The sequence below is a fragment of the Cucumis melo genome, chromosome 7, assembly GCF_025177605.1.
Source record: "Cucumis melo cultivar AY chromosome 7, USDA_Cmelo_AY_1.0, whole genome shotgun sequence".
In the NCBI taxonomy this organism is placed as follows: Eukaryota; Viridiplantae; Streptophyta; class Magnoliopsida; order Cucurbitales; family Cucurbitaceae; genus Cucumis; species Cucumis melo.
The window spans coordinates 5,316,687-5,381,534 of NC_066863.1; the positions used below are offsets into that span (position 1 = coordinate 5,316,687).

The 64,848-nt window shown below is 34.0% G+C and overlaps 3 protein-coding genes across 8 annotated transcripts; 2 read left to right on the forward strand and 1 right to left on the reverse strand.

Annotated features, from left to right (window-relative positions):
• The first annotated feature begins 413 nt into the window (after positions 1–413).
• LOC103502489 (DEAD-box ATP-dependent RNA helicase 53, mitochondrial) lies at positions 414–6,060 on the forward strand. Of its 2 annotated transcripts, none has more exons than XM_008466431.3 (8): positions 414–984; positions 1,382–1,509; positions 1,639–2,050; positions 2,438–2,536; positions 2,705–2,929; positions 3,228–3,389; positions 4,891–5,346; positions 5,641–6,060. In XM_008466431.3, exons 1-7 carry the CDS (start codon positions 583–585, stop codon positions 5,335–5,337), a joined length of 1,875 nt encoding a protein of 624 aa, XP_008464653.1. In that variant the 5' UTR covers positions 414–582; the 3' UTR covers positions 5,338–5,346; positions 5,641–6,060. The 2 variants fall into 2 exon arrangements, with proteins under 2 accessions (XP_008464653.1, XP_008464654.1); XM_008466432.3 differs by having other exon boundaries at positions 418–984; positions 5,625–6,060.
• Positions 6,061–7,989: 1,929 nt separating this feature from the next.
• LOC103502491 (vacuolar protein sorting-associated protein 53 A) lies at positions 7,990–27,860 on the reverse strand. Of its 2 annotated transcripts, XM_008466433.3 has the most exons (25): positions 27,589–27,854; positions 27,389–27,507; positions 23,258–23,352; positions 22,218–22,274; positions 21,706–21,856; positions 21,256–21,326; positions 20,845–20,969; positions 19,809–19,969; positions 18,141–18,282; positions 16,935–16,998; positions 16,511–16,696; positions 16,350–16,391; positions 15,856–15,960; positions 15,684–15,743; positions 15,028–15,105; positions 14,276–14,383; positions 14,110–14,175; positions 13,345–13,422; positions 13,134–13,267; positions 11,196–11,289; positions 10,935–11,012; positions 9,894–9,956; positions 9,072–9,140; positions 8,584–8,679; positions 7,990–8,454 (listed from the first exon to the last, which is right to left on the reverse strand). In XM_008466433.3, the coding sequence occupies exons 2-25, from the start codon at positions 27,435–27,437 to the stop codon at positions 8,155–8,157; spliced, it is 2,472 nt and encodes an 823-aa protein (XP_008464655.2). In that variant the 5' UTR covers positions 27,438–27,507; positions 27,589–27,854; the 3' UTR covers positions 7,990–8,154. The 2 variants fall into 2 exon arrangements, 1 of the variants encoding a protein (XP_008464655.2); XR_007822657.1 differs by lacking the exon at positions 7,990–8,454 and having other exon boundaries at positions 8,600–8,679; positions 10,912–11,012; positions 27,589–27,860.
• A 1,336-nt stretch (positions 27,861–29,196) lies between these two features.
• On the forward strand, positions 29,197–39,755 carry LOC103502492 (uncharacterized). Of its 4 annotated transcripts, XR_007822659.1 has the most exons (11): positions 29,197–29,499; positions 30,609–30,775; positions 30,895–31,103; positions 31,269–31,425; positions 32,437–32,734; positions 33,456–33,528; positions 35,240–35,330; positions 36,669–36,748; positions 36,849–37,184; positions 39,241–39,425; positions 39,572–39,755. XR_007822659.1 is itself a non-coding variant. In XM_008466436.3 (9 exons), exons 1-9 carry the CDS (start codon positions 29,431–29,433, stop codon positions 39,256–39,258), a joined length of 1,569 nt encoding a protein of 522 aa, XP_008464658.2. In that variant the 5' UTR covers positions 29,197–29,430; the 3' UTR covers positions 39,259–39,755. The 4 variants fall into 4 exon arrangements, 1 of the variants encoding a protein (XP_008464658.2); XR_007822658.1 differs by having other exon boundaries at positions 30,609–31,103; XR_540558.3 differs by having other exon boundaries at positions 30,657–31,103.
• The last annotated feature ends 25,093 nt before the right edge of the window (positions 39,756–64,848 follow it).

Consider the following 64,848-nt stretch of genomic DNA (forward strand, 5'->3'; position numbering starts at 1 on the left):
AATTCCTATCTCAATCCACAAGAGTCCATACAAAATGATGTAACCAAATTTAGAATGGGTTCTAAAAGAGCAAAGCTAAAAATAAATAGGGTAGAAAGATGCCGATATCCATTTTATAAAAGAGATCGTTAGAACTCATTGTTGGTAGGTTTCAAAACAACACAAGCCCAATGCAATGAATTATTATTTAAATAATAAACAAACTTATAAATATTTATTAAAGATGTTAACATATTTATTATTTACATTATTCTATTACTTGTCATTTTAGTACAATAATTACATCTCATTTCAATTACTAAGTTGATTTGATAGAAAGATGAGACATTAGACCGAAATTTAATACCATAAATATATGTTATTAGTAAATTGATTTATTTTATAAAAAAGTTGTGACAGCAAAATATATAGAGGTCGGTTGTTGCCCTAATTTGCGAAGCCTCCACCTCCTTGAGAGTCCGAACCTCCCAAAACCCTTCGCTCTTCGGAGTTTCTTAAACCCTAGCCAAAGCCCATCGCCCATAAAAAAAACTTCTCCATTTCCTTCGCAAATTCTCGTCGACCACTTCTGTTACAAGGAAGATGATGAGTGCTATTCTTCTACGGAGATCTTCTGCTTTAGCGGCTTCCGGAGGTAGAATCAATTCCACTTTGTTTGCTCCAATCGCGAACTTCTTATCGTCTCCTGTGGTTGTTAATGGCGGCGTTGTACCTGCTGCTGATTTTGAGCATTTCTCCACTATTGGGGTGACGGAGAAGCCTTTGGGTTTTGGTTTTCAATCGAAGGGATTTCATGCGGCTTCTGGGCCGTTGAATTTCAAGGCCTCGTTGGTTTCTAAAGCGGAGTTTGCGGTCGAGGATTATGATTGCGCTAGCGGTAGTAGAAGTGGTGATGAAGGACTCGAGATTGGAAAGCTTGGGATTGCGCCAGAAATTGTCTCTGCTTTGGCGAAAAAGGGTATAACGAAGCTCTTTCCGATTCAGGTACTGTGTTCCTCATTTCTTACACATGTTTTTATAGTTTCTGCTGCTGGATGGGATCAAACACAATGACTGTGTAGTGGGGAAGAAATTTTAACGAGTTTGATCACTTCTTCGGACAACTACTTTTTTTTTCTTCTTTTAATCTATTTCCTCTAACCTCAGGTTGGATGTTGAATTATCGCGACGATATTACTCTTTTATTTCTTGTGAACAAGTTCACTTGTTGCAATAGCTAGAGGCCACGTCCCTTACTTCGAGACATTTTGGGATATGCATATCGCTCGTATTCCTCAGTCGAATAATGCACTTGACATACTTTGATTTAGATTATGTTTGGTAACTCGTTTTTTATTTCCATTTGAGTCTGAAATTGTGCTGTTTTCTCATTCTTTCTCAGAGGGCCGTGCTTGAACCAGCAATCCAAGGGCGTGATATGATTGGTCGTGCTAGAACTGGAACAGGAAAAACTCTTGCTTTTGGAATTCCTATCTTGGACAAAATCATTCAGTTCAATGCGAAGAATGGGTTCGTGTTTTCATCTTGTTTAATTTTCTTCCAGCTCGTTTTAGTTTCTACTGTATTATTCATCTGGGAAGGGTTTGGAAGGGTTTAATTGTTAATTTTTAAAACCATAATTCGTTAGTAATTATGCAGAAGAGGGAGGAACCCGTTAGCCCTGGTTCTAGCTCCAACAAGGGAACTTGCTCGGCAGGTTGAAAAGGAATTTCAAGAGGCTGCTCCTAGCCTGGACACGATCTGTGTTTATGGTGGTGCACCGATTTCCCAACAAATGAGGCAGCTTGACTATGGTGTTGATATCGCTGTGGGCACACCCGGTCGTCTGATTGATCTTCTCAATAGGGGTTCTCTAAATTTATCAGAAGTCCAGTTTATTGTTCTTGATGAAGCAGACCAGATGCTTCAAGTAGGCTTTCAAGAGGATGTAGAGAAGATCTTGGAGAGGTTGCCTCAGAAACGTCAGAGTATGATGTTCTCTGCAACAATGCCGTCTTGGATCTTAAAACTATCCCGAAATTACCTAACCAATCCATTAACCATTGATCTTGTGAGTATGTTGGCTATTTAACATATTTTCTGCCTTTTGAAATTTAATTACATAATTTTTTGCTTTTCTTATCATTTATTTTGCTTCTCTCTCTTTCTCTCTCGCTAGGAGCAAGACCTCAGGAAGCAAAAAAAAAAAAAAAAAAAACCTTCTCTTTAGAAAAAGGAAAACAACAATGTTCTTTGTTCCTGTTGTGTATGGGTCAATAATTTATTTATTGCATTATGGATGTCATGATTTATCTCCGAAGGCATTTGTTTCATTTATACACATGGTTTTGAGGGGATAACTTTAAACTAAAGGAAATGCAAAAACAGAAAAAATGTGGAAAAGCACATTACTATTTAATTGATGGATGGGAATTTGACAAAACTTACAATATTTCAGGTTGGAGATTCTGATCAGAAATTGGCAGATGGAATTAGCTTATTTTCAATTGTTTCAGAAACATATGGAAAAGCATCAATAATTGGACCTCTGATAACAGTATGGACCCAGAACTTCTCTATTTGATTGATACTTTGTTTTCCATTTTTGTTTTCTTTCTTTGTTTTTTTTTTAAAATTTATTTATGTATATTCCTCAATTATCTGGGCCTGTTATTTCATGTTGTTGACTGTTTTATGTTGTTGCTATTTATTATCTGCTTATTAGGAACATGGGAAAGGAGGGAAGTGTATTGTTTTCACTCAAACTAAACGTGATGCTGATAGATTAGCCTATGCAATGGGAAGGAACCTTAGATGTGAAGCTTTACATGGAGATATTTCACAGAGTCAGAGGGAAAGAACTCTTTCTGGTTTTAGAGATGGACGTTTCAACGTTCTAGTTGCAACGGATGTTGCAGCGAGGGGTCTTGATATACCTAATGTTGATCTCGTAAGTGATTATCTTTATCAATATTTCTTCCTTTGACCTTGTTTTCTATTATGTAGTTAGTTTCCAGGTGCATGGTGATTATTTAATACTTCCCTCTCAATCTCATGGACCTTACTCCAACTTCGCAAATAGACTAGAGCAGTGTAATTGTAGGATCATACCCTGTCATATCTCTTCATTTCTGCTGTTAGGAGTTTGGGAGGAAGTGGTATAAAGGTTGAGGGCATATTTTGTCTGCATGTGGACTTATCATTATGGTTGTAAGGATTCTTTCTGACCTCTAACTTTTTTTCTCTAGGTAATACATTTTGAGCTACCAAACAACACAGAAATATTTGTCCATAGATCAGGCCGTACAGGTCGTGCTGGTAAGAAAGGTAGTGTTATTCTTATTTACTCACAGGATCAGACAAGGGCTATAAGAATGATTGAGCGTGAAGTGGGATGCAGATTCAATGAGGTTAGAATCTTTCTGAAAATGTAGGACATGGCATGTTGGGATTCATTATTTATTAAAAAATTATGTATTTAAATACCAGTTTTTTCATAATTAATTGTTAAAAATAATGTTTGTTTTTTTTAAAAAAATTAATAAAGGAGTGGAGCATTTAAAAGAAATCAAAATAAAAAAACCATCGAGAATGGAACTCACGGGCATATGAAATAAGGCCCAAAAGCCCAATTAGAAATAAAGGCTCTAGCCCTACATACTCTCCTCAGCCACCCTCTACACGCACACCCAACCTCCCCCTCCTCGATTCTGCCCTTCTCCCTTGCCGATTCTGCTTTTCCTTTGCCGTCGATGCATCGACGCTTCTCTCCACTGCCGTCTCCCTTCTTTTGCCAACCACCATCTCCAACATCCTGGGTTCATTTAAAAGGTTTCGATCTTTTCTGGGTGTCCCTTCCCTGGCGTGTCTTATGAGTGTCATCACGTGTCCCATAATAAAATAAATAGTTATAAAAATTAGTCGGGTTTTTGCTACACATGTCTGGAGTGTTTCCAAACATATCATTGTCTGACACATGTCAGACACTGACACTCCACCAAAATTTACGTGCCTGTGCTTCCCAGCCCTGGAGATTAGTTCATGCATTTTTTAGAAGTCAAGGATTGATATCTCAAGATTATTTCATATATAAAAGAACCAAGTCTGTCGTATATTTGCCAAGTCTTATCCCTGAATTTTAGCACTAAAATTGAGATATCATGGGTTCAATCAATGGTAGGCAGACATCTAGGAATTAATCTTCTAGAAATTTTCTTGACACAAGTTTTGTAGGGTCATGCGAGTTGTCTCGTGAGATTAGTCGTAAGGTGGCCTGAACACTCACCAATAAAAAATGTTAAAATTGGGATGGTTTGTTTTATTTTTTTAAAGGAAACACGCCTCTTTATTAATATTAATAATTAATAACAAGACTGAAGCTCAAAGTACAAGAGAAGTATACTAAGAGCAAAAGGGTTTAAAAGGACAAAAGAACGAACAGAATTGAGATGATTTGTTTTAATCTCACATGATAAATGTATATTGAGCTGATATGTCCTTGTTTTGAGGTCGGACGTTCAAATCCTCATCTCATTTATTGTACTAAAGAAATCTTACATGTTAATAAGCAACACTTGAACACAACTATAATGCTTTACTGAATGATAGATTTCCATGCGCATTTGGGTTTGCTGAAAAATCTAAATCATCCGCTCATGCATATGAAGCAGTGTGAATGGACACGTTTCTTTTCTTTTTTTTAAACAACTTCTGAAGGTTTAGAGGCATTTGTCCTGAAAATGAAAGATGCACAACAGGGGAGGTAGTATGAAATATCGGTCCTATTATCTGCATGGTTGAGTACTCTAGTAGCCTCCCATCTCAGGAGCTGGGAATAAATAGTACTCCACGTTTGAATATATTATTACTTGATGTAAAGTTGACTCTGGTTGCTTTGTTCTTGATTATCAGCTTCCAAGGATTACTGTTGAAGCTGGTGCACATGTGGATATGTTCAGTGGAGGTTCCTTTGGAGGGCTTAGAGATCGTCAAATGAATAATTCAGGTCGTTTTGGCAACCGGGGAGGATCTTTCGGTCGTTCAGGAGGTTATGAAAGTTCCAGTTTTGGTCGTTCAATGGGTAGAAATAGTGGACCTAGCTCTGGGAGCTTTGGTTCATTTGGTAGTCGCAACTCAAACAATTCTGGAGGTTTTGGTGGTCCTGATTTTGGACGTTCTCCTGGTCGGTTCGGTGATTTTGGTAGTTCAAATCGATCAGGTGGTTTTGGGAATTTCGGTTCAAGTGGTTCTGGACGTGGCGGATTTGGTGATTTTGGCAGTTCTAATCGATCAGGTGGTTTTGGGGATTTTGGTGACAGTTTGGATGCCAAACAAGGCACTGGAAGAAGGCAATTTTAAGCTAAAATGGTGAGAGCAACATTCTTTATTAGAAATCTGAAATTTGGAACCGCTAGTTTCCAGTTTTTTATAAACTCAAAAATGGTGATGAGCATGTTGTTAAGGAGATAACGGTTCTATTTCAAAAGTTGAGTTTAGATTTTCTTGGTGAAGGTTTGGCAACTTATAGGGGCTAAATATATAAAATACAGATAAATTTCAAATTCTATCGATCCTTGTCCATCAATAATAGAATCTAAAATTTTGTTATATCTTAGGATTGTAACGGAATCTGTTTTGATATGCAGATCTACTTTTGTGCAGGGAACAGAACCACGGGGAAATAATTGCCCTGGATTCAGACAAATTTTTTTACCCCTTAAGCAAGATCAGGGATTTTGAGAGGTAGGGCCATGAACATGCGCAACAAATGCCACATTTCTTATATTTTCTATTAAGCTTTTTAAAAATGTTTTTTCTAGTTTCATACCAATGTCTTATTTCACTTCGATGGAAAATTAACCTCTGATATGTTAGGGATCATCTTAGTCTTTGTTATATGGTCTCATGTATAAATCGTTTTAGATATATCTATCATAGTGTTATATTTTCTATTATTTTTTATGCACCTGAAGATTCTGATATGTATTATTATTTTAATATTGGGGTAGTAAAGTAAGGTTTGTAAAAGACATCAATAAAATGAATGGACTTTTGATGAATGGGTAAAATTTCTTAGCCGAACTGTTTTCATTGTGGAGAAAAAGAGAGAGAAAAAAGTGACAGGAACATTAATGTTTAAAATTAAATGTTTTGGATGTAGAGTTGTATATATAGAGATGGAGCAGCCTTCAGTAGTCTATCTAGAAATATAACTATTCTATTTTAAATAATTGGCATTCAAATGTCAAATGTAATTTCAGATTTTACTCTTCCTGTTACTCCAAACATGAAAACGGTAGATGGTGAGAGATTTTGTTTGTGTTTTGTTGTTTTAACTTTATATGTTTTGAAAAATATTAGGTCAATATTGCATAAAGAACTAAATTTTAGATTCTGATTAATTACTATTAATGATTAATAGATAATTACAGTAAATGTTCTCCAACTGTTTTACAAGAGTTGATGGCGACTCTGTTGTTTGATTTTGGAATTTAAATTTACACAACCCTTTTTTCAACCCTTTAAAATTGTCTTGTGTCTTTGGTTGATGCAATTTGGCAAGATTGATCCACCTATTGATTGTTTCAGATCCACCAAGATTCTAGTAAGTTTTCAAAAGATTTCGGCTCTTAAAAAATTTTCAATTTCAGTTAAAATCCATTTAAAAATTTCATTTTGAGTATTTAAAAAATTAACAAGATATAAAGTTTGTTATAATATTTGTGAATATTTAGAAAGATTACTAGAATCTCAGGGCATAATAGTCCAAAACTGTTCATTGGTTGGAAAGAGTCAAATGTGTATAATTGTTGGAACTTCCATGACTTGGGATCGTTTTAGGGTGGAATTTTGTACTAATTTTCTTCCAATCATACCGTTCGGCTGTAAGCTAAGACTTAAAAATAAGTCAGCTCCATGAGTTTAGGTCATTTTAGTACAAATTGGTTTCTAGGTCAACCTATATAGTGATTTATACCTATTTATTCCTTACCTAACTCTTTTGAATTAATTGCAAAAAACAATAAAACTGATTCTATTTTAATTGTTTTAAAGAGTAGTGTATATATATATATGAATGCATTTAGTTATATTTATCTTTAATGTTGAATTGTTCTTTGAAGAAAGTCGAGCCTAGTCTTTTAATTTTTAAATACGTAATCTCTAAGTTTTAATGTGCAGCTGTTAATTCTTTTTTTCAAACTTTTAACGACATCGAAAATTTAGATATGCTCAATGTTGATAAGCTATTCGATTGAACATAAAATTTAATTTTGTACCAAATTTAATTTATTAAGTGGACTACTTAAAAATAAAAGATAATATGAGATAATATAATCTCAAACCATTTTAAATCGCTTCTTGGCACCGAAATCTTGCATCATTTTAAATCATTCTTTTAAAAGTGTGTTTAAATTATCTCTGAAAAATTGTTTTTCAAATAAAACATTTTCTTAAATATTTTCTTTAAAATAAGTTTAAAATTTAAAAACTAACATACTTATTTAGATTTTTTTATAAGTGTCAATATACATAATTTTGTTTAAAACTTATTTTCTAAGATTTAGTTTTAAGTGTTTTTCTTTAAAATGTATAAATTTTCAATTTTATTTAATAGTACCGAACATCTTGAAGTCTTTGAATTTTTTTTTTTTTTAAATTCACACACTTTAAAGGGTAATCCAAAAGGCAAGTAATGAAGTAATGAAGTGAGGAAATCTAAAAAATTGTCCCTAATAACATAGTACTATATATTCTCTCTGATATTAAGTTTTGGATCTCAAATTTATAAAACTTGAAATCCGTTGCGCAAAAGGAAGGAAAGAAGAGAGATTACATACAGAGTTTTCAATAGTAGAATTGAGATTTTTGTGGATCAAATCGATTGGAATTAAGAAAGAATCTCAGCTTCAATTTCTGCATTCTCAAAATATCAAATATTAATCCCGAAAATTTCTCCATCACTCCATGTCACTTGAAGAATTGCCACTAAAAGAATTAGAAAGAGAAGAATGAAAAAAGAAACCCAAAAGCTTCAAAATTGAGTGGTACTCTAGTAATTTTCTATGTAAGAAACGGGTAGTAGAATTGCCGACTATATACTACAGAGAGAGGACTAGAAATAATACATTGTTCAATACGATGAGGAGTAGCATAGTATTGGGCACTCCTTACCTTTCAAGGGTTGAAAAGTTTTCTGAAAGGTCCATCTTTCCTGTCTTTTGCAGCTTCAGTAAGAGCCAAGAATCTTTTGAATCCAGTGGTGGCAGCTCCTCGTCCTAGTGCAGCTGCTCGAGTAAGGACATCCTCCCTGGATGCCATAAGCCCAACCGTTGAAGGACTGGTAACTGTAGGAGCTGGAGGTGTGCTGGAGACAACTGGTGTAGCTGATGGTGATGAGACCGAAGGCTGCGTGATCCCTGGTCCGTGTTTGTTGAAATCGTCCAGTATACTTTGCTGATCAGCTTTCTTAAATCCCTATACATGCCAAAACATGATTAAGAAACAAGACCTTGGTTGTGTTGTACAAAGTGCATAAGTTGTGAACTATATGAACTTTAGGTAAAACTTTATGAAATAGGAACAAAAGAGAAACAAAAATGTGACCTTAAGTTCTAAAATTCGCTGAAACTCCATCGGGGTTCCTTCCGGCAGTAGTGCACGATATGTATCTGCCACAGAATCGACCGGAGAAAGTATAACCTGTGCAGCAAATAAAGATAACTGTCAGGATGTTTAGGGGAAACTTTAGTTGACTTGAGACCTTTGGTTAACTGTGCCAACGCAGTTAGAGAATTATTTGTATCAACTAGCTTGCAGTCAGATCTCATAGAAGATTCCAGGAATATCATTTTAACAGCTCCAATAATAGCAGTTCCTTGAAAAATTTAGACTGATGAAAGTAGAAGAATTTTAAGGATAAAGTCAAGAGTGTGTCTCTTGATGATCCGCCTATCGGCTTCCATTACTAAAGTTTCCTCCTGTTTTAAGTTGATCCTAATTGGATAGTCTTTTCAAAATCTTCCTGGCCCCTTAACTTGGGAGAAATTTTGAAAAAAGGTACCAACATGTACGTTGAGACCTTGATTACAAACCTTCAAAAGAGCTTCAGCTTTGCTCATCTCACGGCTTACAAATTTTGAATAGCTAGCGGCACCTGAAGTCTGAGAAATAACCAAAAAAATGAAGTGGTGGGTAAGAAAATTAGAACCTTCAAGTGAAAGAAGTCTATTTTTAAAGATGTATTTAATAATATAATAATAAAAATAGTGAAAGAATACTTGTCAGCAACTTATAAGTCCAGTTAACTACACTAATCATGGCTCCAAAGTCATTTCAACAAAATCGAAGCAATGGCATAGAACACATTTAAAAGTCTGCTACCTTAAGCACATAAAATGCAAAACCTTGAAAATTTGAGAAACTGGCAAGTTAGTTATAATATTGCATGCCCAAAATAACATGATACCATAAAAATAAGGAAAGAAATTTGGAACTGGTTCATGATTTTCAACAATCGGAAGGCCTTTATATTTTAGTTCTTCTTGGGAGGGCAGTTTCTTGCCCTTAGACTGTTCTTTTTTGTTCTCTTGAATGTGTTTCTTATTAAAAAAAAATGAAAAAAACTTTTTCAGATAAGTCGAATTCTTTTTATTTCTTCTGTGATCTTGTACAATTCATGTCTCAAATGGGATTGAGGTTTCCCTTTTTGTTGTTTCGTTTGTACTTTGTAGCTCTTAGTTAAAATTTCTGTTTTGTTGGAAACAATTCTTAATTGGAGTTTCTTAAGAAAGTCCACAGCCGTCCAAGTTTCTTTTCTTTCTGATAAAAAGAAAAATCCAGAATGGGAAACAATCTAGACAATAGAAGATGACTTGAGAGTAGTGCCAGGTTAGTTATTGTGAATGTGAACGTACCTGTCGACCAAGGGAAGGAATGTCAAGAAGAATTGTTTTCACAGCTTGAGTGTCCAACAGCATCTGTACAAGCATTTCAAATGTTACCTCTAGGTATGATAAATCAAAATCAAAATCAAACCCAAATCCTATATGAATCACTAAATGGTGAATTTGTGGAGAAGTGACCAAATGAAATAGTCTATGACATTTAATTTTCCGTCTTCAATCATCTATGGCCAGTGCAGGGTTGTTTCCATTTTTCTAATACACATAACATCATAGGCATGAACAAAAATGTACAGTTTTAAAGATCTTTCTGCAGTAGTGATATTTCATTTACTAGAAACTAGGACCCCATTTGATAATGATTTCATTTTTAGTCTCTGGTTTTCTAAATTTACGGTTGCTTCCTCCCAATTTCATTATTGTAGTTTTCACCTATCTTAAAGAAGCTTGAATTCCCAATTAAATTCTAAAAACAAAAGGAAACTTCTAAAAACTAATTCGTTAGCTTTTGATAATATGAGTAGAAAGTGAATAACGAAATATAGGAACTTATGAGAAATGGTTATCAAATGAAACCCAAGCGATTAATGAAAGTGAAATTTTATTTATTTATTTTAATTTTATATCCACAAGTGTCTAGCTCACCTCCATGTATCCCAACTATTTTCATAGGATGAACAACTAACTCTACGGTACATTTAGTCATCAAGACTCAAGAAGTCCTAAGATATCAAAATTTTAAGTATGTCACTATGACACATAAGTCTGTCAGACCACCTTAGGATCACGCTCTAGCCAGAAGGCAGCGGTTCATCCACCAGACCTAGGTTCTTGTCCCCAAAACTCAAGAATACAGTTGTCCGTAGAGTAAGGTTGTTAAGTTTACTAAGTTATTCTTTGAATGCATGAGAAAAAAGACAAATGTGCAGTAAGAAATTATTCATCAGGCGCAGGCATATCTTGGTTGTTATGGGCATTATAAGATTTAGGTTGACAACAAAAACTTATTTCCCAGAGGGAAAAACAGTACACAAAGGATTGAGCTTGTAATACTTGTTGGGCTCCAGTTTCTGATATTTGCTTGCACTTGAAGATGTTGGCATAGAAACGCGGACCAAGAGATGATGCAAGCTGAAAGAAATGAGCAAAGGTATTGGCAACAGGCAATAATATATAGAGGAGTAAAACACATGGAAAACGGACATAATAAAATTAAAGGTAATTGAACAGGATGATGCTGAAAACTAAATATAAGGTTGACTATAACATGAGAGCAAACTGTGAAATAAAAGGAACCATCCTCTCAATGATCACCTTGTCCAAGAAGAACTGGAAGTAAAGAGGTGAGAGAAGTCTGCCAAATACGGGAATACTGGTTGTGAGAATCATATTGATGCCATTGACATACCTGCAATAGGGTGGGGTGCAAATAAGATTAACAATCAATTTTACGACTACCAAAAAACTTGAAAGAACGTAATTCTTCAAGGGTGACAGCTCCAGTAACTACAATTAGCTCGGTTTTTGGCTTCTTCCTGGTGCTCTATTTCTAAATCATTTGAACGCCTTTATTTTTCATGATTAAGTCTTATGTTTGTTGGCTACAGTTTTGACTTTGATTAAATCATGTTGTAATTTGATTTTGTGTTCATTTCCTGTATTTTGAGCAACGGCCTCTTCTCATTTTGTTTCCTTAAAAAAATAAACAAATTTCCAAGGCAAATTACATTTTTTGTTTGGACGAGAACAAGTGTTTTGACCACTAAAAATGATTAGAAAGGAAGGAGTAGATATGACATTCTTCCAGAAATATGAAATGGTAAGAAGTATGGATATACAGGCACATGAGACAAATTCAATATGACATTCTTCCAGAAGAATGGATGCGGATAATGTGGATACGGGCTCACTAAAAATCATATAAATATTTTAGAAATAAAATTAAGTTTTAAACACAACAATGTGGAATACGGGGGGTTCTAAATGAAGGGAGTTTTTATATATTTTATTGCAAATATGATTAAATCTATTTTCCAATATGCTTTCGTTGTTCATGTTCAGGAAAACATAAGACCTAAAAAAGTTGAATTGTCAACAACATTGTTAATAAGACACATGTTTCTTAATGTGGAGCGGGGAATTTTGACGATGTCCTTTGGAGACGTTAGCTTGCTTCTTTGATTTGGCATTGCTTTTCGAAGCTGTGCAGGCGTTTTAAATGCTCAATGAAGGTATTCTATGATTCCCGAGCCTTTTGGATCCACATTTTGGGAATATGGGACAATTCAATTGGAGTAGGATGTTTGTGAGGATAAGGACAGAGAGTGAAGGATTGTTTCCTGTTTGGTGTTATTTATTTATATCAAAATCTCAATTAAACGAATTTTTGTAGAATTTTTTTAATTTAATGGATAAATCCCCATTTAAAGGGAAATTTAGTTTTCATTTGTGTCAAATGGGGCAGATGGGGACCATATTCCCCGTCCCCCTCAGGAGATTCCAGACCCTGTTCAGGCAAGAATATTCCTATTTTAAATTGCAATTTTTTATTCCTTTTCACAATTTTGTGGGGGCATTTGGCTTGATTGAAACATTCTGATTTTAAGATGAGTTAGATAGTTAAGTTTAGGTTTGGTCTTTAGCTAGGCTTAAGGTTTTTCTTTAGGCTTTGGTTACCAATGAGCTCTTATAAATTATTCACTAGATCTTATTTTTCTAGATTAGAGTCATTTTTCTAAAGTTAGCTAGTGTGGCTCTGGCTCCTTGTTTGGGCAGTCTTTTTATATGCCATTTTGTGATCTTTCATATATTTTAATTTCAACACTGTATCTGATTAAACATATTACTTTTATTCTAAAAATATCCAATGCTAAATCTTCAATTTTTATAGACAATAGACTCCCCCATTAGTTTTCTGCATGCATTAAGAAAATTATAACAAAGGCACACACTGACAGGAAAGAGAGGTTTTCAGATCTGCCTATTTAACCGTTAAAATTGTTCCTATCGAAAATAATAATAATAATATAATTGTGAAGCTTCCTAACAGGGAAGAGAGTTATTCAGGAATTACTTCCAGATATTCTCTACAATTTGTCTCTTAGAGAAGCTTCATCTTAAATAAGTGTACTTTTTCAGGGACCCCATCTTGTTTGGCAACAATTGCAAAGTTTTACAATTTTTCTTTCTTTCTTTTTTTTAAAAAGTAAACAAATCTTGAATTGAGTGATAAAGAAGGGGGAAGGGACATACTCTGATTGGTCACCCACACTTTCAAGAGTACCCCATGGAACGCGAGTCATTGCCGCCATTTCTGAATCAAATTTAGTTTCCAGACCATGCACCAAGGTGACCAACGCTTTTGTTATTACTGCCGAGAATTCATCCTGCACAACATGACATGCTGTGGAATTCAATTGAGAAAAAGTTATCATCCGTTGCAGTTGAGTAATGAATATCATACCTGCACCTCTGACATATCTACGCCGTCCACAAGTTGAGAATCAATTATCTTTTGCACACTTTCAGCCAATTCACCTGACTGAAACCCCCGCCACAAAAACATAATAATAATGAATGAATAACTCAAGTTACTAAAAGACACGAAATTTAGAATGAATTCTTAGGCAGATTACAGTTTTTCATTTTAATTGGTCAGCTATTCAAGTAACATGTCCCTCAAGAATATAAAAACGGAAAAATATTATTTTTCAACCACTATAGATATATTGATTCAGATGACAACCACAAAGTACAAGCATGATCATGACCGTTAAAAAATTCTGAGTCCAGCTAATTCAGGAAAGGTATAATTTCATTTTCCAGTAAAAATGCTTCCTACGTAAAAGGTTTGACAATTATCAACTAGGTAGTATATCTGTTTTGTTAGCCAATTGTCAGCTTTTAGAAATGAAGTTTCAAATATCTTTATATATACACATATATGTATGGATATAAAATTTAAATAAAAAAATTCCAAATGAGGTATTTCCTTAACTTGTTTGTGGACTAATTAGGAGAAACTTTTGGTTAACAATTGCTCTTCAAGTTTGAACGATGCAATACCATTTCTTAACTTATACTGTACCATATTTTCATTATTGAAAATTACTTTCTTAAAATCCTTTTCTGAAAAGGGAAAAGATATTACAGTTAAGTGTCCACCAGTCAAGTAAATACTAAAAAGAATAATCTGACAACCAAAGAAATTATCCAAAAGGCAACTTACTGTCTTGTGGCAATATTCAGCTGAATTGACTATGTAACAGATAACTTTTTCATCCTTGTCAGAAGTCTGTTCAAAACTTTCACGCGCATTTAGAATATAACAAAAAAATAAACATAATTCTCAAATAAGGAAAAAGAAACTCTATGTTTGATTGCTCTTTGAGCACCTTTATCTGTCCGTCCATGCCAGTGGCTGCTGCAACAAACCCCGTGCCACCCTTGGGAAGTCTTGCAAAAAGCTTGGTAGCATAAGCTTTTAGCACTCTCTGGAATACCTGGCGATGTGAAAAGTCCAATAAAAATTATTCTAGAAGAACCATCCGTGTTGTCCACTTTTCATATTTTGGACCGGGACCATATTATTTAGCAGTTCCAGTACATAACTGAAAGACTTAACTCTTAACCACATAAGGACTATTTCATTTGCACGCAATTATTTAAAGAGCATATTCCTTCTTGTGACAACGTGATGATAGAAATAGATAACTACCAAACAGTTTGCAGTTTATCCCACATTCAAACAACAGAAATCGATACCCTACTATTGTGAAAAATATCAATATGAACAAAATGTCCTCTTTTGATTTTTCCAAATTATCTTTAGGAAATCGTTTTGATCTTGGCATACAAATTTATGCTGCTTAATAAGCACTCATAATAAGAGAGTGGCATACGACATCCAAACTATGGTGGCCAATCTACAAATAAATGTGAATCTATAAGCATAATACTGAATATGTAGTGGCATTACAGTCATCCCTAAAGTAAACGTAGTGTCCTATCTCTTTGAATAGAAGAGGTAGACAAGATTAAAAAAGCAAATCAAGTATTATATATCAAGGTGAGCACTGTTTTAAAAAATCACGCTTCTGGGAAACATAACATCTATCACAATTGTTAATGTGGATATAGAATGCACCTTGAACAAATTTAATAATGTCTGGTTCTTAGTCAAGGCACTACACCTCTTTAAGCTCCTTTTGATTATTAGAAACAACTGCAAAAAGGAATAGCCAACAACGAAGTAATTAGAATATGGGAGGAGTGAGTAGGACAAGGATTCCCAGCCGGAAATTCAAGGACAGATACTCTTAGGGAAATTCTTTCCCAGTTACAGGATGATGATCTGTTTTTGGTGAAGACCAAAAGAAAAGGAAATAATACTTCAATTCTTATTAGCTTCTAAAATGAATCATGATAGTGGTATTTCTACCACTGTTTTGATACAACCAGCCGAGACATATTTTAACCCCCATAACCAACCCTGCTTCTCGCTCTACTATTAGCCTAAGAAAACTTGTCATTCAACAAAAGGGGATCAAACCAAACTCCCCCTCAATAAAATCATTAAAATTTCTCACCGATCCAGTGACCTGCCCTTGAGGAGCCTTTTCACCTTGGAAGCGAACGATGCTAAAGTTGTCGACCACACACCAATAGACTCACAGAGCCCAAACAGATCTCCTACCATGTTAAAGGTATTACTTCTACATTTGACCCTCGGAGGACCATACAACCAGGAGCTCGTATCAAATATCTGAATGATAGAAAGCATTATCATATTTCGCAAATTACCTGCATGCTACTTGATAAAACATTGCTCTGACTTCCTTCATCAATGTCCCATGTTTCTTCCTGTTATAAAGCAAATTTGATTTGTGGAGGATCAGCATAATCAAGTAAGAATTGTTAGATGTTTATAAGGCTCAGAGGAATCACTAGATACAGAAAGAAACAATGATATTACCTGAACAAGTTTTTCCAGATTCTCCATTAATGTCTTCTCTTCTAGTTCTATGTACACTGTCAAGTGAGGTTCAAAGCAAGAAGAGACAATTCCACGGAAGTTGAACTGCCAACAAATATTGGAAAATATCAAAGAGCTATTTTATCCATATGACACAAAATTTTGGGTAAATTATAGTTTTTCTTTTAAACAGGTACAGGAAATTCTCCTTGATATAATGAAAAGATGGTACAGAGTACAATTTAAGCAAGATAACATGGATTAGTAGGTGCACCGGACATCTCAACTAGGGTAAATTATAGTATTTAAATAAACAAACTGCCACCTATGAACTATCTTATATAGGCTAACAGAACGGCTTCTTACAAACTACAACAATGCTTAAATCTTAATGACGGAAGTTTGGTTTGCAGAAAATTTTTTCTTACTTTTGCAACTACATTGTGTAACAACTAACGTTCCATTATTGAATTTCATACAATTCAGTAAATTACCCCAGCTCCAGGCACCGACATATCTTTGATTCCGTTCTTTTCCTGTCAATCACCAAAATTTAAATAGCAATTAGACAGTAAATTTTTTATAAATAGAGAAGAAATGAAAGGATATAGTCAATGAATCTGGTATTCTCACATTTAAAAATTAAAATACATACATCATTCTCTGGTCCTTGATGTACAGCCAGCTTCTTCTCATACTTTTTTCTTATGTCGGAAACATTTTGACTATTACTGTCCTCTCTGCCAAATTCCTCAATTCCATTTCCGCTCTCCTTCCCTCGAGCACCTCCTCCAAACTTTTCTGCCAGTTCATCTTCAAATTCTAGAGTTCGTTGTAGTGCCTAAACAAAAATTTGATAAATATGAGTTGAAACCAAAAGAGAAGACAACTTATTAAAACTAGAAGAGGTCAGACGACAGGATTTAGAATGCAGGCTTCTAAAAAGAGTATATGTGATTATTCTACAACTATCATAGATTTCATCTAAAAGTAGAATTATTGCCTTCAATATAACTACGTGGAACCATTAGTCTTTTTTTTTTTTTTTTTTTTTTTTTGAGGGAGAATGAAAGAGATACCAGCAATAATGTTGCAACATCTGGCTTTTCTTTCAAATTATCCAGGATGTCCTCAAGTTGTTTTCTGCAATCATTAAGACCATTCAACAAAAACAGCACTCCCAGACATAAAGAAAAAAGGTCAAAGATTTTTTTTTTATAGGAAACAGATATGTATATTTCAAGCAAGACAAAAGAGAGAATAACCCAACTGCAAAGCGCATTCCAGTTGTTAAAAATCATGGAAAGACCATAGTTACAAAAAAATTTGGTGTAATTCAACTTATAACCGGAGGAAGAACTGAGAATTTTTTTTCTGAAAATGAGACAAGCTTTTTTATTATTAATAAACTCAAGGTACAAGAGAGTTATACATTGAGAATAATAGAGAAGCCTAGAAATGGGGGAGAGAGAGGATCAGTAGGTGCGCCTACAGATCTTAACTAGGTTGACACCCCATAGCACCCTCATCATATCCAAAATACAAGAACAATACTAAGGTCATGAAAAGACCAAAGTAAACACCCAAAATAACAATATAAGCTACCTACAGTAGATAGAAGCAAGGCTGAAAAGTAAAAACTTAACGGTAGAAATACATATTAAAGCCAGTCAAAACTACAAAAGCACAAATTCTGATTTGTCTCCTATGGTACTAGTTTCCTATGAAAACACAAATTAATGATTATTTATACATGTTGGTCTTTTGTGGAAGAATTTTTTACCTCAATCCTTTATTTGACTGTAACCCATTGGTGTGTGGGGTATCTCATCTTCTCCTCATTAAAAAATTCAATGAAAGTCTTGTTTTTTATTTAAAATTTTTAATTGATAAAAGAAAAAAAAATTGAGGATAAAGAAGAAGAAGAATAACTCTTAATTGGAATGTATGGAGTTGAATCTATGGTTTCAATAACAAAAAGATCCATCCAATTTATGTCTTTATATTTCCCTTTTTCCATGAACTTTCCCTAATCTATCCATTTCAAAAGCTTGATGTAATATCCTTGTCAATTTTATCAATGAATTTATACAATTTTTCAGTTCCTGTGATCCTTTTTTTATGAGAGCCTGTTTAATTAATTTTTTCCCGTTAATAGTTCCTTAGATAAGTTGAATTCTCCACATCCGTGCATCCATCCAAAAGATGAGAGCAAACCAGTCATCTGATAATAGATCAATCACAGGAACATGAGCAGAATTCAAACTTAAAAACAAGTTCCTTACCTTGTTTTCTTACAGAACTGGATACAAAGACGATAGGGAACATGCCATGAAGGAGGAAAAATTTTCCATATCTCTTCATTTGTTCTTATGCGGCGCTTTATCCATGCATATCTTCTTTCAGTTTTATCTAACTTTGCCAATTCTAGAAATATAACAAACATACATTGTCAGGTTATCTTTAAAGAAATATGCAATTAGTTATTAGGCATAAATTTATCTAAAAAGGAGAGTTGAAAGAGGACAAAAGGGAAAGATCTATAAAAGAAAAAGAAGTATCACAACTTTTCAACTATCCAAGAAAAGTTTGTTTCTTGTAGTAAAAATAAACAAAAGAAAAGAAAATATAAGCAGAATTTTTTCGGCATTGTAAAAGTCAAGAAGTCCAAGACGGATTAACATTCTTGTTTGGTAACAATAGTCTTTTAAAAAAGTCCATTTGCTCCAAAGGAAACTTCCTTTTCAATTCTTTGTGTTTTCAATATGTTATCTCTGCCAAGCATGTGGGTGTCGCTTAACCATTCATTTTCTCGGTGTTCTTACTTAACCCGTTGAGATCACTTTTTTATGCATCAATGCTGTCAGAGCCTCAATATTTTTTTAAAAAGAGACAAGCTTCTTTATTAATAATAATACTCAAATTACAAGAGAGTTTACATTGAGAATAATAAACTTCAGAACTATAGTTGGAAAGAAAAATCATAGGATTTTTTAAGGCAAGCACTTTTTTTGGCTCGATCATTTTGAATCAACTTGTGCCAAAACTTTTTTATGGTATGCATGAATTGGAGTACTTCTGTAGTTTGTAGTTTTGAGTTCTGTTTTATATTTATCACTCTCTTTTCATTTCTTCAATAAAAAGTTTCATTCTTCATGGGAATAAAAAAAATGGCATATCTCACAAGGAATGGCAAATAGTAAAAAGCAATATGAAAGGTTTCATTTTTGCTCGATCAATAAACAAAAATTTCATTCTACCTCTTTTTTTAGACAAGAGAAGTATATGTGAAAGAGAATGTTTGATATGATGCTACCTTCAATGTCTCTTTTTAGGTTTTTTGCGGTAATTAGATTCACATTTTACTTCTTTTTTTATTGCCTAAACTGGGGTCTCTTTCTGTAGTTCTCTTACTTCTTTTGGTTCCCGTGTTGCCATTTGGTTCATTAGCTAATGCAGCGCTCAAAGATCTAAGGGTCGGGATTAAAAGAGGCATTCTTGTTCTTTATTAAAAAGGAAACAGAACTTTTCATAAAGGCACTTTTTGTTTCTTTTTTGCTATCCGTGAGTGTTCGGACCAGCTTACGTGCATTTCGACTAATCTCACAAGATAACTCGCGCAACCCTACAACCTTTGGGTGTCAAGGAAATTCATAAGAAATTAACTTTTTAGATAGTTGACTACCATGGATTAAGATGCTCTTTTTAAAATCAACTTTAGAAGATTTAAGAGTATGGTGTGAACAAGGGCAAAGAAGGTTTAAGAGCACATATTATCCAGTCAAATTAATCTTATTTTTTTGGTTTCTCCCCTCTATGTTCAGATTAAGGCTAAAACAGACAAAGATTCTCTCCTCTACGAAGGTTCTACAAAAAAATGATAATTACAAACCCCTTGCCCCAATCCACCCCCAGGATGGAGAAATATGGTAATGATAACTTGACAAGCATACCTGCTCCTTCAAATATTTGTTCATAAGAAGTGAGCTCCCGGCTGCAAAAATTATTCACCAACTCTTCCCTCACAGATGGCTCCAGAGCATCAACAACAAAGCAAGCATCAGACAGTTGCTGCAGTAAATTAGTTTCTTCTTTCTCTTTCCCGGTACCTAAGCTGATGCATGGGGAAAGAATTGGCAACATAGTTCTCATTATTACTTCATAATAACAAATAGATAAACCCATGAAATCCATCCAAAGTTAAACAGCTTGAATTTTAATTTTGGCTCCTGGGTGCCGTACAACCATGCTACAAAAAATGAGCTCAATGTATACATCCCTGACTTCTAGTATATCAAATACATATAACTACTTTTCTAGGGTTCAGATTATTGGTAAAAGAAAAAGAGGAACATCCTTTAAACCTTTGACAAATAAATCGACTTCCAAGGACTCATGAGCAGCAACTTAAAAGAAGAAAAATGAAGTAAATTTCAAAGATAAGGCAGTACAATAAGAAATCTCTAATCCTCTTTTTAGTATATTAATGAAGGGAGCTACGCTGCTCAGGTATATGCATATATGGTGAGAAAAGCCTTTCTCCCTGCAATCAATTTCTCACCAAAGGAAGTCTGAATAATCTAAACGCCCCAAACACAACCCATCCCCTCCCACAACCAACTTTTATTAAGGACTTAGGCCCCCCACTTGGGGTACAAGCCAGTGTTACTCGACTCTTCTAAAGCCCTAATCCAGTGGATTATTGGTAGTCTTTCCGAAGAGATTGTTTGATGTCCTGTTTTCCAATATCTTGAAGGACTGCCTGGAAAATAATCTTTTTGGTCCTTAGCTTAAAAAATACAAAGCTGTATTTTATGGAAATAACGTTTGATGTTTTTTTAACTATTCAAAGAAAGTAATTTTTTTGAATGGATCATCAATTAACATTGAAGAAGTGAAACATAGTGGGTCATCAACCTTCCAGTCTAATTCTTTTCCCCTGCCAGATAAACTGTATATAATGGTCTTGTAATCTGAAGTACATCATACCTTGAGAAGTCAGAGAATACATGCGATTTCAGAATTTGTTTAATATTCTTGAACTTCTCCCTAAGCTCTGTGATCTTCGGGTTATCCCTATAGGCTTCAAAATGACTGCATAATTGGTTTACTGCCTGGAATGAATCAGAATACATGTTTCTTAACAAAAATGTGAAAAAATAAAACCCTCTCTTTTCTTCAGAAAGATATTTAAGTTGAGGGAAAAGGCAAAAACTTAGGAAAAAGGGATAGACCGAGGAAATAGCATCTAAACATACAATTAGATGTGTTGTGCCAAAATGGCCTCATATAACCTATAAATTTCTTTCAGGTATCAAGCTAAGCCTTTTGGCTACAGCACAACCACACAAGAAACAATTTAGATGAAAAGGGAAAATGTTTATATTCACAAATGATTACCTCCAATTGTGCAGCTGCTTCTTTGTATTGTCGTTTTGAAGCCATTACTTGGAGCTGCTCAACAGCTGAGACTATAATCACATAGAAAAAAAAATTATTGAAAGCGAGAGTTAGGCAAGAGAACTTTTACAAAAACAACAACAAATGATAAGGAGAACACGTGGGGCACCATAAAGAGCTTTCGATGATATGACTGAGGAGTTTCTCCATCATCTGTCACTTGGAGGGAGAGAGTGTGTGCTTTGTTGTGGGGTATTTGGGGGGAGAAAAATAGTAAAATCTTTAGTGGGGTTAAGAGAGAACTTTTCAACTTCGGGACCATAGTCAATTTCGACCTTTGGACCCTCCTTTGTATTTTATTACCATCAAAGACATTGTCCCTTGTCCCAAAAGAAAAAACAAGTGTAGTTGTACAACCCCGAGGCAAATATAAGAAGTTTGTAACTTTACCCAACATGGTCAGACGATGAAGAGCAGTTATTGTTGTAGTAATATGTTTCTTTGCAAAGTCCAGCTTCTTGATATCTCGACAAATCTCTTGAACCATTGTCTCACTCTGTTCAGCTTTAGTTTTTATTTCTCGGATTTTGGACATGAGTTCCTGCTTCAGAAAAAGAACAAAGGATTTATATGTGCACAATTAAATAAAATATTCCATATCTTTTGATACCATCGTGGACTCAACCTTATACAGGCAGAGCACTGGCCAAATCGCACAACCACCAGGAAACAGAAAGTTCTTGGTATGTCATTCAGTTAATAAATCCCAAACAGTAATAACAACAAACTGTTTTGGATTAGAACCATTCTTAGAACAGACCGATACCCGAATAATACAAAATTCTTTTCTTTATACGACATAAAATTTGTATTGTAGATAAAAGTCAATGAATATAGAACTTTAGATCTTTCTAAATGCTAAAGTAGAAAAAACCTGAAAAATTCCAAGCTGATAGACAAACCTCTACAGCTGACGTAGCAGCAGCAAGATCTTCTTTTGCTTTGGTCCCTGAACTACTCTGTGAAAGTCATAATAGCATTAAAGATAATAATTAGATTTGCAGAAAAAGCACCATTGTTCTCAAGGACATTAAAATATGACATGACATATTATATGCTTCACTTACTACTCTCTTAAGATACATATAATAGTGGCAAAGATAACGTCATCATCCCCAATCAAGCAAATAAGATCAAAAAGGGAAGTTGTAAATCATGTTTAAAAAAAACTTGGTTCATCAGAAACTTACGCCCAAAAGAGAGATCATAATAAAAACAAAAGAAAAAATAGAACTGCCAATCCTACCGACCTAAGGGCCTGTTTGTTTAAAATTTGCATGAAATGACAGTGATTATTAAAGAGCAGATGAAAAATAGAACTGTGCACTCAATTATAATGAACCTCATATCACCTACAAGTTCTGCTTCATCCAAGTTAGGATCAAATTTAGCTTCTTTTTTTTTTTTTTTTTTTTTTTTTTTTTTTTTTTTTTTTTTTTTTTTTTTTTGAAAAAGGAAACAAGCCCCATCATTAGGATAATGAAATAAGACAAAATAGAGCAAAATACAAAGAAAAGGATAGAATTTAGTATTCCAACAAATAAACAAGTTTCAATAGCTTGACTATCACTACAAAAAATTCTCAAGATTGGCCATGGATCTAATATCCCTGCTGAGGTATACATTTTTCCGACGCCAACCAAAATATCCAAACTCTTTTTTTTTTCTTTTTCTTTTTTGTTAACAACAAACAATTCTCATTAATAGAATGAAAATGAATCAAAATATAAAAAATATTCCATCAAATAATGCCAACAGATATGACTTCGGCAATCGGCATCACCTAGTGTACATATAAATCAAAACTCATCAAGCTAAATTGTGAACCTAATTGTTGAATGAGCATAATGTAGGGTACCCAAATTAAATACAACAAAAAATGACAACAAATGAGCAATGAAAGCGTTTGCTTTCTATCAGGGAAAAACAAGAAAAAAATCACCTGCTGGCGAACAGCTGCTAAAATTCCAGCATCTACACGACGTATCTCATTATGGATCTTTTGCATAAGTGGCTCCACACCAGATAAAGATGCCTCTAAATATCAACCAAACTTCACAAAGTTAATATATCACTAAGAATCTGGGAATAAAGAAAAACAGTGAGCTTCTAGGACCTAGAAGAAGCAACTTCGAGAATGCTAAACAAGTTAGAACAGAGAGGGAAACCTTGAAAAATGGTTGTTTGGGGAAATTTTGACCTATTTTAATTTCCAAAACTGCTCTTAGTTATAATTCAAAATATGATCCCACCTTATGGTGTTACGAGGAACTTTTTAAGACAATATATCATAAACTCAAAACAATTACAAGTAAGCCTTCCAAAAAAATTAGCACTGGTGTTTGAATAGTTTCTAAATTCCCTTTCTTCATCATCATCATCTTCTTCTTCTCCTTCTTCTTCTTCTTCTTCTTCTTCTTCATCTTTTTCCCTCTTCAAGAAATCAAGTCATCATTGATAAGAATGAAAGAAAGTACAAGAACATAGCAAAAAGAAATCCCACAAAAAGAGTCACAAAATTAACTGCACGAAAAGGCTCCAATCCAAAAGTATGAGACAGGAGTTGTTGACAATTGAATCCAATTTTGCCCATTATCTTCATTTTTGTATTCGTAATAGTATAGAAAAGAAGAAAGGTTCAATTCCAAGTTGTTCAAGAACAATGGTGTAGGGTTCTCAATCATTTGCCTCAAAGAGTAGTTAGTCCTATTTCTCAATGGGGCAAGGGAAGGGATATAACTCGGCAGTAAAGTGTTGCCTTGACATGGTGGAAGTCATAAGTTTGAGCTTGATTATCTCTAAACCAATGTAAGTTTTTCTATCTTTACTTGCTCCCCCGTCGTGATCAAATGAGAATGGATGGAGGCTTGTGGGACTGATGTGAGGGGGTAGGGATGGCTATATTACTTGGAGCAAATTACACGTGGATATGAAGCATATGCATACAAGTTATTCCTTGGATTTTTTTTTTGAAAAGGAGACGGTCTCTTTATTTAGATTCAATAAAGACTCAAGGTACAAGAGATATATAATAAGAGTCCTACGGATCAGGGGGCGCGCTCATACATCTCAACTAGATTGACATCCCTCTAGCGTCCTCATCATGTCCATACAGAAAACTAGTAGATAATAAAAATTTATAAAAAGCATGAAACAAAGAAAAACATCAGGAGAACACATGGGATTGATACACAAAAAGCCAAAAAAAACTTAATAGGTAAAAGCAGGCTAAGGCATACACAAATCTTGAATTGTATATGCACTAAACTCCTTGTTTAAAAAAGTGCACAAGGGGTGATCATCGGTCGAGCAGGGGCGGCTTTGTACAAAAACCACCGCCGAAAACTGACTTGGTCAGTTTACAATGGGTGAAACCGACCACCAATTGCCAGAAGCTTGAACCGATTGACCAAACTGCTTGTTGGCTAAGAAACATGGACACGGGACACGGACACACTTGTCAACTTAATCCTCCTTTCTACTTACCTTTCACTTAGTTATACTAATCCTCAATTAGATTAGTTACCCTTAAGCTCTTATTACTCGCCAGCTCCTACTTAAAGTGCTACACGTGTAAGCTTAATAACCTTTCAAACCATGCTTAACTTAAACTCTTACACATGGCCCATTAAGTATAATTAGGAAATTTCCCAGAAAATTCCTATCCCTCAACGCCTGGCTTCAGCTTGCGTTGAACCTCAAACTGCCTTCCTAGTCTTGTTCCAAACTCCTTCACCTCGCATTGTCTTGCTTCAACGCCAGTTAACACTCAAAACGCCTACTTCAAAATATTCTTCCTAAAACACCTAATTCACAAGTTCTAACTAAACTCTTATTTCAATTTGACCCTTCTATTCCAAACATAGGTCTCACACTCACCCCAGGAAAAGGGTTCACCAGACACTGGAAGTAGGACTTACACAAAAAGCCATCCAAAGGGATTGGGGCTTCAGATTCTCACATTTCTCCTCCCAAAACGAAAAGGGTGGCTTTCAAGAAGAGAAAGGAGGGCAACCACATCAACCGCTACCCTACCAGAGAGGACCCAATTGAACCTAAAGCCTAAAGGAAAAAGAACAAGAGCACCCTGTCCACATAAGAACATCAAACACAAAGTGATTTTTAAGCGACGATGAATGATACAACCGGGGGAAAGAACCACAAAGAGATCTTTCCCCCACCTAGTAGTCTTCCCAAAAATATGTTTCTCTCCCATCCCCCACCACATAATGAACCCAAGGAATAAAAACAAGAAGCTCTTTCGAAATATCTTTCCAAAGATTCTGGTTAGTGTCGGTAATCCCTTTACACAGCTACTTGAAAGGATAGGGATCATGTTTACTAGCTATAATCCTACGCTACAAAGAATTGGGCTTCGAGGAGAAACGCTTGAGCCATTTGGCTAAGAAGGCTTTGTTTCGGGCCCTAAGATTGTCAAGACCCCCTAAAGACACTAGCTTCTCAATAACCTCCTATCAGACCAAATGTGCCTCTTTTCCTTTCCCCTCATCAACACCTTCCCAGAGGAAATCACACATCAACCTCTCACTTGCACACCTCCCCTGGGGATCTAAAAAGAGAAGAAATAGATCGGAATGCCACTTAGGATCGATTTAATAAGAATCAGATGACCCGCTTTAGAAAAGAAATTCTTTTTCCAAGAAGCCAACCTACTTCTAACTTTGTCGATCATCCAGTACAACAAAGAAATACACTTTGGACTAGTCCCAAGAGGGAGGCCAAGATAAGAAAAGGGAAGACTTCCCAACCCACTCAACCCATCTTTTAATCTTATCTTCCTCACTTTTGATCTTAAGCCCTAGCATCTCCTCAAAGAAAACAAGAATGTGGTTCAACATCAAGAAGGAGTTCCCACTTCTTGAACATAAGAAAAGAGTGTCATCCGCAAATCGAAGACGGGAGAAGGGAATTTTGTCCTCACCAACCTCGAAGGGCCCAATCAAGTTACAAACGACCCACTTGCTGACCAGTTTGCTAAGAACATCAACAACTAGAAGAAAAAGGAAAGGAGGAAGTAGGTCACCCTGCCTCAGACCTCTCGACGCCTGCACCTTACCTCTAGGGCTCTCATTGATAAAAACAAAAATAATCCAATGCAACCCCACATCCGCATACGCCACTTATAACTGAAACCTTCCCTTTCTAATACCTTATCCAAAAAGTTTCGGTCCACATGGTCGTAGGCTTTTTCAAATTCAATCTTAAATAACACTCTTTTCTTTTTAACTCTATAGTCCTTAACCGCCTCATTGACAACAAGGGCTTGATCTAGGATTTGCCTCCCAGCCACAAAGGCCCCTTGCTCAGCCGAGATCGTAGATGACAGAACTCACATCAAACGATTGGCTAACACCTTCGCCATAATTTTATACACACTTGTAACAAGACTAATAGGGCGAAGCTCCATAACTTTAGCAACAGTCTCCTTTGGGATCAAACAGACAAAAGTTTCCATCAAAGAACTATTCAAAATCCTCCTTTTGTAAAACTATTGGAACATTTTGACCAACTCCTCCTTTACAAGGGACCAATTCTCTTGATAGAAACCCTAAATCCTAAACAAATAGTTGCAAACATGAGAGGAGCCTCAACCTACAAAAGGTGATTCCAATTCATAAAATAACACCTGACTGACAATTAAAAGAGGCCTAGAAGATCACTACCTGCAAGGATCATTTTCCCAAAAACAATTTCCTTCATTCACGGGAAGAACCAACTTTATTAGTAGTTTTCTGTATTGGGGTGTGATGACTAATGAGGGTGCTATGGGTGTATTAAACTAGTTGAGATATCTGGTGCACTCGTTGATCCATAGTCTTTGATTATTATTTACGTATAGTTATATATTATTTTAATTCAAGCATTAGTCTCTTTCAATTCATCAATAAAAAGTGACGTTTCCATTTCGGTATGTATACACATACACATACTTGGAAGCTCTTCTACATGAGCACCACAGAGACAATAACCTTACACGCTGATATAAGATCACACAAACAGTGCTGTTTCCTATAATTAAGGAGCCGAAAGATGGAGTGACAGAGGACGTAACCTGTGGGGAACATCTGATTAATGTATTCCAAAGCGCTTGACTTATCCATCGTTTGGCAATAAATTGAAATACTTCAGCCCAAACACGAAAATTCCACAAACTTCAGAGCCGACGGTGATCTACGAGAAATGAGAACCACGACATGGTAAGCTTTCATATCAATCAATTCAAAAAAATTACACGAGTGTTAACATAACTACCTGGTGGAGCTTAATTAATCAAAGACTGCATCGGATCACATTTATATGTGCAGCGCGCATCACAGAACGTTAGCAGAAGGTGCAGCAGTTCTTTCCCGCAGCTGATTTGTCCATAGCTGGGAGTGATGGAGTGGAGAGAGAACTGAATAGATGGATTGGAGTGAGAAAACAGGAGTAGGAGATTGGGATCAACGGGATCTGGGAGTTGGAATTGGAACTGTGAAGGAAGACGATTCTTGACGGGCGCTATAGAGAAGACGAGAGTCGTATTGGATGATTTTAAAGTTCTAGCGTGCAACTGCCCTTACCATATCAAAATCTTCCCTTTTTATCTCAAATATTTACACAAATAACAAAATGAAAAATTATCCATAAACTAACATGTTTGGTTATATTCATAAATAGTTTGTTGACGTAATTTTATTTTAATTAAATTCTTAAATTTACTTCTCCATAAAAACAATTTTGCAAGAAAATATATGTTCTCAAATTTGTGAAAATGTTAATAGAAAACAAATACTATTTTTACTCAACAATAGACCATGTTACTAACCATGGAATTGCATTTGGAATTGATTAAAATTATAAAAATTATATTTGAATAATTAAAAGTACGAACGTTAAAATTGAACAAACTCGTTAAAAGTATTGTATACTAATTGCAAACAATGTTGATTGTTGTCTAATCACTGTGTGTTACTAATTATTGTATTATTCTTATTTGATCACTAATTGACACTAACCATTACAATTACTATTCGATGAGAATTGTCAACGATGATCATTGTTATGTGATTATTATTTTTTAAATTTTTTCAAAAATATAAAGTACAAACTATTTATGCTTTATATAACAAAACTATTAAAAGAAAAAAAATTTTACAATAGATTTTTATATGAAGCATAGATATTTTGTCAAATATATTTTTCTTTATAATTTTTTTTATTATTTGTTGTTGTCTTATGTTAATTGTTAACGTGTGTTTGTTTATGGCCTAATTAGTCTAACTATAATTTAATATCAACTGCAACCAAATACAAATACTAAATATTTTCAAAACATTTTTATCATTTAATACATTAAAAGTTTATTTTAAATTACAAAACTTCTAACAATATTTATAAATCTAACAATATATCAACAATTTATATGTTATAAAATACGATAGACCAAAACAAACATATATACATTAGACACTTGGGAGAAGTTTAAAAAAGATAATTAAAAAAACAAATTATTCACGTCTCAGGTAAAAATCACTAAAAGAATCTATTATTGTTAATTTTTTTAATACGATTTTCCAATTTAAAAATAGATATAAGAATTATAAATATTTTGTCAAGTTTATTGTTTTTTATAAATTTTGTACTTGAAAATAGCCATTTGAAGACATTATTTTATAGATAAAGAAAAACTGGAAATACCTGCAAAATATAACAAACAGAACAAAACAAAAAAACCTAAACGAAACATAAAGAATTCGATTTAATTTTTCTTATAACACATATTATTGGAAATGATTAAGAATTAAAAGTAATTAACGTGCCAACCTGAGTTGAAAAAAGAAATAATAATCTAACGTATAAAAAAAGGAAGTAATAATGCACTTCCGACAGAAACAATACGGTTGGCGGGCAAATTTGTTTCTTACGGCCACTTGAGAAAAAACCCATTGCAAACTCACGCTCTTCCGTTGGGCCCAGAATCACCATTCAGCTTCGCATTTCGGAGACTATCTATTTCTCGTTTAATTTCAGCGTTGCCCTGCCCTGTTTCCCGTAGAGATTCAATCATTTTCGAAGGGTTTCTCTATCCGTTTCATCGATTTCGTGGAGTTTTTGATGGAGGATGCTGTAGCTCGATTTCAAAGAACCGAAGAATCGACCTCAGTTTCTTCGGATCATCCCGAGGTGCTTTTGTTCATTCCTTAAACGATTTACTTCAGCTATATTCTTACATTTCTCCCATCTGTTTGTGGGAATTATCATCGGCATTCTTTACTCACTAGTATGATTTTGTGACGTGAGCATTTTTTAAAATGCTTTTCTATGCGTTCTTGCACTTTTCGATCTGGTTGGACGGTGGAGAGAGTAGTTGGGTACAGTGCGAGTGGAAGGTGTGGAAATACTGCAATTTGATTGGACAGTAAGGAATGGAAGTTTTAGCATCGTAGTGTAAATTTGGTTGGATGTTGGTTTCTTTCCATGGTTAACACCAATCATATATGGTGTGGCTCGTTTACGACTTTACCTCATATTGACTTGGTACTCGAAGAGAGGTTGTGTAGGTTCGGAGTTACTGTTAGAGTTACTTGATATAAATCCAAAAACTTAAGCCAACAACCAGAAGAAAATTTAGTATTATTTCAACACATTAACACCCTCACCCACTCACGAGCTTGGAAATTTGTAGAAGACCCTGACTAGAGAAAACCAATATTAATTGGGGAGGAAATAATGATGCAAGAGTTCAAATGCAAAACTTTTAGAACCTCTTGTGTTTTGATACAATGTTAAGTTTACGCGGGGAAATGTGAGAAGTATTAATGTATATTATTTGTTAACTCAATAATTACAAGCATGCCTCTCAAATTCTTAAATATATACAGACAAAGAAAATAGCAGATTTACAATGATAAGCAATCTGTTACAACTAACTAATTAATACGTATACTATCGATATTATTACTTGATCTAAACGATGGCTCATGCTCTGGTTACAAGTTTATCGAGGAACAAGGAAGTTATTGACGAGCTCACTACAAGCATAAGTTGATATTTGATAACGTGCTTCACACTAGCTGCTCCCTTTTGTTGGAACTTTTCTTTTTGAGTAACTGTCGGCTATAATTTTTTTTTAAAAAGACAAACAAGAAACAAACTAACTGTAGGAAATAGTTAACTTGCTCAAAACTCATCTTTATTATTAGTCTATGGTTGATTGATTTTTGAATGGTTAAATGCCTTAGTTGGTTCAGTTAGTTTATGTTTTTAACATGTCCGTATTTTTTTATTCTTAGGTTGCTAAATTATTATATTTACTGAGAAGGGTCTTGGTTTTTCCTTAGAAACACGATGAAGAGGAAAAAGGTATAGAAGCATCCTTATTGCCAAAGTTTAAACGGGCAAATTTATCCTCTCTGCAAATTCCAGCAAGGGCTATGGAGAGTTCTTCATACTTTTTGAGGTTAGATAGTCCATTAACCCCAAGTTCTAGCTCTGGTAGGGGAGGATTGCCTCCTAGACCAAATTCAGTAAAAACCAAATCCTCACCGAGAAGCTTTGGCGCAAAACGATCTTTCCCAGGTGGAGACATGATCACTCCCATTTTACCAGAGATCCAACCTACTAATAGATGTCCAGACAACCAAACTCCTCCAAGATCTTTTTCTCTTAGCAAACTTCTTCTGGCCTCATCTACAAAAGCTGCACATTCTTTACCAACCACACCAATTTCAAATTCAGATATTGATATATTGAAAGCAAAAAATATAGAGTGCCATCCGGATGTCCCTGTAAGTATCTAAGTGTTCAAATTTCTAAAATTTTATGAAAACAGCTGTAAATATTCATATATGTTTTTGCTAATAGGATGCATACAGATGGGTACTCCTGATACCTACGACTTGTAATATTGCATTATTCTTTTCCTTCTAAAAGTGGATTTCGTTATCTTTCAGAAAACTAAAGCCAAGCCGCATATTGCTCGTTCATTATCAGCTCCTCTGAATGTTAAGCCTAGAGCTTTAAGGCGATTAGATTCAGTAGGTTTAATTCGAGTAGTGTCTGCAGATCCACGATATGCAGGTGCTTCTCTTTCTCAAGGAAAGGAAATTGGTAAGTAGTAAAATTAAACTTATAGTGAATCTTGGTGTTTTTTGTGAATTACCCCTTCTCAGATGATAACCTCTCTGTCTTCTACTTACATGGCTACTTTGAGGAGATGGCCTCACTAAATGTATGGGATTGAACAATTTCACTGCAAAATCACTGGGAAGATAGAGCTTAGCAATAAGACCAAGAAAATTTAATAAAAATAAAAGCTCTTCACGTTCTGATTGAAAAAAACAGACAAACATCTGATTGGTTCTTCGAAATATCATAGAGGTTTTATATCCTGGATGCACAATTTCTTTTTATGATTTTTGTTGATTCTTTAAGCAGCATACTTCTCAATTATTTTCAATATACAATATAAATGGGCTATTCAGTTATTACTGTATTGGTTTGACTTATATAGTTATATTACTACGTTTGCCTACATAAAACACTAATGTTACGAGATGGTAAAACCCTCGACCAGCCCACTCCATTTTGTATGGGAGATTTTCTATCTCCAAATTCTCAACTAGAGGTGGGTGATTACTTTTATGCTACAAGCCTCTTAAAATCTAGATAATATTAAATCACAAAATGTAATACATAAGCAAAGCTGAGCTATTTTTATTTCTTCCTCTTAGAAGCATCATATTTAAAAACTAATTTTTTGTTTCCTGGGCTGTTAACTAGTCACACACACACACACACACACATGTGTATGGGTGTTTGTTCATCATCCGTTAATGATGCCAATGTCAACACTGCCTTAAAATTGCTTGAAACCAATCTAAAATTGGAACAGTTCCTGACTGTATTTATGCCCCTTTTTCTGCTAAATGCCTTATGTTCAACTATCATTCTCTCCATATAAGTTATTATTATTAATTTGCTTCACTGCAAATGTTTACAATAAGCAAAACATTTGACATAATGCTCTGTGGGATTCCTTTTCACCTATTGACAACTATGTTTGCAGTTGGATGATTATAGTTTTAAAACTGACATGCTGAAGTTGGATATTTGCCTTAGAAAGTGAACCTGCCGGTGATGATATTCCTGAGGATGAAGCGGTTTGCAGGATCTGTTTTTTAGAGTTGGTAGAAGGCGGGGATACTCTTAAAATGGAGTGCAGTTGCAAAGGAGACCTAGCTCTCGCTCACAAAGAGTGTGCAATTAAGTGGTTCAGCATTAAAGGTAACAAGATCTGTGATATTTGCAAGCAGGATGTCGAAAACTTGCCAGTGACTTTATTAAAATTACATAACATACGCCCTGGTATTAGACGACCCACAATAACATTGCAGCGGACGGAAGTCAATCGTTATAGGTTAGTTGGCTTCTAATACTGCCACAGACCTTCTCCTCTTTTATTTGGACATGAAGATAATGTATTGATCATCATTTTTCTTTTGGATGAGAAATCATCATTTAAACTTCATTTATGTTTATGCTTTAACCATCATGGATTGACCAGTGGTAAAATGGAAGGCATAATCTCAATAACTAACTAAGAGGTCATGAGTTTAATCCATGGTGGCCACCTACCTAGGAATTAATTTCCTACGGGTCAAGCTCGAGCACTCAGACATATAAAAAACTTCATTTATGTTGACATTATGATACTTGTCTAATATGTTGCGGAGGATGTTTCTCAAAGTTTGATTACTCCTCAAACAAATATCATGCACTGTATGAAGGGGAAGACAAGCTCCTAAGAGATGATTGTGATACCATAACCATCAAGTTGGTTTGTTTTTTTTTTTTTTTGAAAAATATCGATAATATATTTTATTCACTTATTCATTAACTCTGAGACATTGGAAATTTGAACGCATGCTGTGTAGTGTGGAGAGTAATTATTAATTTGGTTTTTTATTTTTATTTTATTTTGGTCGGAGTCCCAAATTACTCCACTTTTATTTTTCTTTTCAACAAGTGGTGTTTAATTTTCTTTCATCTAATAATATTCATTCTTCTTGAAGGCATTTTTAGCGCCAATACAAAGAAATGAAATGGAATCGTTGTCTCACTTTCTTTCATTCTCATAGGATATGGCAGGAAATATCGGTGCTTGTGTTGGTTAGCATGCTTGCATATTTCTGCTTTTTGGAGCAACTTTTGGTACGGATGTATTCTGCTTATTTGTGATACTTATAGATGATCAGACTGGCTGTAATTCAAATTAGTTGTGCAAATGTCAATTAGATACTTTATATTTTACATTTGTTATATTAAGCCATGTGGAACGCCGTCCACTCCACTCTTCTTGCTGGCTATCTGGGCTAGCTCATCTCCAGTATAGTGGAGTCAGGATGTGCCACTTTACGCTACTGTGGCTCTATTTCGTGTTTTCTAGACACTCTTAATCTTGGACTCTTGGCTAACATGCATTCAAATTAGACCTAAATTGCAACCAACCTTTGTTCTCGGTTAGTAATTGTGTGAGGTGGGCTTTTCATTCGGCTGACACTTCCTTACCAACTAGTAGCGCTTTTATGTCTCTCCTCTTCACCTACAGCTACAGCTTAACCCAACCATCATCTCCATCAATGGTGTGGATTTACCAGCGCCAGATGTTGCTTTGTCATCATTGAAAGGGAACCCTTCATAACTGAAGTAGATAGATAGCAACTATAGAGGGAGCCAAATTCACATTAAGAACATTTTGGAGACCGTAAACTATGTCCAGCAATACCATATTTCTTTTATAGCACCATTTCGAAAGGAATTGCCTCAGTTCTCATTTCCAAAGCCACTAAGTTAGAATGTGGAATATTCCTTTCTCTAGTCTAGCCAAATCCAAAACCAGCTTGAATTTTAGAGACATAAGATTCCAGTTCACTTTGGAAGTGGCGGCCACTATTCTCATTAGCTTCCTCACAAAAGATACTTCTCTCAAGGCTGATGGATATTCTTGTTAAGGCCACCCTGAATTATAATTTGGAAGATAAGAGTACCATGAATTTTATGCCTATTTTTTAATACACCAAAATATAGGCTTGGTTCCCAAAACTTGTAAGTAACATTGTAGTCCTTGAACTTAGCTGGTAACGATTAGTCCTTATACTATCAAATTGAACTCTAATAAATAATTACTTAGTCTCTGTACTTTAATGGCTGATAGTAGAGTTAATTTATAGTTAATTTATGCATAGATCTTTGAAGTGATGTAGTGTATTAACATTTTCTGATTTTTTTCTTTCCAACTTCCCTTCTACTTTTCTCCATAAATATTCTCCTATTTTTTAATTTTTTTTATAGAAAATAATTTTATTGATAAATGAAATCTACCAAAGGTAGAGCCCATCAAAACTCCATTAAAGTTGCGTAGATCTTTGAAGTGATGTAGTGTATTAACATTTTCTGATTTTTTTCTTTCCAACTTCCCATCTACTTTTCTCCAAAATATTCTCCTATTTAATTTTTTTTAATAGAAAATAATTTTATTGATAAATGAAATCTACCAAAGGGAGAGCCCATCAAAACTCCATTAGAGTTGGCAGACCTCTCACATAAAAAAACTAGGGAATCTTGATCATAATTTCTAGTGTTTGGAAGTCTCCTTTATGAAGTCACTGCAACAGCGGAATCAGTTTTTGCATGCATTGCCTTCCTTTGAAAATGATAACTATTGTATAACTATTGAAAGAATCCTTGTTTCTTAGCAATTAGCTTTTGGATTTGCTACAATTTTTCTCACAACTTTGGTTCACTTTTTTTCCTCTAATGTTTAAATCCTCATGGTGCTGGTGCTTCCTTTCTTTTTATCCTTATTCTCAGTCCCTTATTTCTCGGATCAAATTAATTTTCACAATTGAATTCTGTTTAACAGGTACGTGACATGGGTCCTCGTGCCCTTGCCATTTCCTTGCCATTTTCTTGTGCTCTGGGTCTCCTTTCATCCATGACTGCTTCCACAATGGGTCAGTTACTGCTATGGATAAATATATTACATCGTATCAACATTCATTGTCGGATATAATTTAGTCCCACTGCTTAACTCTGTATTCTTCTATTAATTAAATGGTGAAAGAAACTATGGAGCTGTATGAGATCTATTTTATGAGAATATGTAAACACCTTCATTGTGAGCTCCAGAAAAATTAATTGTTTGAAAAGAAAACAGTTGTACAGAAACAATTTGGAATTCTTGTAATTTTCTTTTGTTTATGATTTTATTAATAGAGATTTGGGTTATTGTATTAGGCTCCAATTGATGTGAGAAGAGCGTAGAAAGAAAATGAGACCTCAAAGTCCATTAGGGTAGGCACCAGCCCCACCATAAGTAGGAGGAATATTGTAGCCTTGCATATGTTTCTCCCCCAAAAACGGCATGCTTTCCTCTTATGTTGGTCTCCAATGAGGAAGTTTAAGGCTGAGTGGACATTGCAGCCTTCCCATTGCTTCTCAACTTACGGATTACTGACAGATGCCAACTCAATTAATGAGTTGAGCTCTCTCGTGTCTTACAGATATACATGGGTTTTTTTCCCTTTTTTTTCTTTTAATTCTTGAATGCTAAAACAATGCTCCGTCAAAGACTCTGCCAGCAAAATTCTCCATAATATCCTATTGCAGAAAAATAAGCTTAAGAGTGGCGGTACTAAATACACTCACATAGGACTATGAGTACTCAATTGCCGCAACTATCAAAACATGAGTTTTATGGGGGAAACACATCAGTAAATCACTAACAACTAGCACATTTTCAAAAACCAGCTAACAACTTTTGAGACTTACTGGTATGGTGCATAGTTGACACCCCGCCCCCCCAAATAGGAAATGAAAGTTGTATTAGAAAGGCTGAAACAAGGTCAGAAAAGAACAGCCTGGTCCATGGTTGCATGGTTGATCTCTTACTAGTTATATTGTTAGGCTGGTGTTGATACATATCAAACGACTACTTGATAGGAACATGCACTAGTTATAAAATAATAGTTTCAACAAGCTTACTAGTTTCAACAATGTTAGGCTGGTGTTGATACATATGACTACTTGATAGGAACAAGCACATGTTATAAAATAATAGTAAAATATTTTACGTCGATTGTGTCTTGACACAAGAAAAGGAAAATCAATGCTGAACAGTTTGGCGATAGGGTAACTGCCAAGGTTATTGTGTCAATTTTTCTCTAATTAGCATCGCATGCCATGTGTGATACCTTTTTAATATGGTCTCTCATTGTTGCTTAGATTATAAAAGGTATGCCTTTGATGTACTTTCATTGCCCAATAACCATTTTATATTTAAATGGTGGCAGCGAGCAGAGCATACATTTGGGCTCATGCTTGTTTCCAGTTCGCTATAATCATCCTGTTTGCTCACGTATATTATGCAATAGTAAGTACAAGCAGTTTCCTATAACTTTCTGCCTATTTTGTCTCAATATTTTGAATGCTCTTGATCATCAGCCACTATTCTCTCTTCTTTCGACATGCAGCTTAATGTGAATGCCTGCCTCTCGGTTTTCCTTTCTGCACTCACCGGATTGGGGCTTGTTATTAGCATAAACTCACTTCTGATGGAGTATCTTAAATGGAGAAGAAGAAGGCAATTGAGACCTGCCAATCAACAGACGGGAACAAGGAGTTGGCCGCAATTACAACAGCAGCTATATGACAGTAATTACCATCAACAGCATGAGCAGCGGTTGGAGCAAGAACGGCATCAACCACATTCTCAGCAGCAAGCTATTGAAAATCAAAATATGGGGTCATCAGAGAGTGCTGATCAGGAAGGAACTATTCAGAGACCACAGCTCACTGAGGTGCCAAAGGTTAGTACCTATTAGGGACTAAGAAATTAGTTGGTTTCCCCTCTCTTTTTATGTGATATCAATTGGTCTCCCAAGGATGGGGTTTAGCCCTCTTAGTCCAGAACATGAGTTGGCTTAATGGTCAATGAAAATCACGATTATAATATAGAGTTTAGAGGGAATGAATTTGAGCTATGGTGGTAGTTTTTTTGAATTAATTGATCGTGTGACCTAATGCTCATAATATAAAGAAATAAAACAAGCTCCCCAACCAAAAGGAAAAATGGACATTTTCATATAGGAAAATTTCAGATCTATAACTTATAAACATTAATAGAAGTCATTGATAGAATCTGAAATTTTGTTATGTTTTGTAAATATTTAATACAGTTTCGCCATTACCATAATTCATTCGTAAAAAGAAAGAAATGAAATAAGCAAAATGACAAAATTACAACTAGAAGAAACCCTTAGTAGAAAAAGCAAAAAAAAAAAAAAAAAAAAGTAAAGCAATTACAATCAAATACAACCCGTAGAGGAGCAAATCGGCTCTTGAACGAAAACCATTGAATCTAAAGTTATTAGAACAACCATGTGCAGTAAGGACAATTCGAAGTAGTGAAGAAAGACCAAAACTTCAAAAACCAACAAAGACCGAAACATTCGCAACTCTTGAGACAAAAGATCCTTCCAACCTAAAAGTCTTCCATTGCATCATTGGAAAACCTTGTTCTTTTTAATATATATATTGATAGCATGACATAAAAAAAGGGCTCAAATGAGATTCGACCTAGGTTTTCAAAATATGGTTTTCCACCCTTTTCTATCTATTTCTTATAGAAAAAACACTAAATTTCATTTCAATTCTTTTTCTTTCCTCTTTCCGAATCTTTTTGTAATACTCTCTCCAAAAACTACATTTTCCCTCTTCCTCTTGCTCCACCACTTTTCTTCTTCTCATTCTCCACCATCGACTTCCTCATTGCCTACGACCCTTCTACAATTTGCCCTCCCGCCACCAACGAGGGCTCTCTTAGATCCGACATTTCATATTTGAAGGAAATGGCGTGGTTGATTAAGAGTAAGTAAAAATTTGAGCAAGAACAAGAGCATGAGGGACTGATAAAGAAAATTTGTGATCAAGAAGGTGAGAGGGGGAAAAGAGAAAAAGATTTGAACAAAATTTGGTGATGCTGGCAAAAAAAAAAGGTTAAGAAAACTTTCTCTGTTCAAGTTTCATTTGAGCACGGTTTTTTAGGTCATCCATACAAAAGCCTCTAGCTTTCTTGGCTAACAAATGCAGCAGAGTCAGACAATCGTTCATGAGAATAATAGAATAATCAAGATGCATGCAAGTTGTCTCATATTAAAAAACGTCACATAGAAAAGGATGGTTCTATAACTTTTATTTGTATCCACCTCCATTGTTATTGCCGTCATTTTACCGTTCAAATAAAGATAAAGTTTCTTGAGAAATTTCGTGGAAATGCTCCTTGGATGATCTCCGCTCCAAATTGGTGTGTACTTTGCCAGGCTAATTCCAAAACAATTATTCACATCTTGGTCTTTTGCGAATATGCTCAAACTTTACCAAATGTTAAAATCCTTCGATTACCATATGGCTTTTCCCAATGACCCTCTAACCTTGTTGAGTATGATTTTCACTGGTCATCCTTTCAAGAGAGATAATGCGATATTATGAGAATTCATCATCGAAGGATTCTTATGGCTTATTTGGAATGAGCTGAATCTTTGTACTTTTGAAGAAAAAGAAACTGAATTCCTTCAATTCTTTGACCATCTTATGTACACTTCTCTGTCTTGGTGTAAATTCACGAAGTTTATTTTGTGATTACAACCTTACTTCTCTTATTGCACAAATGAATAGCTTCACGTGATCTCATTGGTTTTGTGTCCTTTTGTAATTTCACATTATCAATGAAAGTTTATTAGCTTCATGTGTTTATATGAATTCCATTTTGTTGGAACAAATAAAAAGACAATGGCCCATTGAAATAAGACTCTAGACTCACAATCTTAACCTTATTTTATTTTTCACTTTTATTACTTTGTCCAGCCGGATCTCAACCTATGATCCATTTAATTCTATCCCACTAGACCAAGTAATTCGACAATTCGTGGGATGGAGCTCAAAATTACTGTCCAAAAGCCTGAGCGATCAGATGGAAGATAGCAGTGAAATCTAAATGCATTCATTAGAAAGCTAGAGTCAAAGTTTTGGAAGTTCAAACAATTATTTTGGTGAGTTGTTCCCTCTCGACATAACAAAGTTGTGCCATTAGCAATAATGATGGACATGGCTCATTTGACATAAATTTATACTGTGAACTTTAATATGAGAAGTTTGATTAAGTAAAAATTTTGGTTGTGTATGGTGTATATTATAGGTTTCTGCCAGTATTGGGTGGTGGAATATAAGTTTTGCTACGGAGGTTTTCTACGAGTTCATCATAAATTTTGGTGTGTTTTTATTGGAACTATATGTAATTTGTGTGTATATTTATGTAAAGAAATATATACATTTTATTTTGATTCTCACATTCGCAGGTATTTCAGATGTGTTTCAGTGTATTTACTTGAGTTAAAATACCTCGGCATGTATTAAAAGATCATAGATTTGAATTTCAGTCTACAAATGTATGGATAAAAGGTTGAACATCTAACATGGACGAAGATAATAGATGTTTTTATCAATTTAGCTAGACTAAGTTGTAAGTGACAATTACACTTTCTATTTTTTTAAAAAAATTGAAGATTTATTATCACATCTTACATGAATTTACATGTCACGTGGTATAATTTTTTAATCAATATTGAATTATATCTCATGATTAATTTAAGGTTAAATTACAACTTTGAAAATTATCTATTAAGTTTCATAAGAAAACGTTAAATAGTTTTCCAAATTGTGTGTCCAATAGATTCTTGTCATATCTAAACATTTTTTTTTGTAAATAACAAGTTTATTTGATGAGTTCCTTTCACCCTTCTTTCTCGACAATCCTTCACTATCAGACCCATAAGTATTTAGCCTTTCAAGGTAATCGTATTGATTCGCATTGGGATTCTATGCGTCCCATTCTACTCAAATTAGAGCATAAGCTAGTGATGCTTTCAACCACCAATTGCTATCTGGGGTAGTATGCCACTTTTATTACCCTTTCTACGACTCCCACGTTTGTAGTTTAGGTTGCCCATTTCACTCTTCACTACTATAATTGTGTGAACTACATAATTGATTCAATTTATACTCTAAACTTTTGTAGATGTATCAACCATCATCCCCATTCAGATTTAGTTTGAAAAATAGTATGAAATATAAAATTATTTCAATTAAACTTTTAAATTTATAATGGTCAATGCATTTAATTATTACACGGATGCATAGTTTTTCAAAATTTGGGTTAATAAAATGGATGACTAGAATTGATGCATGAACAATTTGAAGATAAAACTTAATTGAGCGTCTAGCTTATAATTTAAATGTCAAAGTGATAAAATTACAAGTTTTGCTTGATATTTATAAAAAAAAATAATGAAAAATACATAAACTAATAAATTTGCAAAAGTTCAAATTTTAAAATGATACAATTATTAGTTTAAAATTTTAAAGGTTTAAATAGATAATTTTAGATAAATTGTTTTAAATGACAAAACTGTTGAAAATTTTCACTATTTATTCATGATAGACCGCAATAACTACCCGTGTTTAACACATATAATAATTTATTACGAATAAATTGTGGTATTTTTGTTATATTTGTAAACATTTTGTTATATTTATAAATATTTTGCTTTATTTTTTTTATATATATATATATTTGAAAACAACTTTATTTCTTAAATATTATTTTAGGAAAATTATTTAGGTGCACGCTAACAACATTTATTTCCACAAATCTATCAAATAATCCAAGAGTAATTGGACAGGCCACAATTCCTTCTTCTTCTTCTTCTTCTATAGATATTTTAAAGGTGAATTTTTAACCTAATAATCTGAACAAAAATATTTACAAAATATCGTAAATTTTCATACTCTATGATATTCGATAACATTATCTGTATGTATTATTGTCTGAAATTGTGCTATATTTTATAGATTTTGTTATTTACACTAATTTCCGTGTTTTTTTTTATAGTTAGTTTTGGATATGAAACTGTTAAACTTTTATTTAAGAAATACCACTAGACTATTGGAAAGTTTCGTAAATATCCTTGACTATTTTAAAAAAATACTCTAATAAATCAAAATTTTAAACCAAATTTCTTAGCACAAAATCTAAAACCCAAAATTTTCATCGATACATCGATCTTTATATCGATATTGAACCCCAATAACATCATAGAAAAATTCACAAATCACAAAAAATATACATCAAAATGACACTAACATAAATAATTGACATGATTACTTATTTGAAAATAATAAAATATCTATTTACTAATTTAAATTTATTTTTAAATTTTTTCCTAGAAATATCAATCGAAATCGAAATTTTTGTAAAATTAAGACTTCGATTTATTCATCAATATATTGATATTTTAAACATTTGTTATAACATTGATATTTCACAAAATCTCACAAAGTTTTTTTTAAAAAAAAATTCCTAAAACATACTAGAAAAATAACTAGTTAAATAAAAAAAGCCATACTAATAGATCTATGAGATGAGACTATTGAAGGAATGGAATTTCTAAAGCGAAAGCGTATGAATGAAATTCAATTTGTAAAACCCAAAAACAACAATTCAGAGAAAAATAAAACTAAAACCTAAGCATGCTTCTATGGAGGAAAAAAGAAAAAGAAACTAACCTTTGTAGAACCGCCAAGAAATCTTCTCCAAAAATTTTAAGAACACCACGAAGTCTTCCTCGTTATTCTTAAGGAAAAAATCTAACAGAGAGTTGTGGAGCTTCTGTAATTTTGGTGAGGGAAAAGTTTGGGAGAGAACTTTTATTTTCTTTTCTTTTTGGAACACAGAGAACCAAGAGATCAGAATGAGAATATGAATACAGAGTGATTCTGTATATCTCAACCAACTTAAGAGAGAGGAAAGTTATCAAAATAACTCCCTCACTCTCTTTACACATAAATTAACTCCCTTCATATATATTAATAAAATAAAATTAATATAAATTTCTCATATTATATCTCATATAATATAAACTTTACATATTATATCATATATATATATATATAAGCAATGATTTAAATCTCTCATATAATCTATAGTGCTAATATGAATCAAATCCATATTAATTTAACTTATAGTTTATTTATGAATCTTATTCATATTATTATTATTATTTGAATCATATTCAAATATTAACTTCTCTCATAAAAACTTATATTATAATGTATCAAATATATTATATTAATTGTATCATATACAATTTATTCCCTTTAATCAATTTGAACAATTCAAATTAAACCAAAATAAATTTGATTATCATTTATCCTTATTGAGCTAACAATGGGACTCTATGGACCTACAGATTGAATCTCCAATGAAATGAGATTAATTAATTAAACTCTTTAATTATTCATTAACTATAAGTCATTCCACTAAAGACTAATAGTTGCACTCTTCTTACTATAGATATATTTTTGTGTCAATTAGATATAATCAATCAACAGTGCAATGACCTTTCACAAATTGCTCGTAACCACAGCTAGGTCAAAAACTACCATTTTGCCCCTGTAATTCCATCTAACTCCTTAAGTACCACTGATTCCTCTAATGAACAATAATTATAGTCACTCCTCTCAGGCCAAGAGAGGGTATGGTGTTACATTGTTCAAACCCTAAAATCAACCCTTAAGAGAGCAATTTCTCTACTTACTATATCTATAGAGAATGAGTGAATTCCTTCTTGTGTCGATATTCTGGTGTCCTAGGCGTAGAGGAACCACACCAATCCATCCCAAAGGTGGTGAAACTCTACTGCGGTGACGATACTATAGGGGAGGTCCTGCGGAAAAATAGCTTGACGCCAGTCTTTGAGCCTTTGTTCTTCAATATTCTTTTCACCCTTTATTCACTTCGTTGCGCTCCTAATAAGGGATAAGGACTTCGCTTTCAAATTCTTCTCATTTGATCCTCTCCTTCTTAGTCGAGTTGTTTCGCACCGGTCCGTGGTAGCTTAATTTAATTAGTCGCCCTTGTTCATTCAGGCTCCTTCTAATTTGAAGAATAATGAAGGAATTCGCTTGAAAATTCTTTGAGCGTCCGGAGGCTATGTTCCCAGCTCCCAAATCAGACGAATCTCCAAAATGGTAGGCATATTGAGTCAGCGACGTAGGCCACTCTCACCCATGCAAATCAAAGGATCCCTTCATAGGCAGGAGTTCACAACTCATTCAGGATTCAGGTCAAGTCACCTATGGTCATCCTAGTGAAATGTAGTCTCAACTAGTAACGGTGTTAATAAGAGAGACTATTCATTTCATGGTCCGATCTTATACAAACTCTTTGATAAAATACCTCCGCTCTAATGTTTCGACATGAATGATTAGGATCAAATCATTTGTAGCACTTTAGAACAATTGTAACAACTACAAAGTAGGCCATATTCGTAGTGTCACTAAGATAAGGTATCCAGCCTTATCCATTTACTACAAACCATTTAGGTTATCACTTAAACATGATCCACTTGTATGTCTCCACATACATGTTTAGGTTACAGAAGATAACCTTGGATGTTAGTTTATTGGTTTTGTGAGTTAATGCAACTAAATGTCAAATAAAATAAAACACTTTATTTTATTAGATAAATAAAATGTTTGTATAATATATACAATTACAAACTACAAGACCACAAGATTTAGGGCATCGACCCCAACAATCTCCCACTTGTCTTAAACCTAGTGGGGTGTACAACATAAAAGTTAAAATACTATAATAGTACACAAAACAAGAAACTAGGGCATACAATATGCACCCAGTAAATGTCTCACTTGCCTTAGATTAAATGTGGCATGTCACGTAGACCCAGACTCTCTAGGTAACACCTTAGTCGTGAGGGACTTTGTAAACAAATAAACAACATTGTGCGTCGAAAACTATCTATGTGACGATCACGTCACATCGATGCACTATCTCTCGAATCAAGTGATACTTGCGTTCAATATGCTTTCCACGCTTGTGGCTTCTGTGCTGCTTAGAATTAGCCATAGCCCTACTGTTATCACAGTAAAAAGTAATTGGCTTTGACATGTTTGGAACTACTTCCAAATCAGTCAAGAATTTCCTAAGCTAAACTGCCTCTTTGGCAGCTTCACAAGCTGCGACATACTCTGCCTCCATGGTGAAGTTAGTAATACATCCTTGCTTGACACTTCTCCAAACTATAGCTCCTCCGTTAAGAGTGAACACTGAACCTGAAGTAGATTTCCTAGAATCTCTATCACTTTGAAAATCAGAGTCTATGTATCCTGTAAGAATCAAATCCTTAGAATTATACACAAGAATGTAGTCCCTCGTTCTCCTAAGATACTTGAGGATAGTTTTAACAGCAGTCCAATGAGCTAATCCTGGATTAGATTGATATCTACTGACTATCCCCACCGCATAACAGATGTCAGGTCTAGTACATAACATCGCATACATCAAACTGCCAACAGCTGATGCATAGGGGATATGTCTCATTTCCTCAACCTCTTGAGGTGTCTTAGGACACTGTTCTTTAGACAAAGTAACTCCATGCCAGAAAGGTAGTAAGCCTCTCTTGGAGTTTTGCATTGAATATTTAATAACTATCTCGTCAATATACGAATCTTGAGACAAAGCTAGCGTTTTGTTCTTGTGATCTCTAAAGATCTGAATACTCAGAACAAACTGTGCCTCTCCCAAATCTTTCATTTGAAATTGGGCTGCTAGCCATTGTTTGATGTCATTTAGTAAACATATTGTTGGGTTTTATGTCCTAAAACTCGTAGATAGTAAATATAATCAATTGACTGCCATTAATAAAGTGTTTTATTATTATAATTTCAATAAGTGTTATTGATTATATTATTAATTTTGTCTTAATAACCTAAATCCAATAAACTAACATCCTAAACTATTTGATGAGTCTTAAACAGTATGTAGAGACATACGAGGATCTATGTTCAAGATCAGCTTAAAGGGTCTATAGTATAGGGTTAGGGTTGGGTACCTTATCCTATTAACACTATGGATACGACTCACTTTGTATTTGATACAAACACATTGATCCAATATGTTCATGTCTGCGACATGCGAGTGAGGGTATCCTATGCAATGAGTTTGCATAAGACTGGACCACGAAATAGTAATCACTAGATGTAACTCCGTTAACTAGTTGGATTTCTATTTCATTAGGATGACCTAGGTGACTTAGTCTTAATTCTGAGTGTATTATGAACTCCTGTTTGCGAGGGATTGTCCTTTGATTTATATGGGTGAGAGTGGTCAAATTGCCGACTCAATATGCTTATCATTTTGGGGACAAGACCGAGTGGGGAGCTGGGAACATAATCACACAAGATAGAATTCACTCCTTCCCACCTTTAGGGTAAGTAGATAAGTTTTCCTTTAAATGGTGTCTCCGGGACTTGAACAAAGGGCCCTACCCTCTCTATGGCACGAGAGGGGTTTCTGTTTAGTGGTTGGACCATAAACAGGTTGTTCATTAGAGGAGCACTGGTATTTAAGGACTAGAGGTAATCCAGGGGTAAAACGGTAATTTGACCCAGTTGGTGTTACGAACACTTGTGAAGGACTAACTTACTGGTATTGGTCTATATCCGTGGACACAGAAATATATCTACAGTGAGAAGAGTTCAGCTGTGAGTCTTTAGTGGAGTGTACACACAGTCAACGAATATTGATTAATGTAGTTAATGAGTTTAGCTAATTAATCTCATATCGTTGTAGCTTCTGATCTGTAGGTCCATTAGGTCCCCTTCCTAGCTCATAAAGAGTAATGAGATTTATTTATATTGGTTATAATTTGAAATGTTCAAATTTACTTTGGGAATTAATATAATGTATATTGATACATTATAATATAAAGTTTATTAGACTTTATTATATAAATTTAATTTTGGATATGATTCAAAATTAAATTACGAGAGAATAAAATATTTGAATAAGTTCAAATATTAGTTTAATTTGAATTAGATTCATGTTAAAACTATAAGTTAAAATTTAATATGTATATGATACATATTAAAACTATAGGTTATGAGAGAAATTTATATTTGAATATGATTCAAATTATGGATTAAATTAAATATCTTATATTTAATTTAGAAATTAATTAATTGGAGAATTAATTAATAGTTTAGTTTAATTTGATTTAATTAAATTTGAATTAAATTAATTAAATTAAAACTATAGGTTATGCGAGAGATATTCATTTAAATATGATTTAAATGAAAATATTAATTAAATATGATTTAATTAATTATTAAATTAATTAATTATTTAATTAAATTAATTAATTAATTTAATAATTATTATTAAGTTAATAGGGAACGTGAGCGATTTTCCCACATTCCCATTTATTATCTCCAACTTCCCACTTCTTCGGAATACTTTGCGTAACAATCATAACGGGTGAGTTTTGCGAAGAAGAAGACTCTCCATTCTCTCTGAAAAAGTTCTCTCCTATAGAAAAATTCCTTTCTTCCAATTTTGGTTCCCACAAACCATCTCAATCAGAGAATAGGAATGTTTCCAAGTGGTGGTTTCCAAATTGGTGATTGGTAGATTCAGAGTCGTCAACGAGCGTAATTTTTCTTCTCTGTATTTTTATTCAAACCATGTTTAACCATAAAAATTATTTTTATAATTTTTTGCCAATGTATTGGTATTTTTAAGGTTCCAATTAAAATTGGGTTTCTGTAATTATTCCGCTGTAAAGGGTTTTCATCCCTTCACATACATTATTTCCAATGAGTAGGATATCATCTACGTACAAAACTAATTGTAACGCTCCAAAAATTAAGATAATTTTGGAGTTAATTATCTTGATTTTGTTTAATTAGATTTAATTTATTGGACGTTATTTTGAATTCATTTAATGAGAATTATTTGATTTATGTGAGAATTGAAATTAATTAAATATTTGTTGGATGAATATTTAGTTAATTAGAGGTTTTGGCATGTGGTGTTTGTTGAGTTTTTGATTAAATGGTAGAATAAGAGAATTAAGTAAAGTTGTGGATTTTTAGTGTTGTTGAAGTTGAATTTAATTAAATAATTATGGATGTTATTTAATTAAATTGTGGGGTGGAAAGTTTGTTGGAGATTTAATAATTATATGTATATGTGAAAATATATATATAATTATTATGTTAAAGGAAAAGATAATTATATTTGTTGAAATATAATTATTTAAGAAAAAGATAATTGTATCTTGGAGAAAGGATATTTAGCCGGGGAGAAAAGGTAAAATAATTATATTTTGGGAAAATATAATTATTTGTAAAAGGATAATTACTTTGGAGAAAGATAAATAATAATTAATTATGGAAGATAATTAATTATTTTTGGAGAAAGATAAATAATAATTAATTATTGTGGAAGATAATTAATTATTTTGAAGAAAGATAAATAATAATTAATTATTGTGGAAGATAATTAATTATTATGTAGAAAGATAAATCTTGATTGTGGAGTGAAGTTGTTATGGTTGGGTTAAGATAATTTATGTTGGAAGTTATAAGTGATTTATTGGAAAAGATTTGATTGATTAAATTAATTGAGGATTTAAGTTAATTTGAGATTTTGGAGGGAAAAGTTGGTTTTGGTGGAATTGGATTTAATTGAGTATATCTATATATATATATGGATATATATTTAATTAATAATTTGGAAAAGTGAAGTTAATTATATGATGGAATATAATTATATTTGTTGAAGTTAAGATTGGTCTCTTTGGAAGCTTGAGGATTTAAAGTGATGTATTTTTCCATCAAGGATAAGAGGATTTTTCAACCTCCATCTAAGTAACCTTGGTAAGCCAATGAAATTAAATTAATATTTTATTAATTTAATTTTGGATCTATTTGGGGGTTTCTTTAAAGGTTAAATTGGCTAATTTTTAAGATTTAAATCTTTGATTTTTCCCAATCAAGGTTGAATTGGTTTCAACCCCAATTTTTTGAGAAGTTAATTAATTTGGGAGAATTTTTTATGTTAGCCAATTGCTAATTTCATTAATTAAGATACTGAGTTTTCCTTTTATGATTAGGATCAAGTTAATTGGAGAATTTTTACTGTCAACTAGGGAGTACCTTTGTTTGGCTAAAATCTCAAGGTAAGAGATTCTTCTACTAGACCTTCGAACTGAATTCAAGAGACCGCATGTAATTATGATTATGCATTGATGGTAGCTAAAATGCATAATTTGATGTTATTGACAATGACTGTCATTATACTAATATTATGTTGATGATTGATGTTATGTTAATGACTGGTAGATTGTTAATACTGATGTTGATGCATGATATATTAATCACATGATTAAGGACGTTAAGATTAATATTCATGCCATGTTATGATGTTATGTTATGCTACATGCTATGGATAGGGTGTTCTGTTAACTTTGTCTATTAAAGTCATACCTGCATGGGTGTCCTTCGGGATCACCACCTTTTTAGGACTGCGTAGTCCGACGGGACTGCCAGTCTGGCATTAACATAGACATGATTCCAGTGATTCGACGGGATCACTCGCAGCCCGATTGTCTTAGTGTTTCCTTCGGGTACACTAAAGACCAGATTGTCCTAGGTGTTCCTTTGGGTTCACCGAAAACCAGATATGTTCCTATGGGATCACAGATTGCACGTGTTCGAGAACGTGTCAGTTCTTGGGTACCACTTTTTAGGACTCTAATGGGAAGTTAACAGACACCTAGCGAGACTAGTAGTAGGTCCCTTACTGAGTATATGTTTATACTCACTCTTTCTATGTTTAATATTTCAGGTAATGGTAAAGGTAGAGGCAAGCTGGCGAGCGACAGAGAAGGATCCGTGACATGCCATATGGGGACTCGGTTTTGCTTCCGCGCCTATGTTTCAGTGTTTTAATATTCCGTTTTTAATGAAAATTTAATCTTCCCTCGTTTCAAAAAAGTGTCTCTTGTCATTGTTTCTTTTTAGTAATGACCTCAACTTAGTATAAAGAGTTGAGTCGTTACAAAAAAAGCTACTGAATTGTTGATGATTCCTTTGTAAACACAAGGTTCATCAACGATTTGATCAAATCCATAAGATTTTATTACGGTATCAAATCTTATGTTCCAAGATCGAGAAACTTGTTTCAATCCATAAATAGAACGATTAAGCTTGCAAACCTTTTGTTCTTAACCTGGAGTTATGAATCCTTCTGGTTGTTACATATAGATGGTCTCCTCAAGATTGCCATTAAAAAAGGCAGTCTTAACATCCATTTTCCAAGTCTCATAGTCAAAATATGCAGCAATGGACAAAAATATTCGAATAGACTTTAACATGGCAACAAGTGAGAAAGTCTCCTCATAGTCAACTCCCTCAACTTGGGTATAACCCTTTGCCACTAGTCTAGCTTTAAAAGTTTGTACCTTACCATCTGCACCCCTTTTTCTCTTGTAGATCCATTTACAACCTATAGGTTTTATCCCATCAGGTTGATCTACAAGATCCCAGACTAAATTGAAGTACATAGACTCCAATTCAAGATTCATAGCTTTGATCCATTCATCTTTATCCACACCCTCCATTGCCTTCTTAAAAGTCAATGGATCCTCAATGTTGCCATCAGATATGACAGTTAAGGTTTCAATTAAACTCATATATAACGAATAGGTAAGTTTGTAACTCTCTCACTTCATCGAGGTTCCCTCAACGATTGAGGTTGATGTGTCCTAGTAGATGAACCGACATGAACAACTCTTGTTAATGCACTAGGCTCTTCAACAACTCTTGTTGAAGGTTCAGTAGAGTTTCATTGGAAAGTTCATTTACTACTATCTTACTACGCGGTTTGTGCTCCCTTATGTGGTCCTCTTTTAAAAATGTAGCATTTATCGATACTAACACTTTATTATCTTTAAGATCATAAAAGTAACCACCTCTAGCTCCTTTGGGATAGCCTACAAATAAACATAATTTTGAATGAGATTCCAATTTCTTAGGATTAGTCTCAAGCATGTATGCTGGACAACCTCAGATTCTGAAATGACATAAACTACCTTTATGACAATTCCATAATTTCAAAGGTGTTTCAGAAACACTTTTAGATGGAACAAAATTCAAAATATAGACTACAGTTTGCACTGCATAACCTCAAAATGAATTAGGTAAGTGAGCGTAACTCATCATAGACTGAACCATGTCCAACAAGGTTCGATATCTCCTTTCTGATACACCATTTTGTTGAGGTGTAGCAGGTGTTGAGAGTTGGAATACAATTTCACATTCCATCAAATAGTTTTGGAATTTCAAATCTATATACTCTCCACCTTGATCCAATCAAAATGTTTTAATAGTTTTACTTAATGCGTTTTCAATTTTAGCCTTGTATTCCTTGAACTTTTCAAGGACTTCAGACTTATGTTGCATTAGATAAACATACCCATATCTTGAATAATCATCAGTAAAAGTGATGAAATATTCAAATCCTCATCTTGCTTTAACATTCATAGGACCACATAGATTTAAATATACAAGTTCTAGGGGTTCTTTGGCCCTATGACCTTTTCCAGTAAAAAGGTCTTTTGGTCATCTTACCTTCAAGGCATGACTCACATACAGGTAAAGAATTTTCTTCTAACCCACTTAGAAGTCCATTCTTTACTAATCTCTCAATCCTATTGAGATTTATGTTCCCTAATCTTAGGTGCCAAAGATGAGCATTTTCTTTTGGAGAAATTTTAAGTCTTTTATTTTGTGTCACTGCAGTTTTGAACATTTTAATATAAGGAGGGGTTTAGATGTTAATGATCTTAACACATAAAGATTATTTTCTAACTTTGTAGAACAAATCTCAATACCATTTTTGCAAATAAACACTTTATTTACATTAAAAGTTAACGAGTAAGATTATTCTAGTAAGCACTTTATATAAATCAAGTTCCTTTTTAAATCATGAACAACATATACATTTTCTAATAAAAGAAAAGATTTATGTAAACAAAGTCGAAGCCCTCCCACTGCAATCGCTGAGACGACATGCCCAATTCCAACCCGCATCGTCATCTCTCCAGTCTCCAATTATCGCCAGGAACTAATTCCCTGAAATGAAGAACAAATATGATTAGTGGCACCTGAATCTATTATCTAGGCTAAATCATCATTTTCCACTAAACAAGTACTTGGGACAGTTTCTGTTTCAATGTCCCTCTTGGTTGCAATGGAACATATTCCCTTTGCAGCCTTGGCTTTCTTGCTCGTTTTAGCAGCAACGGGGTTAGCTTTATTTCCTTGGCCACCCTTCTTCTTCTTCCACTTCTTAGTGCCAGATGAAGAAGGCACAAACTTAGTTCCAGAGGTCGAACCTCTATGGAACTTTCTTGTTGAAGTAGCAACATTTGTCTCTTCCTTTTGTCCCTTGATTTTCATCAGAGACTCGAAATTCTGTAGCTTGTTGAGAAAGGTGGTAAGGGTATAAGAAATCTTATCCATAACAACATTGCTTCTAAATTACAGGAAACTCTGGCAGAGATTCCAAAATAAAGCTAACCTGACTGACTTCATCGATGACAGCCCCATTCATTTCTGTCACATTGAATGAACCATTATATTGAGAACATGTTCTCGCACTGAGGCTCCCTCGTTCATGCGGGCATTATAAATGTATTTTAGAGCATCATGCTTGATCTGATAAGAGGCTCGACCAAACATCTCCTGCAAGGAGTCCATAATCTCATGAGCAGTGAGCATTGATTCATGTTTCTTGGCCAATACTTTAGATAAGCTTGTCAAGATGTATACTCGAGCTTTTCCATTTGCCTTGACCCAGCGCTCATATGCTTTTCGAACAATTTGAGTTGCATTAGCAGCTGGGACTTAAGGACACTCCTCAATAGGACAAATCTAAGGTCATCGATGATTAGCATAGCGTTGATAGTATTTTTCCAAGATGCATAATTATTGCTATTAAGTTTATCAGCAGCCAGCATATTCAAAGTAGCACTCGTCATTATCAAATTGCTAAAAACATACAATTTATTTATATTAGTTATACTAGCATTTTCCATATAGAAAACCAATCAATTTAGCAAAATTTTAATATATCCTAAGTGATATTTATTTTGCAATGATGCTTCAGTGAGGTAGGATAAAAACCTTCGTAGGGGGATTAATTATCCCTTCACTTAATTGAGACAATCTCAACTAAATATTAGACCAGAATAACTCTTATTCCTATAATAGTTAGTCATCATTATTTAGTCAAGAAATGATTAACTTAAAAATTTCTTGTAAGTGTAACCCTTCATTTAGATTCTAGAGTTCCACCCGAATAAGTAATCCGTAGGGGAAAAACTGATGGAAACAAAAACTAAAGAAATCCTATCCATTTCTGGAGTTTAAGTAAAATCTAATGCACACACCTTCCGTAGGTGGACATAAGCAAAGGTGTCTCGAGACCGAGCATGAGAATTTACTAGAAACTAATGAAAGAGACCGCGGGATGTGTTGACATACATCCCTCCACTTACTATAAACACTATCTTCATTCACCTTGTTATTGACTTACACAAACACCACCCGTAGGGGGACACAAGCAAAGGTGCCTCGAGGTCGAGCATAAGTCTCACGTTGTAAATGTTTAAGGAGAAACGTGAAAAGAAAAATGAAGTATCATATACTCCATTTCCTTCCACTTAGTGTTTTACTTAAAAATAATTAACTTAGAAAATACGACTAATTATTTATCTAAGTCCATTCTTAAATTGGTCCAATATAACTCTTATATTGGATAGTTTAACAATATATGATTATTGTTCATCAAACACTTTGATAAATATAATCATGTATTCCATGCTTATAAAATGTTTGACTAATTCACTTTCCAGGTCAGTTCCCAAGTAGGGGTGTTCCGTTGCCGTCAGCTTAAGTACCCCAGCCTAGACAGAACCTTCCTTAGACAAAGGTCCCTTATAGACAAATATTTTATAAATTTAATCTTTTATTGATATCATTTTAATCCTATTAAAACGAAAAAAAAAATTAATCCTATTTCTAATCTCATTAGAAATATTACTCATTAAGGTCTAGGTGAATTAATTTTAAGCTATTTACAACTAATTGTGACCTTATGTTAGCATGAAACTCTTTATTATAGATTTTAAGTCTAAATTCATAAACTTATAACACTTATAAGAAAAGGAAATAATTAAAATCTATAAACATGCATTTCTAATGTCATTTAATAAATATAACGATTATATCACTAAGTAATGACATGCTCAATGCATTTCCATTTTCATCACACAATACAACAATTATATTAATGCAATGAAAACAAACACATCCATAAATCAAACTATATATATAATACAACATTTTAGAATATAGGATGATGCATGGAAATATTAATTATACATGCTATCGTATAATATAACAATTATATTAAATATGATGCATGAGCACGCTTAGAAAATCATGCAACTAAAATATAACACTTATATTTAAGAATGATGCATGATAATTATAATCCTAAGGTGGGATTTTAAACTATATGACATACAATATGCATATAAATGGTTTAATCAAATATCACATGCAATAAAAAAAATAAATAGCAAAATAGATCGAATTTGGCACCCTTACAAAAAAATTAATAAAACAAAAAAGAACAAAAAAAAATTGGAAAACTACCCATTTTGGAACTCGAACCCACAGACTCCTACAATGGATGACCAATCATAAAACAATTCTTTGGTACTTTCAAAGTGCGCATAAACAATATATGTGTTTCAGATTTTTTTTTAAACGCGAATCTATACAAAACTAGAAAAGATCTTCCGTAAAGCCTCCGAAAATCGTCCATCTTCCCAGTAACACTTGTCTCGAACAACACAGACTTACAAACTCGATTACAAAATTAAAATGGCCAAAACAACAGCCTTTTACATCAATCAAATTAATGAAAAACTGTAATCTAAGGTGCCAAAATCGAAAACATCTATTTTGCAAACCCACATTCAACAATGCAGAGTGAAGAAAAAAAATACTCACCTTTTCTCTGAATTTTGTTTCAAAAATTGAAAAAACAATTGCACGATTTGGCTTTGATGCCAATTGAAGGAATGGAATTCCCAAAGCGAAAGCGTATGAATGCCGTGCAAATGGAATTCAATTTGTAAAACCCAAAAAACAACAATTTATAGAAAAACAAAACTAAAACCTAAGCATGCTTCTATGAAGAAAAAGGGAAAAAGAAACTAACCTTTGTAGAACCTCCAAGAAATTTTCTCTGAATTTTTTAAGAACACCACGAAGTCTTGCTCGTTATTCTCAAGGAAAGAATCTAACAGAGAGTTGTTGAGCTTCTGTAATTTTGGTGAGGGAAAAGTTTGGGGGAGAATTTTTTTTTTCTTTTCATTTTGGAACACAGAGAACCAAGAGATCAGAATGAGAATACGAATATAGAGTGATTCTATATATCTCAACCAACTTAAGAGAGATGGATGGAAGTTATCAAAATAACTCCCTCACTCTTTCTACACGTAAAATAACTCACTATATATATTTTAATAAAATTAAATTAATATAAATTTAATTCATATTATATAAAGAGGTCTTTTTAATAATATAACAAAGCGGCAAGTTATTTACATTCTATAGAACAATTTTAGAAACAGAAAAAGTCCATAGGCCCGAATGCGAAATACAAAAAATATCCCAACAAACGCGCGATTAATCGTCCGCGCGCGCGACTAATGTTAATAAACGATTATTAGACGCCATCGTGTAGAATAATATACAATTGATACACGATCTCATAAATTACCAAATACATAAACAATCAACAATAAACGCTAAACAATAACAATATACTTTAACCATTGTACATCCGATCACGTTTGTAAATATAAACGATAAGCATACACAATTCTGTACATTATATAAACGATAATCATATATATAAACGATAAGGTAATAAACAGTAAAAGATGACGAAAAAGTTTAAGTATACACGATCGTTTAGAGAAATTTCAACAATTGTTTATAAATGAAAATTTACAGAAACTCCAATAAATCGTAATTACAAAAATGCCATCGAAATAAAAAGGCTATAAAAAGGTGAAGGGACTTGCTCAGACTTTTTCTTTCATCGTCTTCATCATCAATCGTTTACATCCTGGTAACTACTTCAACAGAACAGTTCCGATCTTCGTCATTAATCGTTTGCATCAAAAAGGTTTGGATCTATATTCATTTCGATCTGTCTCCATCATCCACATATATATAGCACCATCTATATCACATACAAAAAAGTTTGAGTCTATATTCATTTCGATCTATCTCCCTCATCCATATATACATACCACGATTTATATCGCATACAAACAGGCCTTAATCTATATTCATTTCATTCAATCTATATCTATCGCGATCTATGCCACATACAAACATGTCTGTTTCTATACTGTTTGTAAAATTTGTATTAGTTTTCTTTTTTACAAATAGATGGTGAGCAAGAATCAGAAAAAGTAAAATAAAGAAAGAAAAAGGAGAAAAGGTAACAAACTAGAATGTGAATATCTGTATGTATAGCATTGTATATTTTTGTATCTTTTTCTTTATAGCACTCTACATTTGTAAATTTGTTTAAACTTGCCCTTGTTTGAAACATACTATTTATTATGTCATTTAACAGGTGAAACACTATCCAAATGACATTATTATGGAAGATGAACAAAAAAAACCTTAGAATTACTGTATACTATAGCTTAGAAACATTGAATCAGATCAAGTCAAAAATAGATAAAAGGATTCTATCTCAAGTTTTGACAAACAACCCTTTTGGCCAGTTCCTTAACATTAAAATGACCAAAATACCAACAAAATTCCTGAATTTTCTATTAAGAAAACAATACCATACAAAAAAAAAAAAAAAAACTAATGTCCTTGCTTTCAACTTCAATGAACATATAGCAGAATTTGCGCTGAAAGACTTTTGTTTTGTGACTGGACTAAAAGGTCACAAATTCCCTGAGTTAAATCTAGGAGAAAGAAAACAAAATGGTCTAAAAAATGCGTTGTTCCGTCATGATGACTTTATAACAAGAAGAGATATAAAAAGAACTTTCAAGAGTTTTATCTCTAACTCATTTTCAATTTATTTGCTGTAAATGTTTGGTTTAGGTATTTGTTGTGAGTTTCATCCGTCTGGTTTAGGCTTTTTTGGAATCGACTTATTTGCTGAAAATTAGTTTAGTCAAAGTTTGGTTTAGGTTCTTAGAAAGTTAAATGGGTAGTGAAATGAATTGAAGTTAAATATAGTTGGCATTTTGCTCCTTTTTCTTTGGATCCCTTCTTTAACTCTGAATTTGTTCCTTTTTGTTCAGGTTTCAATTATGACATCGACATCGACCGACGGACCCGTGTACAAGATTAATCATTCCCATCATTTTTATGTCCTATTAAGTTGTTTGTCTCATTTAGAAAAGACAACACATAATATTAAGGCCAAACTCAAACCCGATCAATTAGTCTTATTTAGGAAAACAAAGTTTGGGCACTTTTTGGACCTAAATATTGTCTTTAATGGGCCACTCATCCACTACTTATTGTTAAGGGAGGTGGAAGATAAAGAAAAGGATTATATAAGTTTCTTACTAGGGGGCGTTGTTTGTACTTTCGGTAGGAAAGAGTTTAACATCATAACATGTCTATGGGGTCCTAAAGAGGAGTCTATTCAGTTGGTTGGGAATAGTAGATTATTGGAGAAGTTTTTCAAAGACAAGGAGTGTATTTATGTAAGCGACTTAGAGGAAATATTTTTGGAATATGAGGGTGATGACGATGATATTGTGAAATTAGCTTTAGTCTACTTTATAGAGCTATCTTTATTAGGAAAAGATAGGTGAACCAAAGTCGACATTGATTTTTTCAAGATTGCTGATGATTGGAATACATTTAATAATTATGATTGGGGCGGGATTGTTTTTGGACGCACGCTAAATGCCTTGAAAAGAGCCTTGGACAAGCAATATGCCAAGGGAAAGAAGAAATCAACTAAGACAAAAAAATATACTATCAATGGATTTTCGCATGCATTACATGTATGCTACTTCTTACTTCTTACTTCAAAACTTATACATACATTTAAAATTAAACGATTGTTTAGTTATTTTAAACGATCGTTTAGTTATTTTAAACGATCATTTAGTTATTTTAAACGATCGTTAGTTATTTTAAACGATTGTTTAGTTATGATAAACGATCATTTAGTTGCTTTTAAACGATCGTTTAGTTATATTTAAACGATCGTGAAACCACTTTTTTATATATCTATATATATCTTGTGGCACTCCCTAAACTTTTTTGTCAAATGTGGAATAGGTTTGGGCATATGAGTTTATACCAACCATCATTGGATGTGGTGTAGATAAAGTAAACGATGATGCTATACCACGAATGTCGAGGTGAGTGTGCCAACAATCACCAAAGTCCCAAACTATAAGCCAGGTGTTTGACTCGCCAATGGTAAGTAACAAGCAATAGTAACCAACTTAAGGATCGCGTGATTTTGTGCTTATTTCTTTGTCCTAATACATTTGCCTTTTCTCTTTGTAGTTGATAATTAAGGTGGTCTTTGAGATGACACCTGAAGAGGAGCAGTTGAAAATTGCTTCAGGTGAACTTTTTGAAAACCTACGCTCATCTACCATTGTTCAGTCGAAGAATGGTGGTTCAAAAAGAGGAAAATAAGTTATTAATGATGAAGGTGACTTCAAAAAGAGTAAGAAACAAAAGTCGAAGTCTAAGATGAAAAAGACTATTCGGAATCTCCAAGATCGAGTAGCGATTGTTGAAGGGCAACTTACTAATATAAAATCAGATATTAACGAATTGAAGGGCATGATGTCAACCATATTGAAGCACATTGGACTTCAAAGAAAGATTAGGAATCAAACTGTTAATTGTATTGATGTTAGTTGTTTCATATTTGGTAATTACTCATATGTTAAGTTGCATGTTCTTGCTAATCTTGATGTTTACTTTTTATTGTTATCCACACTAGTTCATTTTGAGGTTCCATAGGGTGACGAAGGAGACCGCAAGGGGTTTGAAGGCTTAGTAAATCATACACTAGAAAGTGAAGAAGTGGATAATGCTAAGATCGAAGATGTTGACACAGGCGGTACCCCTAATTGGTTGAGGATGCCAAAGGAGGATGACACAAGTAATGGGGTGAAACACATTGAACTTAAAAAGAAGGTTTGGTTCCATGTTCTTCCTAATATTGATGTTTAATTTCTATCATTATCCACACTAATGCATTATGAGCTTCCATAGGGCGACGAAGATGTTCACACCATCGGTACCCCTCTTTGGTTAAGGTTTAATATTGAGTTAGAGAAGCCAATCGACGTGTTGGAGAAGAAGGTTGAGATTGATTTAGAGGAGCCAATAGATGTCGTTGACGATGAGGTTGAAATTGAGGACAATGGAAAAAAATGTCGTACTCATTTTGATTCAGACGTCACAGAGATAGAACCATTTCCCACTCAACGACAACACGTTCGGCCCGCCCAAAGGAAGCGTGCAAGTGTTTACCTATCAATCCCATTCACAACTCTACCTAAACGGTCTATGACATCAACCACCACTACCTCTCAGTGTGAACCAATTGTTTATGATCTCATGCACAAAAATACTTGACGTCGATTTAGATAGATTTCGAGCTTGGATTACAGACAAGCGTACAAACGATAAGGTACGTGAAACCTTTCATGGAAAAAAATCGAAGATATTTTTCAGAGACTTGTTTATGTGTCGCCGGTAGTTAGCGGATGAGGTAAGGGATTATCTTATTATTTATACCATTATAATTTTTTTATTGTTATGGTTCTATACATTTAGTGCTTACTTTTGTTTCTATTAGCATTTAGATGCACTTTTTCTTTTCATTCGCTTCAAGATTAAGGCAGGCAGGATACCTTTTGCTCAAAACTTCACAACTGCAGACACAATCTTTATGGTTTGGAATCGTCACATTACTTTATGTATGAATTTGCATTTGATATTTGTCTTTCGGTCTGATATTTGCATTTGTATATTTTTCTTTGCAGCGGCTTTTAGTTGCGAAGTGGCCCCAATACAAAGAATGTATTAAAGAGAATTGACCGTTGGACTGGAAGGAAGAGTATAGGTTGGTTGACTATGTTGTCGGGTCAAAAGAGGACTTCCAAGATCCTTGGGCAAGTGTTGATTACGTTTACTCTCCATTCAATGTCCATGTCAACCATTGGGTTCTATTATGCTTGGATTTGGTAAGTTGTCAAGTCAAGGTATAGGATTCGCTTCCGTCACTTACAAGTGTCGAAGAGATGAGAAACATATTACTGCCGATTCGAGAGTTGGTGCCAAATTTGTTAGATAGTACTAGATTCTTTGCTAGGAGAGGTGGATTATCGACATACAAGGAACCTTGGCCAGTTGTCATTGTCGACTCCATTCCACTACAACGAAATAATAGTGATTGTGGCGTATTCACCATTAAGTATTTTGAGTACATAGCTGCTGGTTTTGATTTAGATACATTATGTCAAGAAAACATGTCGTACTTCAGAAAACAATTGACATTTCAATTATGGACCAACACTCCTATGTATTGAATTTTGTTGCGAGATTTGTAGTAGTTGTATATCATGTATGTTCGAAATATGTACATAAATCACAAGTATCGATTATTCTCTATGTTGCAAAACTACTTGTAGGTAAACGATCACTTAATATTTTTTATGATTTTAAGAAGATCGTTTAGACTTTACTAAACGATCGCTTAAAGATATGTGCACGATCTTTTACATTAGTTTGATACATATAAACGATCGCTTAAGATTCTTCACCTGAACGTTTAGGAAATCGCTTAATATTCTTTTAGATATTAGTGTGGTTTCTATAAACGATCGCTTAATAATTTTTATGTTTATTAAGATCATTTAGACTTTACTAAACGATCGCTTAAAGATATGTGCGTGATGAGTATTTCTCTACACGAATGTTTTGTGATATGTATCTAAACAAGAACCAAATATATATTTATTTACAAAAAGTATTTATTCGCCCAAAGTTTCAGTACATACTATTGTCTAAACAGTTTCATGTTTTGAACAGTTAGACAACCATGGTCAGCTTCAGTTACAAGGCATTCAATAAATTTAGAACAGAAAATGCCACAATCCAGTGAACGCCCTTTCTGTAATGTGGTCTTCGATCTGCGTACTGGCCAAGGGCTATATTTGAATCGTTCTGAATGGAGGTTCACTCCAATTGCAATTGCGAGTGAGGCGATGTATCGTGCAGGCATTTGAAGAGCTTGATCAATAAGTTTTTGCTCAACATAATTTGGCATTGAGTTGAACACGTAGATCTTGCATTTTCTCATATCAGCTGCAATAGCCAATCAATGTTCTTTTATGTTAATGTAGCCAATCACGCAGTTGACATCTCCCCACCCTGGTTTTTCCTTGAAATCACCAACAGCTATGTTGAAATAGTATTCCAAATTTTTTTCTGCCCATATATTTAAGTGTGTTGTTGTGTCTGTCCATTCAGTTTTTTTATTATCTGGTGTCACCGGATGAGTATAAAAAATATGTTGTCAAACTATGCAGTATGGTTTATTGATTCCCGTCTTGAAGAACAAGTAAAAAAATTTAGTCAGAATATAATGATGTAGTTTAACTTCTATACAAAAAAAAATTAAAGAATAACAACTTACTATAAATGCGGAATCTATTGTTTTAAAAGTACGCTTGCAAAGTTGCTTGAGATGCAGCATTTTCTCCTGCAAGTGAGATAATAGCAAATCCATAGTCTACAAAGAAAATTAAACGATCGTTTAGTAAATGAAAGAAGAGTATAAGCGATCGTTTAGTAAATGAAAGAAGAGTATAAGCGATCGTTTAGAAAATGTACACATTGGTTGTTTTTACCAAATGGGCAATATTGTAAATTTGCGTACTTTTTTTAAAATGCTGAATCGCATTCTTGGGTGTTTAATATATATATATATAAACGATCGTGTAATTATTTCAAAAAAATCTTTTAATTATGTATATACGATCATGAAAGCAGTTGTGTAGCAAATAATTAAAAAATATATAAATTAAAAAATTACAAACTAAACGAACAGTCGTGTGAAATATAAAAACGATCATTTAATAAAATTAAACGATCATTTCGTTATTTTAAACGATCGTTTAGTTATTCTAAATGATCGTTTAGTTACATTAAACGATCGTTTAGTTGTTTTCAAACGATCGTTTGGTTGTTTTCAAACGTTCATTTGGTTGTTTTCAAACGATCATTTGGTTGTTTTAAACGATCGTTTGGTTGTTTTTAAACGATTGTTTGGTTATATTTAAATGATCGTGAAACCTGGAAACGCATAAAGTAAGAATGTTCAGAGACATCATTAAGAAACATTCATTAATTAGTGTAGTAATTAGTACATTGGTAGAGAAATTTCTAATCTTGTATGCTCGACTTCTCGATATATGAAATTGGAATTGTACACGTTAATCTGTTGTGACCTATTTGTTTACACCGACCACATTTATGCAATTTCGAAGCTTCACTAACACTTGGAATCCTCTTTTTCTTCGGTTGACCAACTCTTTTGACTATTTTCAGAGGTAAAACAGTCATATGTACGTAGCCTTCGCTTGTCTTCCAATCTGACTGATTCCCAACTGGGTAGACGGCCTCCACATATACGGCCAACAAACATTCATTAGTGTAATAATTAGCACATAAACTATAAACATTTATATTGTGATCCCGTGCTGCAGCAACTTGAAACTCCTTGCAAGTGCACTCTTGAGTCTGAAGATTTACGACCTCCTCCTTATCTAAATCTTTGACATGAAATTGGTAACAGGTAATTAGGTTAACCTTCATTGTCAAAGCTCGTTCTTGTTTCTTTTAAATAACTAACTTTACCCATTTAGTCAATATAGACGTCACTTTAATGCCTTCTTCTCGATGCTCCCAAAACCAACATTGTAGCAAAGCTCGAACATGTTCAAGGGATGAAGCAATAGGCAAATCTCTAGGTTCTTTAAGTATAGAATTCATGGACTCTACTATATTTGTTGTCATCATGTTATATCGTCTTCCTGGGTAGTGAACACGACATCACCGTGCTATTCCAACATCATTTAAATATTTTCCTGAACCATTAGGAAATGCAAGAAGATGTCTCCACGCTTCTAGAAACGTTGATTCACGATATGTTCTCGACGCATTGTAAAAAAAGTAGCAACCGTGTCATTCTTATATTTATCATGCAAATTTTTAGTCAAATATTGGACACAAAGGTCGTGGAATGCAGAGGGGAAAACTGATGAAATACCCTTGGAGAAGTATGTTTTCCGATTTGTCACGAAGCCTAGATTAGGCACCTCCCCTATTGCAACTTTCAATTTTTCTAAGAACCACTGTATTGAGTCATCTGTTTCTCTATCAACTACTCCAAATGCAAGAGGATAAATCTGATTGTTACCATCTAAGCAAACGACCACTATCAACTGACCCCAATATTTTTTCTTAAGAAATGTTCCATCCATGACTATGACTGGTCTAATGCAATTTAAGAATCCTCTTACACATGGACCAATAGCCATAAAAATATATTTAAAGAAACGATCATCTTCGAGTTCCATGTGAAATATTGTACCTGGATTTGTAAGTTTGAGCGCTTCACCATATCTACACAAAAGATTATATGACTCTTTAGGAGACCCTCGCACTCATTCATATGCATTTTATCTGGCACGCCATGCTTTTTCATAACTTATATTTATGTCATAGTCTTGCCTCATGTCTTCTATGATATCGTGTGGTTTGTATAGGCGACCGACTTCCTTGAATTTGGACTTTATTAATTCTCCAACAACCCAAGATTTTGCTTGCCTATGGTCACGATTCAAAAACTCAAGAGAACGCGAATGAACTTTGACATACTTTTTAATCTTGAATATATTTGAATCCTTCAATCTCACCGCTCGCAATCTCCAACCACACTTGTTGTCGATGCATCTAATAAAAAGAACCTCTTTTATAGACTTTTTTTTACTACAAACTGAATTTTTTTTTTATTGCCAATACACTTAATCTCATTGACAAATCTCTCTTGCAAAAAATATTTATCCTACATCCAACTCCTCACTTGTAGAGCTTTCTTCGGACAAACCACTTCTTTTTGTCTTCAACTTTCGACTAAAGGAGTTGTAGTCAACTTTACCTTTTCCTTTGCAATCTTTTGTAGGAGCATCTCTTTGTTATGGGATGTCAAACAATTCATTGTTAGTCTCAACTGACTCCCATGTAAAAGTATCATCTTTTGAATCATATGACTCATATGATTCCCATATAGCCGAATTGGTCCCTATCATGTTATCACACAAGCCAACCTGAACTTCACCAACATCAACTTCATTGTCATGTAATGTATCCATTCCAATTGGAGGATGAGGGTTTAAATTTTGAACTTGGTTGCTCTCAGATACTGAATTGTAATCTTTGTTTAACACTTTCTTGCTTTGATTGCTTATAGGCTCAAATGATAGGTATAGGGGGACCTCCAATAGATTTTCACTAAGAATATAGAACTTCAAATCACGGTCATCGCTTAACTCAAATGGAGAGCTTCCTTTTCCCCTTTTATCTCATATATACATCTTATCTTTATGTCGAACTTTGTAGGGTCAACTTCTGCAAGGTTATATAATTCATCATGTACATCTTTGTGTGTTATTTCTTTACTGACAACAATGCCTTTTAACACTCTTCCTTCATATTTTCTTCGTGCCGCATCCCATGCACCACCGTAACGCACTAAAATCCGAACATGTGAGATCCTTAAACTACCTTAAGTTTTTTAGTTCCTGCAAAAATTGATTTGAACTTAAGAACCTACGAGATGCATGCGAGATGTTTGCGAGATGCATGCGAGATGCAAAGAAATAACAAAAATAACTACGAGATACGTTTGAGATAAAGCATGAGGGCCTAAGACACTTACTAAACATGCAAAGAATAGCTCTAGATGGATTAGGAGGTGTACCAATTTGATTTTGAAATAAATAGTGAAAGTTTGGAACATGCAAGATGCGTGCGAGATACGTGCGAGATAAAGCATGAGGGCCTAAGAGACTTACTAAACATGCAAAGAATAGCTCTAAATGGATTAGGAGGTGTACCAATTTGATTTTGAAATAAATAGTGAAAGTTTGGAACGTGCGAGATGCGTGCGAGATAAAGCATAAGGGCTTAAGAGACTTACTATACATGCAAAGAATCACTCTAAATGGATTAACATGTGTACCAATTTGATTTTGAAGTAAATAGTGAAAGTTTGGAACGTGCGAGATGCGTGCGAGATATGTGCGAGATACGTGCGAGATACGTGCGAGATAAAGCATGAGGGCCTAAGAGACTTACTAAACATGCAAAGAATCACTGTAA

What these genes read in the sequence shown, in the direction of transcription:
- LOC103502492 (XM_008466436.3), top strand. Translation starts at nt 29,431, where the DNA reads ATGGAGGATGCTGTAGCTCGATTTCAAAGAACCGAAGAATCGACCTCA. An exon ending in ACGGAAGTCAATCGTTATAG is followed by an intron (nt 32,735 to 33,455) that starts GTTAGTTGGCTT and finishes TCATTCTCATAG; the next exon opens with GATATGGCAGGAAATATCGG. An exon ending in CTCACGTATATTATGCAATA is followed by an intron (nt 36,749 to 36,848) that starts GTAAGTACAAGC and finishes TTCGACATGCAG; the next exon opens with CTTAATGTGAATGCCTGCCT.
- LOC103502489 (XM_008466431.3), top strand. Translation starts at nt 583, where the DNA reads ATGATGAGTGCTATTCTTCTACGGAGATCTTCTGCTTTAGCGGCTTCC. An exon ending in ATATACCTAATGTTGATCTC is followed by an intron (nt 2,930 to 3,227) that starts GTAAGTGATTAT and finishes TTTTTTCTCTAG; the next exon opens with GTAATACATTTTGAGCTACC. An exon ending in TGGGATGCAGATTCAATGAG is followed by an intron (nt 3,390 to 4,890) that starts GTTAGAATCTTT and finishes CTTGATTATCAG; the next exon opens with CTTCCAAGGATTACTGTTGA.
- LOC103502491 (XM_008466433.3), bottom strand. Translation starts at nt 27,437, where the DNA reads ATGGATAAGTCAAGCGCTTTGGAATACATTAATCAGATGTTCCCCACA. An exon ending in TCATCGTCTGACCATGTTGG is followed by an intron (nt 21,327 to 21,705) that starts GTAAAGTTACAA and finishes ATGTGATTATAG; the next exon opens with TCTCAGCTGTTGAGCAGCTC. An exon ending in CTGAATATTGCCACAAGACA is followed by an intron (nt 13,423 to 14,109) that starts GTAAGTTGCCTT and finishes CGGGGGTTTCAG; the next exon opens with TCAGGTGAATTGGCTGAAAG.